This window comes from Mytilus trossulus, chromosome 10 (assembly GCF_036588685.1).
Source record: "Mytilus trossulus isolate FHL-02 chromosome 10, PNRI_Mtr1.1.1.hap1, whole genome shotgun sequence".
NCBI classification, from domain to species: domain Eukaryota; kingdom Metazoa; phylum Mollusca; class Bivalvia; order Mytilida; family Mytilidae; genus Mytilus; species Mytilus trossulus.
The window spans coordinates 19,351,916-19,424,004 of NC_086382.1; the positions used below are offsets into that span (position 1 = coordinate 19,351,916).

The following is a 72,089-nucleotide window of genomic DNA, read 5'->3' on the forward strand; positions in this document are numbered from 1 at the left end:
TCCCTTCAGGGTTGAAAAGTAATGGGGGTCAGTATAGGATTTCAGTGCGAATCTACATTGTTTGTAAACAAGGCCATGTGAATGCCCAAAAATGCCGCATGACCCTATGTTTTTATTGTTGCAAAAGATAGGGCTACATTTGTACTTTCATGAATGATATATGAAAGATTTTAATTTCTAAAGGTAAATCAGGTATAAATTTATTCCCACACATAGATTAGCATTAAAGTCAAAGGGAGATTTTTTTTACCGAATTTACCCCTTCAAGTAAGCAAAAACTAAACGAAGAGACAAATGACCAAACAGAAAAGAAAAACAAACCTCCGTGGCGCCACGGCTTTCTGGATTAATTCTTTTTTCATATCAACAATAGTCAGACAATTTTTTTGAAACTCCACCACTTGCACGTGGACAGATGTGAATATTTTCACACTGAGATTCTCCTAAAACAATACAACAAACAAAACACAGCGAATATCATACCGTTTAGTTTTGAGTTGTTGGTTTGATTGATGAATACACTGCATCTGCTATGATTCATATGACTATTTTATGCGTCAACAACGTTGTTGCTCATTTACTAAACAGTGAAGGTATTTCGCCTTTTATAGCTGATGTTTATCATTTGAAAATCTATTTCCAGGTATCCCCCTTTTCTTCATAAAATAATTTAAACCAAAACAATGCAAAAAGCAAAAAAACACCAAAAAATTGTTTTCCAAACATTACTCGTAACAAAACAAGCTTTGTCTTTCAGAGGTAAGCATACGATGTAATGGGTTTGAAACCCTTATATACTACCCATTTTGTAAAGTTTCCTCAGAGAAGGTATTGGCAAAAATCTGGTTGGTTATATACGTATAGTATACGTTTGCGGCTTGTGGCGTTTTTCTTGTTTTTTGAAGTTGTGCACTACACGAAAAGGCAGATTTACAACAATTTGGACAGTCATGTAAATGTATGACAAATGTAACTACTTTTCTGCAAGATAAATTTGCGGATCTGCTAATGTATATGTAAATGTATTATTCCTTTGACATTATTTAGGAGGTAGTCAAAGGTATGCTAAAGATAATTATTTTCTTTCCATAGCTTTAGTCATTCTCCAAAGATATGTAAAGATAGGCCATAGATTTACATGCACTTTCCAAGATAGGAGATATATGCAAAGTTTAAAATTTGCATAACTGATTTACAGTGGTGTGGGCAGTTTTGAGAGACCGCGGTTTAGAAAACATTTACAACCAATGTAAATGCTGACAAATGTTTGTGTAATATTTGCAAACGTTTGTCGATATCGTTCATGTATGTTAAGAAATGTATTTTATTTACTAATACTTTCCAGTATTATAGTTATTTTGATAAATATTGATATTTGCAACACATCTTTACAGACGTATGCAAAGCTTTGAGAGACCGCGGTTTATAAAACATTTACGACCAATGAAAATGCTGACAAATGTTTGTGTAATATTTGCAAACGTTTGTCGATATCGTTCATGTATGTAAAGAAATGTATTTTATTTACTAATACTTTCCAGTATCATAGTTATTTTGATAAATATTGATATTTGCAACACATCTTTACAGACGTATGCAAAGCTTTGAGAGACCGCGGTTTATAAAACATTTACAACCAATGTAAATGCTGTCAAATGTTTGTGTAATATTTGCAAACGTTTGTCGATATCGTTCCTATATGTAAAGAAATGTATTTTATCAACTCCAAAAAAAAAAAAAGGGTCTTACATATTATAAGACTTATTGGAGCAAATTTTACGTATTGATGGTTTCAGAGACCATGAAAATATTTGAATTGATTCAGCAGATATTGTTCTTCCCGAATTCAAACCAGAACTTTTTGAAGTTATGATATTAAAAGTGGCAGGGTGCTTTTTCAATGTCGGACCGATGATATTTTTTTCTATTTGAATGGTTAAGCAAATCTTCAAAGCTGTTCTCCAGAACCAAGGAAACTATTTATAACTTTAAAGAGGATTTTGTAAGAACTTGCTGGTGAAAAAAAAACACAAATGCTTTAAAAAAAAGTATTTATCTTTTCTTACAGCGGGGTTAACAATTCGATATGCTTGTTTGTATCAGAACGATAACTTTAACTTATACGACGTTTGTAACAGTCAATTGATACTTTTTTTATAGCTTAAAGACACATAATGAATGGGTTGATGGATTGATTTGTGTAAACGTCCAGCTGCAAATGCTACATCAATCTCAGTTGTAGGTAGAAATGCACTAATATAATAACACTGTACTAAATTTTAAGCAGCGTTACTTTTTGTACTTTAAAATACGAAAAGAAATGACAGCATAATTATTAGAATGAACTCTAAACCAGAATAAATAATCTAATGATCATATCGATCAAAGCGGTACGGTTTCTCAACCCAAGCTAAAGTACCAATATTGGTGTGGACTTGGAAAAAGTTAGTTTAGTTTCTGCTTATTTGTGATCTTTTCTAATTTAAATCAAGAAAATAATTGATTAATTATTTTGTTCAATATAACTTAAGCAAAGGCGTGTGTTTTCAATGTTATGCATGATCGTATGATTTGAAAATACACGAGTATGCACGTACATGTACATGTATTTTATCAGAATGGTTATGATTACAATTGAAAATGCCTAATAATACAATAAAGAAATAGTATCAAGTATCCCTCAATAGGTGGTAAATATGTCACTTGTGTGTAAATTAATGGATTTTCCCCGACTGTGAAATGGTCCATCTTTTAGCACTACAGGGTTCCTTAAAAGGAAAACCGTATATGTTAATTACCAAAATTGATCTTATAACGCTAATTGGGTATAATAAAATCCAGACGTTCTAAAGAGATTAATAATATAAACATGAACAAATCATGCCAATTATACGCTAGCCAAGAAAATGGCAGATAAATACATTGGGATTATTTTTATAATTAAACATGCAGTTTGAATTCATGAAAATGAGTTAAACTTTGAAAAGGGCAAATAATTAAAAAGATAACCTGCTAGAAAATTAAAGAAGAAATTAGAACAGTAGCATTGTATCTTAATTCTGTTGAGGATAAACACCATTTCATATTTAAAAGTAGAATGTACACGTTTACAAGCTTATTAATTAGAAATTTGTTGAAATTATATACAGTAAAAGTATTTTAAAACAATTATTTTTTGTATATAAAAACATGCATTCTCGTTTCCCCGCTTCTGATATATAGCAGATTTCATAAATTTGATGCAAAGCAAATGATTTACAGGGGCGTAGCTACCCAGAGGCACGACAGCACGTACATCCACGTCATTTTCACCAAAAAAAAATGAAGAAAGAGAGAGAGAGAGAAATAAGTTGTCAATCGGAATCGGACAGCGACGCGTGATGCATGTATTATCTTAGACTATTATGATTATAATATTTAGTTTAAACATATTTATTTTTTGTTTAGTTTAGTTTAAACATATTTATTTACAGTGGATTGGGAAACAAGTTTTGCAACTTATATTAATCCCTTTCCACTTTGCGGGTGCGAGTGCTGCCTTGTAGCGGCATTAGCCTACTCTTTTTCGAAATCTACAAGGGCGTCTTTAACGTGCAAGAGATGTGGCTCTCTCTTAACACGGGTCAGCCATTTATCGTCCCCTTCCGACGGACTATCATCGATTCCTTAAGACCATACTCGCAAATGGTGTCAAGGGAGAGCCGAAAATTGAGTTCCTGAAATTTTCATCCCAAACGATTATAATATTTGTTTAACGTCGGAGACTGTTGGTGTCCCGGATATTAGTTTTCCAACCTATAGTTACAAGTGTTGATGAAGCTGTTTCGAGTCATGCAGAAAAAGATCGTGGCTCCATATACACTTACACGCAGTTGCGTGTACATTGATTCGGCATGCAAAAAAGAAATGGAAAAATCAAAATTTATAAATTGAATGTTAAAGGCAACAATTATGATGTCACCTTTTTAATTAATGAAGTATCATTAAATAACGACATTTGGTTTCAAAATAAAAAAAATGACAAGATCAGGAGGTAACTTGTATCTTTTACAAGATTTGAATTTATATTCAGTCTAAGACATGTAGTTTTGGAGAATATCTCATTGTGCAGTTCATCAGTTTGAAATGAGATGTACCAATCGGCATTAGAATTGTTAGATCCCTTCGATATCGTTGAAAATATGCCGAAGCGAAGTGGTCGACAGACTACCCGAATCAATTACCCTACAACCACGCCAAAACCGTATTGGAAATTCTTATTATTTTTTGCGTTTTTAGACCATATGATAAGGGAACTGAAAAGTGAAGTCGCTTCAAGTAACAGAGTGTTTAAACTTTCTTGACTGCTGCACAAAATGTGTTTGCCAGACACAACAATTCAAATTGCACTGTATCGTCCTGTAAATGCATGAAATATTTGCCACCGGACTTTGAGCAACCATCTATCAATCAATTCAAAATGTACCTCAATATCAATGTTTGCCAAATTACGTTATTCCAAAACGTCACACGTTTTCTGCCGAATTCTAAGCGTATCGGTCAACTTTGAAGCAATGTATATAAAAAAACCCAAGGACGATGACATATGTGTTACTAATTATATATATAAATAAGGGAATGTGGTTTGATCGCCAACTCTGTACAAGAGACCAAGTGACAATGAAAGGCCTGAGTAGGTCCGGTAAGGGCCGATTTTGGCCTCAAATGTCAGGTTCATCGAACGAAAGATCAGTTTTACCACGTTTTAAACACTTGAGTGTCTATTTTATTTGAATATAATAGTTTAAGTGAAAGATTTTAACTGACTAAGTCATAAAAACGCACCGATTCAAGCTGAAATATGAAAAATCTATCAAATATGCTGAACAATGAAATTTTGCAGATGTTTTTTATCTCAAAAATGAAAGTGGCCGTATCCGTGTTCATCCTCAAACTTTATATACATAGATATAGGAAGATGTGGTGTGAGTGCCAATGAGACAACTCTCCATCCAAATAACAATTTAAAAAGTAAACCATTATAGGTTAAAGTACGGCCATCAACACGGAGCCTTGGCTCACACCGAACAACAAGCTATAAAGGGCCCCAAAATTACTAGTGTAAAACCATTCAAACGGGAAAACCAACGGTCTAATCTATATAAACAAAACGAGAAACGAGAAACCTATATATTACATAAACAAACGACAACTACTGTACATCAGATTCCTGACTTAGGACAGGTGTATGTTATGTTTTATCATAAAATATACAACTTCCATTTCAATATTAAGGATGAACACGAATGCGGCCACTTTCGTTTTACACGAAAACCGTCTAAAATTTAACTAAAATGCTAGAATTGTGAAGTTCTCAGTAAATTGACTTAATGGTGCTAGTACCCGATATATGTGCATTGTATTGTCAAAAACAGCCCATATTTATGTAGCAGAAGCATTTTACTGACCAATAAATAACTAAAAGTTTACATTTTAACAATTTTGTAAAACTGTAATATTTATGGGCCAAAAAAAAGGATCTTACTGGACCTACTCCTTTACATCAATAGGTCAATGAACTGCCTTCATCAATGAGCAAAGACCATACCGCATAAAGTCAGCTATAAAAAGGCCCGAAATGACATAAAATTTATGTAAAACAATTCAAACGAGAAAACTTACGAACTAATTTATGTCCAAAATAATGAACGAAAAACAAATATGTTCCATAACAACAAACCGAATTTTAGGCTTCTTGACTCGGGACAGGAACATACAGAATGTGTCGAGGTTAAACACTTTTATAGGAGGCAATCCTCCCCTAACCTGGGGCATAAACTGGATCCCTATTGTGTTCACTTATCGCTTAACTAACGCTGCGAAGCTTAAGATGGAATGGCGGACCAGTTTAACATGGGACAGTGGTGTAATTTTACAACATAAGAATAAATAAGAAATCAGTTTAAAAGGCTTAACTCATCAGATGGATACAAATAGAATACATCTAACAAAAACAGAGTGGAAATGGAAAGGTACTTATACATGTACATCCGAACAACCAAAATACTTTAAGTATAGATCTTAGACTACTCGCAGTAACTGACAATTAGTTGAAAGCTAATAACAACTAATACAAAAAGCATGCATCTTAGATGCATGTATTCAGTATACAATCCTGGATATTACGTTAGTTTTTAGTCTTTCTCCTCCGTATATAAGAACAAAGCCATATATTGAAAAATTAAAAAAAAATCTTGGTTTGGATCATTTATATTTTAAGGGAAAACATGTCAGACATGGAAAAGCATATTCCTGAAAATATTCACATTTAAACTACACTATATGGTCTAGTTATTAAGGGATACTATACTGCATTGTGGAAACAACAGCTAGATATACATAAAGATGGTAAACTACGAACTTATGTAACATTCTAGTGCAACTTCGGTTTTGAAAATTATTTGTCAATAATGCGACATTTTGAGCAAAGGAACTTGTATTACTAGATTAAGAATATTTGCTTGCAAATTGCATCTGGTAGATACCATGGTACTCTTCGACAAAACCGAATTTGTCTCGGGTGCACCTCAGGTGAGGTGGAGGATGAAGTTCATTTTTTATTTAAATGTGACACGTATTTATCAAAAAAGAGAAATTGATGCAAAATATATTTAAATCATGTCCAAACTTTCAAAATTTAATTATTAATAACAAATTAATTTGGATAATGAATAATGAGGATCCCAATGTACTATTTGCATTTCATAAATATATAGAATATACTAAGAATTGAAGGACAACATAATCTGCAATAACTAATCTCAATATAACTCTTTAATCTGAATTTGGATACCCTGTTAAGCCTGCACAGATCATAAGAAGAATTTCAAATTCTCTTGCACCGTCCCTTGATGATCCTTGCTGACTGGACCCAGAATCTATAACCCTAAAAATATGTATTTAAAATATATTTTAAATAATTTAGGACTTTGACTCATCTGCATTAAGTACAAGTAGGGACTTCCCCTTAAGCACCGACGCTTGGTGCTTTCCGCAGATAAGTCATATTAAATATCCTTTGTGAGATAATACTTGTTATTTGCAGTATACCTCATAGTCAAATGTGCAAGTGCTTAAATTGTTGGTTTTTTTTGGCATTTTCTTTATATTTTCTCCCCACAAACTACTCATGCCTCTTGTTTGTCTTTTCAAAGTGAAAATACACTTACCGGGTGCACTTGAGTCACTGATGTCAATAATAATACATTGCTACTTTTATTTTATTATTTTTATAACACTAGTTACATATCTTTTATTGTCAGTGTTCTGCATATGTTATTGTTTATAATATTATTGCCTGTATGCTATATGCCCTCCTGGGGCCCTAATTTGGTAAATAAAAATATTCTTTTCTATTCTATTCTATATTATAAGTATATAATTGACCAATGTGGACCTTATTTTCGCATTCCATATATTGCTTTATATACATGTAGTTTACCACACTAGACTTTGTTAGTCTTGTATTATTTTAATTTTAGTTTCTTGTGTACAATTTGGAAATAAGTATGGCGTTCATTATCACTGAACTAGTATATACATGTATTTGTTTAGGGGCCAGCTGAAGGACGCCTCCGGGTGCGGAAATTTCTCGCAACATTGAAGACCTTTGGTGACCTTCTGCTGTTGGTTTTTCTATGGTCAGGTTGTTGTCTCTTTGACACATTTCCCATTTCCATTCTCAATTTTTAATATCTTTTTCATTCCGATGTAACTCGATTAAAAGTAAAAGTGTGTTAAGAAATTTAGAAATCGGGAGAAATGCCATTCAGTGTCGTGTTTCTTGATACTAGTACACAGTTCTGCAAAGCTCTGATTCCTTTAGGATTTGGCTATACTTTTTGGACCTTTTGGATTATAGCTCTTTATCTTTTATATAAGCTTTGGATTTCAAATATTTTGGCCACGAGCATCACTGAAAAGACATGTATTGTCGAAATGCGCATCTGGTGCAAGAAAATTGGTACCGTTAATTTTATTTGGAATAGGAAGAAAAGTTGCCCACTTGCAGGGGAACACGAAACTGCATTGAAAATGAAAAAAATAAAGAATAGAAAGAGAAAAAGATAGGCTAACAGTTTAAAAATAAAGAATAGTGGGCCTCTAGAATTTTAAGAATAGAGAATAACATGCAAAATTTGTATAGAATACAGAAAACTATGGTGTAAATAATATGAAAAATAAAAGAACACCCACCTCCCTCCTTTTCTAGACCCTCTTTTATCCTATATATTTTACTTTCGATTCTTCTCGGAACGCTCGGTTATTTTTTTAATTTGATCTACTTGAATCGTCTTTGAATTCTCATAGCATATGATGTGTGTCAATATTTTTTTTTACTGAAAAATTGTAATAGTGATCAGGGGCATCCCAATATTTATCTTAGTTGATGAAAATAGCAACTGCACTTTTTTTCGAACGCAGCATAACTTGTCCTAACAGACTAGACCCTAATAAGTTGATGCATCACAGGAAAGCAGTATTTTACCCCCCCCCCCCAAAAAAAAACCGAACAAAAACAACATCCCCCCCACACAAAATTACAATAAAAAAAACCGCTATTGCTAGTAAAAATGTATCATGGCAATGACATGCGATCCCCAATGCTAGTTGATACGGGTCCAGTACTAGTCCATAACTTGTGTGCATTGTTTAGTTGATACAATCGTGAAATGAGTGTGCGTCTCTTGCCAAAAGCAATTTACGTCAACATTTCTTTTTACATTTGATCCCATTATATTTTTGTAGCATTCTTTAAAATGATTAATAATTTATGAATTAACACTTTGAATAGTTATTTGAATATATAGGCATTTGCATTGATAGATTCTACCAGATTTGCAACTTGCATAATTAACTAATTAAAAAGTATAGTAATTAAATTCTACAGGTCACGCTTGGTACCGAAAGGACTAAAACTTCAATAGATAAGCCTACCCGGACACGTCTACTTGTATGTTTTCTATCTGATGAGTTAAGCCTTTTTCAACTGATTTTTATAGTTTGTTCTTATGTTATACTGTTATGCCACTGTCCCAGGTTAGGGGGAGGGTTGGGATTCTACTAACATGTTTAACCCCGCCACATTATGTATGTATGTGCATGTCCCAAGTCAGGAGCCTATACTAGTAACTCAGTGATTGTCGTTTTCTTATGTGTTGAATATTTGTTTTTCGTTCGTTTTTTTACATAAATATGGCCGTTAGTTTTCTCTTTTGAATTGTTTTACATGGTCTTATCGGGGCCTTTTATAGCTGACTATGCGGTATTGGCTTTGTTCATTGTTGAAGGTCGTACGGTGACCTATAGTTGTTAGTGTTTGTGTCATTTTGGTCTTTTGTGGATAGTTGTCGCATTGGCAATCATACCACATTTTCTTTTTCATATTAAAATTGAAGTTCAACTTGAATAGGTATTAAAACATCGTTGACGGAGAAGTTGTATGTAAAAAAAAGATGTTGTATGATAGCCAATGGGACGAATACCTTTAATCCACCAGGTACCAAAGCATGATGCGAGTTAAAGATTGAAAAATCAGAAATGTGCCTTAATTGATATATATATTCATAGACACAGAGGCTTGTCACTTTTTTGTTTATCTTTTTATTGGAAAATATTCTTTAATATTTCAACTTATTTAGAGTTTTAAACATTTATCAATGCGATTTGAATATAACGATAGTTCATGTAATTTGCCCGTCTTTCCTTTTCCCCGCCTATATGGAAAGCAAGTACAATGATACATGTTTCCGACTCCACTGTTAAAGTACAAATGATGCATGTAGTTATTTTACGACTTTGCGTAAAATATTTTGAAGAAAGAAGTGCAAGATATTCCATTGTTCAAACACGAATCATATAACTGTCATTTCCGCTAAAACTATAAGTCTAGACTACCGGTGTCAAGACTTCGTCTTGTTGTACAGGGTACAATTGCCTTTAATATTTTAAAGATATGTTTTCCATTTATTTTTTCATAAGATAGGTCTTTATACTTTCTGTTTGAGTAAGTTACATGTACTTGTATTGTGACTGTCATTTGTTTTTTGTGTTATGTGTATAGTATATGTTGTGTAGACCCCAATCGTAACTACTCGGCCATTCTCGCTACGCAGTACAATTATTATAGCTATTTTCTTCGTGCAACCAGAAAGGCCGAGTTGTTCCGATTGTTCGTGCAACCAGAAAGGCTGAGTTGTTCCGATTGGTGTAGACCCGTAAGTTTTTGAGATGTTGATCCAAGCCTAAAAATTGTTTTTATAACTTTTCTTTTGTTTGAAATTTGCCAGAGAGAGTCAAAAGATTGAAGAGTAATTGTAATATGTATTTGTCGTTTACACATCTTCTTGAATTATGTTAAAACAAAATGACTTTGTCACATCAATTCTTGTTATTTAAATTAAAAAAAGTGTAAAAAGTATACGTTAAATGTAATTATTGCCAAAAAAATAAAAAAAAATAAAAATTAAAACTTATTTGATCATGACAGACAAAATACGATTCCTGTCAAAGTACATATGAAAGCTGTAAAATTTTAGGATAGAATAGCCGATAAATGAGATATCGAATGACTGATAGTTTGAAAACTTATTTTAGTTTTGCATATTTAAAAACAACACACTCAAATGACAACGGGGCATTGTTTTAGGACAATGTATAATGTTATTAATCATACAGATATGATAATTGTTTGTGCCATATATTGATGGATATTGATACTAGCGGTGGTCTTCTATTGATCTTTTCGGACCAGATCTTTCTGTAAAAGGTGATAATTGTCACATTTCACTGCTGATAAACCCCGTTGTTCGGAGGAAGGGCGACACCTCGTCGATGCAATGATATTATCTATCGACTTTGTTTGATTTCATTGGTAAATTGTGTGTCAATTATGACACGTGACTCGCTGGTTCTTTGTTTGTAAAGTTTAACGTTCATCCTCACACACAATACAGTTTTTGCAGAGAGAGCTTCATGTAGCACACGGAGTTCAACACCTCGTGACTGGACTTAACGGATAAGGAAAACAAATATTACAGAAGTGAAATATCCGTCAATAGATTTAACGTTTAAGTAGTTGTGCAAACTAGCCGATTCTTAAAAAACATTCTCTCAAGATGTGTTTTGTGTCAAATAATATGAAGGAATATTTCTATTTCAGAAACTTGGACTTTTTATAAAAACTTGATAAATCGATCGATTACCTTCCGAATGGTACCGATTTAAATTTCATACTGAGGCCGCATATCTAGTATTGTTAAGGCTTAATATGTATATAGTGTATATACTCTGCAGTAACATATATAAAACATATTGTAGTATTATATGTGTCTTTAAAAAATATATATGTTTTATAAACAGAGTGAGTTATGACTCGTGCAATTCAAGAAGTCTCAAATCGATACTCGAAGGAAACGATCGTTTTATGCGAAAGAACCATCCTAACTTACAGAGTTACAAGATTTTGATGGATAAAGAAATTTACGCAGTACATCAAACAGAGCTCGAGAAGAGATCAAGAACCAATCATGTAGATCCGACTTTTTTTTTTTTTTTTTTTTTTTTTATTAAAACGAAATTATTAAATTACATGTATAATAAATGATATTACCAACATGCCAAAACCAATCCCAAATCAGCTATATTTGTCATATCATAGCTTGACCAGTAAAGCTATGGCAATATTTGTCAATATAATCTGCATCTTTCAAATATATCAGCAAATTATAAGCAAATATATCTATTTACCATACATTTCTAGCTGTCTGAAATATCTTTCTTTATCATTTCTTTGCATATGTATTCAAAGTTACATATGCCCAATATATTTACACATAAATTTCTAGCTGTCTGAAATATCTTTCTTTATCATTTCTTTGCATATGTATTCAAAGTTACATATGCCCAATATATTTACACATACATTTCTAGCTGTCTGAAATATCTTTCTTTATCATTTATTTGCATATGTATTCAAAGTTTCATATGCCCAATATATTTACACATGTCATTGATATTATCATTTGACCACATTTCTTAGTTAAACAAATTGTCTGCAAATCTATGTATTTACCATACATTTCGGAATATGTTCAAAGGCTTTTGATATGTTCTGATTTGACATACATTTCAGTCGACAATAAAGACTAGCAAAATTATTTCTTTACAATACATTTGACAGGTCTCTGCAGATTAAAGGAAATGATGCTTTACACCCCTCTATAGAGTTCTCGTTTTGAATTGGTTTACATACCAGGAAAATGTAGATGCACCTTACACTTTATAACCCCTATAAAATCATTTGAATGATGATACTTTGCTACCTGGACAAAGAAACACATTTGCGGATAAATTTACATCATAGAAAAATACATGACAAAGATTTCCATTTGCAGAGGTATACAAATACATAAGTTTGAAAAAGTTTTGCGACGGTCATAAATATATATAAATTCTAAACTTCAAAATGGTTTGATTAGGTGTTTATATATTTTATAAACCGCGGTCTCTCATAACCGCCCATAGGAGGATATAGTACAAGAAATATTGATATTTACAGCATGTAAAGACAAGATAAACTAAATGCAGTGGTTTATAAATATATGTAAATGTCGGTCTCTAAAAACATTTACATATCATTTGCGTACCTCTTCAAATCCGGGATTTCGTGTAGTGTTTGAGGGACAGTGTAACATATTAATTCGGTCATAAAATATGTTTGTAGCTACAACTACATGAAGTTTGAATAAAAGTTTAACACATTTATAGATGTTCGATTAATTGTATGAATTTTTATAAATTAATTTGTATGATTTCAAGATAACTATGGTTTTGATTTGCTTTGAAATCTTTTTTCGTCTCTCTCATTGAGTCCATCAAGTTCAAGAGTTCGTAACTGGTGCATCCAAAATCTCTCACTTTTTTGTCTTCCTTGTGTATCCCAATTTTGATTTTTCTCAATGATTTGAAATGTGATGTTTTCAAAATCATGTCCTGCTCTTAAAAGGTGTCTTGTAATTGGGCAGTTCCTTTCTTTTGTATAATATGACCGATGGTTATTTAGTCGGATGTTAAATGGGGTTTCTGTTTCACCAACATATTGTAATTTGCAAGTTCCACACGTTAGAACATAAATGCAATTTTGCGTTTTGCAATTTGATGTTATAAATATGTTGTAATTTGTCTTTGTGACTGTGCTGATGAACTGGGTTTCTATATTGGCGACTTTGCAGCACTTACAATTGCCCCTTCCGCATTGTTTATAACCTCCGATTATTGATATCTCCCGTTTAGATACTTTGGATGATACTAGAATATCTTAGAGGTTTTTTGGTCTGCGGTAAGCCATAACGGGAGGTGATGGAAAAATCTCGTTTAAGGAAGGATCATTTTCAATAAGACGCCAGTGTTTGTGGACAATTGATGAAATATTTGTCAGATGAGGATGAAAGCTAACAACAAACGGGATTTTATTTGTCTGGGTCGTCTTTTCTTTGTTTTCAAGTAGGTTTGTTCTTTCTTTTTCGTTTGCTTTTCCGAAAGCTTCTGAAATACTTTTGTTCTTATAACCTCTTGATTTGAGTTGCTGTCTGAGTTGCCCTAAACGATGGTTTAACTTTGATTCCGATGAACAAATCCGTTTTAACCTGATGGCTTGGCTGTACGGAATGCTCCGGGAGCAGTGTTTCGGGTGACAACTCTTATACATAAGTACGTCTGAGTCAGTGACAACCCTACAACAGATGTATCCATCGGATCGCCATCAGTGATACATGGCTGTGTACATAATGTATATACAACTCGTCTAAACATCACCCAACAATGTTAGATCTTTTTGGTTTTTCCCTCGCCGGGATTCGAACCCATGCTACTGTGATATCGTGACACCAAATCGCCTGCACTGCAGCCGTCCCGCTAGACCACACGACCACCTTGGCTCTCAAAAAAGAGCTTTCAGTGGGCATGTGTTACCTTTCCACGTCAGTTTTAATCTAGCGGCGTACTACAGTACATGATATATAAGGCATGAAGATGTTATTGTTACAGATCAGCTAAATTATCTATAGTAAAGGATCCTACAAATTAATGTAAGATACAGTCACAGAAATTAATTATATTCATAAGTACGTCTGAGTCAGTGACAACCCTACAACAGATGTATCCATGGGATCGCCATCAATGAGGGTGATACATGGCTGTGTACATAATGTATAATCAACCCAACAATGTTAGATCTGTAAATTTGCTTTCGCAAATTTTTGGTTCTTCCCTCGCCGGGATTCGAACCCATATCATGTACTGTAGTACGCCGCTAGATTAAAACTGACGTGGAAAGGTAACACATGCCCACCGAAAGCTCTTTTTTGAGAGCCCAGGTGGTCGTGTGGTCTAGCGGGACGGCTGCAGTGCAGGCGATTTGGTGTCACTGTAATCAATCGCTGTGAAGGAGGAAGTGATTACTTCTGTTCGCAGTAGTTTCATTGTATTAGATATCTTCAACATCCATGTATTGAGATCAAATGACAATCTGTTGTTAAAAATGTACGAACACTACAGAAACGAAATAACGCTTTGGAGTGACGGCTATCAAAGAACGGAGACGAAAGGTGCACGGAATGAGTGCCTTGTGTGGATCAAAGACATTTCAGTTGGTGTTTTCATGAACAAATTAATAAGCAACATACAGGTTAAAATGTATCTTTAGGGATACAAGTACATGGGACCTGATAATTAATTTCTGAAACGACCCAACGCTAATTTTGTGTGTATAACAAATTAGACTCCATCAATATTCCAAGAATGAGAGAGGTAGAAACGGTATTGTGAGACCTATCATCGGTACCAACGTGTGGGTGGGTTTGGGATTTAAAAAAAATAAACAGATGAATTAGCAGAAGTACGCTTGAGGGGTTGATTACATTTTGATAGTGTAAGCTTCTTCTCTCGCGTTAGAAGAAAATTCGACTATGGCCGAACGCCTATTTTATCTTGATGACTACACACGCCTGATGAAGCTTATTTGTTAAGCAAACGATCCCTACGCTGTATTTGGCAAAACTTTTAGGACTTTTTTTGTCCTTTAACTTCGCACTATATTTGGCTTTGTTAACATTTTTTTTTTATTAGAGTGAGTCTTTTGTAAACGAAACGCGCGTCGGGTGCAATTACAAAATTCCATTCTTGGTATCTAGATAGATCAATTGTTGGGTGATGGTGATGCTATTTTAGACATTATAAATATTCGTCTTCACCCATACATTTCTAGGAAGAGGATTGGATAAAAGTTTATATTTCATACGGGTTTAGTAGTCATGACTCATTTAGTAGTCATGGCCCATTTAGTAGTCATGGCTCATTTAGTAGTGGTGTAACATTCTTCTTTTTTTTTAAATCATTGAGTAGAAAAATATCTGAAACGCCGTTTGGCCCAGATAACAGCCGAAGGAATTGATTATGAACGATTGAAAAAAGGGAAAACAAGAATGTGTCCATAAAACATGGATGCCCTTCTCGTACAATCATGTTCTATGTTCAATAGACTGTGAAATTTGGGTAAAAACTCTAATTTGGCAATAAAATACTTTAACGAAAAAGTAACCCGAAACGGGACAGACGAACAGACGAACTAACGAACGGACCGAAAAACATAATGCATGCCCCACCTGGGATATGCTGCTTACAAGTTGGTAGTGTTGACATTCGATTTTGTATAGACAAATGGAAGTAGACTGTTTATGAATAATTTATTGATCACTTTGCTAGGCCATTAGTCTAAATGTCGCATGTTAGTTATATAGTCGGTAAACTAAACGTTACACAGTGTGCTAAAAGTGAGGCAAAAGATACAAAACAAGGGAGATTTATGTACGTATACTCGCTTCACCCACTCGAAGAACTGCATTTTTTCTTGATAAGTGCGCAGTTTGACGTCCCAAAAAAATAGCATGTTACGTAAATGCCATGCAGCAATGTCATTATCTCCCCTGTAACTGTTTCGATATACCGCCTATAAGAAGCCATGCTTGACTATGTATATGTGTCTGTCCCAATTCAGGGGCCTGTAATTTAGTGATTGTCGTTTGTTTATGCGTTACATATTTGTTTTTCGTTCATAAATTAAGCCGTTAGTTTTCTCAATTGAATTGATTTATATTGTCATTTCGAGGCCTTTTATAGCTAACTTTGCGGTATGGGCTTCTTTTTATATTGACACCAGCCAATGTATTTTAATGAACAAAAATCATTATCATATCAAATCGTTTTATTATCAAATCATATACAAAATAAATAAATAAATGATAATCAAGTTACGTAAAGTAGCAAAGTAGTTTAACAATATATTGTAAGTGCATAGGATTATTTTGGTCTATATACACTTTATTTCTCACATTTTCAGTACATTACAAATTCACAGTACCGGTCTTGTATCATTGACCAGGGTTTCACATTGAACAGAAATGCATCCTTAAGCTATGATAGTCCGACACTCACCTTGTTTGTATAATGTCGCCAGTTTTACGATTTCCTTTTCAAAAGGCATTGTATTATACATACTAAACTCCTGATTCTATTTTATTTTGATTATGCTTTGCTTTATTTTGCGATAAGAGGTAGTCAATATTGTCATAGGCACCATCATCCATGGTTGTAGTGTCTTGTAATGATTTCCACAATGCTTCCACCTCTGCCATTTCCTTTCGATCTGGGCACTGGTAAGGAGGAGGTTCGACATCCTCAGCTGTGGGAGGTAGAATGACAACTTTACGGAATTTACTTATGTCTGGTGATGCTGCTTTTGTGTGGAGATTCTGATAGCTGTCAATTATATTAGCAATATTTTTCTCTCCATTTGAACCAACGGATTCATCGGAACCATATGGAAATGGAGTTACCATAGCAACAGGGGAAAATGTTACACTTTTGTCCTTATTTTTTGCCTTCTTTCCTCTGTGTGGTAACGATGAAGTAACTCTTATTTGAGCGACCTCTGCTTGAGGTTTTTGTGGATTCATCGTAAAATATCTATCGTCTGCCATGCATTGATACGGTACTGGAGGGTCTATTATATATGGAAGTTCAGGACTTTCAGACGGAGCCAAGTTGGTATTCGACAATGAATCATCCGGAAGTTTTGCCTCAGACTCGGTGCCTTGAAGGAACGCTTCTTTTAATTGTTTATCTTTCTCTGCATCAAGATCAGTATATTTTGTCATTTTAATTGGATTTCGTTTTATCGAACAATACCTTTCTTCGTCATAATTGAATCTCTCGGTTTCTTTTTCACCATCATACTTTTTAGTAATAAGAACGGGAGAAGAGATGACTGGTCCTGAAGTTTTAGGGCTGCCTTGTTCTCTTATTCTGTAAAAATACAATACAAGTTTATTTAAATCTCAGAGAAATTGTCTACTCTAATGATCCTACTCTACTCAATCGTTACTTTACAAAATCAATAGTACTAAAAACCGGTCTCGAAGTTATAAAGACGTATTTGCACTAATACTAGTTTGCAAAGAGAAATGCATGTTAATATAGCAAATCAGCCTTAAATATAAATTAACTCCTATAGTATCACATAACTTTACTTGTCAGCAAAACGTAGAATGTAATGAAAATAAGAAATTAACCACGTAAGTTTTCACCTTCAAGTTGTATACAATTGTTTTAAATGCTGTCAGAATAAGATTCTTTACTCAACAAACAGTCATTCCTTCCTACCTCTCTCCATTTAATCATTTTTATTAGAAAACTTCTATATACATTGTATATTCCTCTCACCTTGTACAATGAACAGCAATAGCTACTATACAGATAACTAGGATGAGTGCTGACGCTGCACATATACCTCCAATAATAGCTACTGTAAGAAAAAACTTATAAATTGAATGATTTTAAAATGGCTCAGGATCGAATAGGTTGCCCAAAAAGTATAAGTTTTAAATCAGTTTCAAAACATTCCTCGAGCTTTTTAGTTGTAGCTGTATATATACATTAGTTTAAAAAAAACAGTCTATTTTTGTTGAAACCCTTAATAAAATAGTGGTCTTATTTTAAGAGCAAACTGTGCAACCCTGTGACTTAACTTGGGAATGAAGCTATGTTTCAGTGATGGTTAGAAATTCTGATATGTGGATGTACCATCAAACTCTAATATGTACATGTTTCACGATATAATGCACGTTCGCCATAGACTACATTTATGTGGTAATCTAGGTTTGTTACGGGAGTAGATTGCAATCGTTATTTAATACTAGTAATTACTCTCTTTGAAAAACATATTGAACCGATTATCTTTATGACAATTATAACAGGACTATTATAAAAAGGCAAAACCACCAACAAGACAAGCAGTAATGTAGAAACTTGCTTTGGATATATTTGTTTGTTTCATACAAGATAATAAGCTATTAATCAGTTATGACATATTATATATAGGAAGGGAAGATTTACGGTAACTGCTTCAGATATTTCATCCGGTATTTCTAGTTTTGATAGACACATTTCATTAGAAACCACGCCACCATTAACTGCGTATAAACTTCATTGTTATATCTCAAGGTATTAGATTTGACGGGTTTATAATTAATGTAATACATCAAAGTTGGAAACAAACATTTACAACATCGATGCCAAATTTTAGTTAAAAATAAAGATTAACAAAATGGTCAAAGGAGAATGAAATATATTGGTAATCAGAACAGAAACCAAGCCTAGATGGATCCAGATAAATAGTCAGTAAAATGTTTGTTAAGGTTAGGCATATCCTGTAAACCTGTCGTAACACTTTCAAAGAAGTTGTTGTTGATGTATATCCTATTTGTTTTTGGTTCATTTTTTGTTATACATACATCAGGTTGTTGGCTTTTTGTATATAATGTGGTATGAGTTTACACTTTGTTGACGGCCGTACAGTGACATAAAGTTCATAACTTCTGTGTCATTTGGTCTCGTGATGAGATGTCTCATTGGCAATGATACAGAATCTTCTTTTAGCGTCCTAACACTGAATCTCTATTGGTTGCTGTGAATAAGACGGTCATGAGTGTTGATGTTGACCACTATATCATAGAGATGAATGGAAATAAACGCCACAATTTAAAAGGGATTTTATAATAACAATTCATTCACACTAAAGTGCAATAAATATTGAAAAAAGGTATTTACCCATATCTGGAATGAGATTTATTTGCCCTTGACTGACGACTTCTGCAGACGTATCATTGTATGACGTAGGTGGCAGTACAGATGCATCTGGCGCAATAGGTGGCAGCACTGAACCTTCTGGTGCTGTAGGATCACCTTCACATGAAACAATCAAATAATCCTCAGGTTTTTGAACTGAAACACATTAGAACGTTTGTTAGCATTATCGTCAAGGTTTTTTATGTTATCGAACATGTTCAAAATGAAAAATTACAATTAGCAATGAATTATAACATAGTTTGTGAGTTTGCTTTTGGCCTTGTTGTCTTTTTCTTTTATTTTGCTTTTAATCAGTTCTTGTTTTATTGTTTTAAGTACACCTTATATAAGAATGCTAAGTTTTGATTGGTTGATAGCCATATTCGCATATTCTTATATTTTTTCCTCATTTCAAACGAACTTAGTTTGCCTGTTTTTCACCATTGCCGGTGAATTTGCCTAAAATACCATGGTATTTGCCATTTTCGATATTCCTTTTTTTTCCTCGCGAGCGTCTTCCCTCCAAAATTATTCGGAACCTTTCTAACTTTATCATGTTCATTAAAAGACCAAATGGTTAAGCAATATATTGATCGAGTTAAACCGAAAACTTTTATAACAAAAATGTCAGATATAAAGCGGGAAAAAAAGGATTATATAAAAATGAACGATTTAATGATGGAATAACAATGATTTTATACATAGATGATCATAGATACCATGACGTTAATACAAAAAGACAGCACTAAAGTAATGCGTTTATAAGTATATGATGTATATTTCACGCCAGTTTTACGATTTCCTTTCTCTGTACAGACAGTTTCAAACAAAATCCATTCGGTGTAGTTAAGGGAGCTCGCTCCTTTGTTTCAAAGTAATTAACTTTTCAAAACACTAGTTATATTGATAGGGGACTCATAAAGGAATCCAAAAAGCAAAAAAAATATATAGGTCACCGTGTTTGTTTTCGAGATATTAGCCATTGAAATTCTGGCAGGAAAATATTCTCTCTTGATTGTTCATAGCTTTATCATTGACAAGTTTAAGTTCTCAAAAACTATTAAAAAATAATTAAAATTTTATAAGACTTTTACAGATGACTTATCATTATACATGTAAAAGATTTACAAAAAGAAAAATGGGGGTCACCAGGCAAATTTGTTCAAGGCATTCAAATGGATAAAATCAGAGGATTCCGAAAATCTGACAAAAAATCCAAAACATGACAAGCTTCCTTAAACAGATATATTATGTTATGGAGGCGTATTTGAGACATATACCAGTCTTGGGGCCAAATTTCCCTCGACTGCATGGTATTTTTCGCAAATACCCCTCCATAACATGTGGTATGGGAGTCTAAAATAAAAATGATAGAATTTGTTCATACTTTGCCAAAACGTAGTATCTATTGATATATGTTGAAAAAGATAATAAAAAATGATAGGTCACCATGCATTTTCTCAAGCTACATGACGTGACAAAATGACACATTTTGTATGGTTTATACAGGAAAAAACACCATTTTGTGATTAGAAACTAAACAGAATGATAGAATTGTTAAATACTTAAGCAAAAGATAGCTTTCAGACAATGCTTTGAGAATATAAACAGAAAAGATAGGGTCACCGTAAGTTTTTTCCAGCTAAAAATACAAAATAGGAAAATTCCATGTAGGTTCCTTCAGAAAATGCACTATTTTAGAGTCACCTCCCCTTAAAACGTCATTTTTTTTAATTTTTATAAACAACCAAAAATAATGAATATTTGCAAATATATTAATATTTATAAGTTATATTCTTATAAAATGGTTCTTTTAAATGAAAATTCACATTAAAAGTCTGCATTCTTGCATCAAATTTTGCTAACTTGATAGAAAAATCTGGACCTTTGTTTCCTGTTTTTTTACAATCCAAGATGGAGGAAGACCTTAAAAATAAGGAGATGTGGTTTGATTGCCAATGAATGAATGGTAGCTTTGAATTACTTACTATAGATTACAGATAAATAGTGTGAACGGTCGCGCTTTTGTTGTCAAGTTGTACCGGGTCTCTGTGTTTAACTTTACCTTTGATATGTATCCAGACAAAACATTTTCCTTTTGTGCCTATATCTAACGTTAATGTGACGTTTGCTACCATTCTTTCATACACTGACCGGTAACCATAGAGACCTTCCTGTCCACAGGTAATATGACGGTAAATTCCATAAGAGTCATGGATACGAAATGCATGATGGCATTTATCTTTGCTTTTCCTTATCATAATATCAATAGCTTCAATAGTTATCCCATTGGCGAGTCCGGATCTGACCGAACACTGACATGATTTTTTGTGTAATGAATTCTCTGGGTATGGATATTTTGAATTTGCCAAGTAAACTGACTTTGCTGTCCTCTCACTAGGTCTGCAAAACTTAACTACATCATCGTCTGAAATGTAAAACATTAAGGTTTTTTTTCAAAGTCTTATGCTATTTGGAAAAGTATAGCTAAACTGGCGAGATCAATTTAAAAAGCTTAAGAGACCAAATTACATAGAGATTTACAACTATGTTTATTTCTATTGTTTGTATTTCACTTCGTTTTTTGTGCATTAAAATCTCAAAGAATTTAATAACTTGACAAAACTAAAAAGGACTAACAATTAACAACGTATGACTATGATAGTAAAAGTCACACATACTAATTATCAATGTGACAGAAAACATAAACGTAGACCTACATTTACAGGTGTTTGACACTGATGTACATCTTAACCTCTTATTGTAAATATTCTGACCAAACTAAATATATATGCAAATATTTCATTTATACACTACATTAAGAACATTAAAAGTCTTTACATATGAATTACAAAATACTCTCAAAATTTGAAACTTTTATTAAACATGTTAAAGATCTAGACCAATTGTTGACATTGTTATTTGCTACTTCAAAATCCAAGATGAAGGGAGACACCCTATAGTCACCTGAATAAATGTTTCTGTATCGAACACATGTTAAAACTCGAGCTGCATACGTTCCAATTTTATGTAGTAATTGCATGCACATTATAGATGTCTAAAATGAAAATACGTGCATACAAACTGCATCACATGTTACCACTTCAGGTAAACGTATAGTTTATAATTAAATTACCTATAGTGAACAGAATTTCATTATTTTAATTTCGAAATTTCTATCATTCCATAGTGCATTTCTACTCAAACTAATAGTTCAGAAATAGAATATTATAATTCATTTTATGATTATTCCTAAGAAAAGTCAGTACAGTACCGATCTTTTATACATCAAATTCTCCAAAACATATTAGTTATTTTTTAAGTTTTACAAATCTCTAAGTGAAACGGTTATACTTATTGAAAAGCTATCAGTACATGGTAGCATTTTTGAAAAAATATTTTGCGTGGATTTATGATTTTTTAACCAATAGTAATGAATTAAATCCTAGTATTCTGATTGCAGTGGCGGATTCAGGGGCGTGGTGTGAGGTGGGGGGTCCGCGGGTGTTGGGACCTCAATTTCTTTGGGGACGATCAATGCATTTGAATCGGGACATGTAGTTGGACTCTCCGCCTTTATCATGGGTTAGGAAACCCCCTTTTTAAAATGACTGGATCCGCCCCTGGGTTGCTATTTTCCGTAGCCTTCTTACCTGGTATACAATCATAAATAATAGTCATGTAATCTGTGTACTTGTGAGACATTTCAGGACAGGCATCTACTGCACTCTTTACAGTGACATTATAGGAACACTCAGGAAAACCGGAACAATAGGAATTTAACTTCCCATATTCTCTTTCATTCATTACAATACAATCTGAATGTGTACGAATACAGCAGTCCGCCATATACTGTCGTCCTCTCAATCCACATCGTCTGTCTTCTTTAACACCATAGAATAACCTTTTAACGGCAATCTTATGGTTATCAGGACATTTTATACTCATTTCCTCATCAGTACATCCACTCACAAATATATGTTCTATTGCTTTACCGAGAACACCTAGAAAAATAATTTATAAGATTAATATACACAACTCCTCCATGGACCTATCTTTAAAACATTATTTTAAATATAATACAATTCTAATTACTTTTGTATTATCTTTGCTGATTAGAAAATGTCGATACTCGGGTTATATTTCTGTCATTATTTTATATTATGCAGATTTCTGCTCCGTCCATTAATAAAGTCTTTTGCACTAAGAAGAGTGTACTGCATAATCATTACTATTTTATAATTTAATTTAATAAGAAAAAACAACATTTTGAGGGGGAGTTGCCTGTTTTACGAGTTGTATGATGTTGATAGTTTATAATTTTTGCATTGTGTATATATATATATATATTGTTGTATTGTTTGCCTTCAACACTTTGTGTGTAAATGTGCCGCATTGCTTTATAAATGTGAGCCGAGGCTCCGTGTCGAAGGCCGTACCTTGACCTATAATGGTTTACTTTTATAAATTGTTACTTGGCTGGAGAAATGTCTCATTGGCACTCATACCACATTTCCCTATATCTATAAACCTTATCCTTACCCTAAATATCTGAAATTGGTTTAATATACTTTAAGCATTAAGCTGTATGCCAAACCCGGTCGTGATCAAGTGACACATATTTAGATGATGTTCTATAATTAACAACACGATTACATGGTTATCTGTTTTAGTAATAACGCTCAAGTAGTTACTTATTACATCTATACGCCTGAGTTCAGCTTTAAGTAGTTGTAAAATTCTCTTACTCGCAGATCGTCTATAAAATGATATTCTTGGCAAAGATAGAATAAATTGAACTGCGTTTGTAAAGTTTGTGATTCGTTACTAAAGAGTTCTAAGTAATTGATTTTAATGCAACACTGGTTGTAACGTTAACATTAACATCAATAACACCAAACATTTCTTTCCACGATTGAAATTGTGCATAGACTCCAGTGGCGGATCCAGGATTTTTCATAAGTGGGGGCCCACAGACTGACCTAAGAGGGGGCCCGCTCCAGTCACGCTTCAGTAATCCCTATATAAGCAACCAATTTTTTTCCGAAAAAAGGCCCCCCCCCCCCCCCCTAAATCCGGACTCTGGACTCTGGACTCATCTACATTATTTTTAAATGTATATTTAACAGTATTTCATTTCAGAACCATTATACAATTCAGATAAAATGGTATTTAAAGATTTGCACGCATCATATATGTATTTGATTGTCGCAAATATCCGGTCAAACAAACGTATTCATTTCCATGCGGACAACTCATAAACCGAATGTCTGAAAATACAAAATATTAAATTTCGGTTTAATCAAATATAATTAAAAAAAAACAGCAGGCATTAACTTTAATGTGTTTGGTTATTTTGTCGTCTTCCTAAAGATTGGAAAAGGAAATGTCCTAATGACTTAATAAAGGAAAATAAATATAAAAACATTAAATCTAATTGAACACCGGTTATTAAAAAAAAAAAAGACTGTTCTTTGTTAAACAAGTTTTATAGACCACAATGTCACATCGTGTGTACTCAACCTTTAAGTACCCGAAAGTCAGCTGTCACTGATCAATTCTGATTTTTATAATAATTCATATTGCCTTAGTCATCTGAGTCAAAATCAATTTAACTAATGTTGCATGTTTCATTTTTCTTTACATCTTATACTTAAAGCATTTTCTGATTGTTTACATTTGAAACTTGAACATTTTAACGAAGAACAAAAATAAACCTTAAAAATGCACGCAAGAGTCCGATTTCAAGGTTTTGTTTGCACGTTCCGAAAAGACTAAATGTAACCTTTTGTTGTTTAAATGCTTAACTTTTATATTTGACATATCTGTTATCTATAGAGGGAGGATTATTGCATGCAGTGCTAACAAAAATAAGTCTGTAAATTCAGATATTGGATAAAAATAAATGTGTGACCTTTTAACCCTTTGTACACCTAATACAGTGAGCTATACTTCAGTGACTCAACATGAGTTTTGTTAGATTATTAAACTTTTTGTAAACAATAAACGCTAACACATCATGATAAATGAGTGATTTATTTTCAAAATTTGATGACAATGTCAAACGCCATAATAAAAAAAAACCTTTGCTATATTAAATGCAATAAAAAAAAAAATCTTTGAATGAATTTTCCCATCGGTTTAAATACAAAATGCATGTCAGTTTTTTTTAGCTGTTTATTAGCTGTTTATTAGCTGTTTTGATATAATAGCAATTAGAAAAAATCGTAAATCACAGGTCTACATGCAGGATTAAATAAACCAAAACATAATGTGTCTCTTTTAAGAACTTAGGTGACCCTCTCACTTTTTTTTTTCATTATAAAAAGGTGTTGTATGAATTATGATACTTAGGTTTACTAATATGTTCATAACAGTAGGGTTCGTACTAATTTCTTCATAAAACGCATCACCCATGATAGCATGTGCAAGCAACAGCAAAGTTACAACAAATTCAAATTCAAATATTTTATTGGACAAAGCACATATGATACAATGCGTATTCCAAGATATAAACACAATAAACATGACAATTTATGCAAATACAACATAAAGAAAACATTTGAAGTACCAATTATATATATAATATCACAGTATTACATAGTATTATACTTATGGTAGACCAACTGACATTATATTATTATAACGAGCTTCAAAAGCTTGACTTAAATAACTACATATTTGTCTGGTGTTAACGACAATGCTTTTGAAAATTTAAACCAAAAACATGCGAAAAACTTGGTTTCGCCTGTTGTTTCTTTTCATTTAGCAGTCAAATATCTTATATTACATTATTTTTGTATAATTGTAAACTGAATGTTTATTATAGTTTTATGATATTGTTGATCATATATATATATATATACATTTTACATAAAGGTACAACGAAGAAGCGTTTTAAAACTGAATGGAATAGTGTGCGGCTCTTCTTAACTTTTTTCTAATGAAACTCAAATCGCCTGTATATAACATTAAGACTTACCAGGTCCAAAGTAAAGCGCTGTTAATATTGTCAAATTAATGTAATCCATTGTCTTTATCAAGCTTCACTGTACTGAAAATAAATAAAACATACACCCATATAATAAAAGATTAAACTTATTATAGAAATATGTTTATTAATAAATCTCCATCAGACTCCACCCCCAGCTGCCGTTTTACATCAACTATTGATTTTAACGATATGTTATGTACTTTTTATATTAAATATAACTATTATAACTATAAACAGACTAGGATAATAACCAATTAAAAACGATTCAGACCTTTATTTACCTTGAAAATATTTTTATCAGTAAATCCTCTTATTCTTTGAATTGGATTGTTTTTACGTTAATAGATTGACTTAGTAATTATAATACCTTTATTAGCTTTTTAATATCTTTTTTATCGGGATTATTGGTACAAATAATCAAAAGTTTCTTGTGAATATTAATGCGAAGAATTTGTAAACAAAGAAATGCTTGCCAACTGTTCAGTCGTGATCATTCAAACGTTACTTAGCAACAACACCATAAAAGACAAACTTGAATTCATTTGATCACTTATGTATAAATCTGACAGTTGTCAAAAGTTTCTTGTGAATATTAATGCGAAGAATTTGTAAACAAAGAAATGCTTGCCAACTGTTCAGTCGTGATCATTCAAACGTTACTTAGCAACAACACCATAAAAGACAAACTTGAATTCATTTGATCACTTATGTATAAATCTGACAAGAAATTCAACTACAAAAAAAAAAGATAATTATAACTTGAAAACTATAATGCAAAACAAATTTTGTAATTGAATGAAAAGTTAATTTTACCTTTCTCTCCGATGTGTATTGTCATGCATTGAATACTTGTACTAACTGCAGGCCATGCTCACTTTGACAAGTAATTTTCTGTTCAACATTTTTTTTTATGATAAATCACTTAATTTTCTCTAACACAACATTCTTTTATCTTTATCATATTTCATCACAATACCCGAGGTCCTATTGTATGGACTAAATCAGTTCTGGGGCTAGGAGGGGCTCTTTAAAATGTCATTTGAGGTGAGATGCATTTAAAAGTGGTCAAATATTATCTTTAGTATATATAATCTAAAGGTGATTAACTGAAGAATGCTATCACATTAAACGTTTATAAAGTCATTTCAGATTGTATGGCTGTTTGAAATTAAAAACCATTATAATTTCCATTGGTTGATATTGCATAATCAGAATCCATCCTATTGACTGTCGGCTACATACAATGAAACGACACACATCCGTGTTCTTTTAAACATACATATTTTTTGATTAAAATGGTGTAATAATAACAGTTGTCGATAATTTTCCAATGTCTTTGTTCTTTGTTTCGGTTAACATTCAATGATTTTATCATAAAAATATGATTCATACATAATCATTAATGAGGTCTCGAATTTCACTGAATACATAATGAAAAGGGTTCGAAAACTGTTTTCGAATTAAGCTAAGTTTAAATAGAAATAAATTAACTATTATGTTTCTGTTAATTCAGTATTTGGGGATTACTAGTCCGGTTTCGGAGGAAAATGCAAAAAAAAACCAGTTATTTATGGCAAACAAACCGGAGACGGCCGTGGCTCTTATGAAACTCACATTGGAATGAAGTTTGAAGACAACGTTAACACTGATGACACAAATTAAGATATATATATATATAAGTACGTCTGAGCCAATATATATTATTATATAAGACATCTGAACTAACTAGACACTATTTTGGTATATACATCAAATGTGCCGTATCTGTTTTGCATGTTTAAAACACAGAGTTGCTCAAATTTTGTAATGTTAACAAACTTGAACAGACCCACCAAAAAACAAGGTCTCATTTATTTTCACCCAAACTCCCATTTAGATTACAAATGACCGTTTACATATTTTACAGCCATTAAAAAAAATAAAAATTTACTTTTTACGCCCCACCTACGATAGTAGAGGGGCATTATGTTTTCTGGTCTGTAGTACATACCGTTCGTTCGTCCGTCCGTTCGTCTCGTTCAGTCAGGTTAAATTTTTGATCAAGGTAGTTTTTGATGAAGTTGGAGTCCAATCAACTTGAAACTTAGTACAAATGTTCCTTATCATATGATCTTTCTAATCTTAATGCCAAAATACGAGTTTTGAGTTGACCCAAATTTCACGGGCCACTGAACATAGAAAATGATAGTGCGAGTGACGCATCCGTGTATACTGGGGACACATTCTTGTTTTTAATTGAAAGTTTCTTATGACTTTTAAAATCTAAAGAAAAGAATAAAAATGTTAAAATTACGAGCAAGCTATAAAACTCCTACGATCGGATAAATTCATGAACTTCAAATACAGAACATATATAATAGATCACCAATCTTACCTCTCCAAACTTTACCGAAACATTAAAGGACTTACCTTTCAAGGATGCAATTTTTGTATCTTATTTCTTTCATTTTTAACATAAAACAATGTGTTTTTCTCTTACCAAAATCAACGGCTATACCAAAGCGCAAAAAGCATTTATAACTTTAGTGTTCATTCTAACCAGAATCTGGAAACTGGATATAGTTTGTATTGACTGGTCAATATTCGATGTTGTCTAATACATTTAACTATTTGTTTTAGTTAATAACTTGATATTGTGATATATGTTTGTACCTTTATTTGAACTGTACTTCCTAAAAACTGACAGTCAATATTCAGATTGATTTTAGCTATTTATATATACTATAGCATATGCATCGTATATAACATCACAGTCCCAAATTGCACATATATAACAAAAATAGCTTCGGAGCAAGTGTACACTAAAAAAGTAGAATCTAAGGAAACGTCACCATGCGACGTTCACAAAAAGTCTTTTTTTTAAAAATGAGCAAACAAAATATGCTACAAGCATCCATTTATAAAAAAAGAAATATTAACGGCATGGGCTAATGTCAAATTGTTCAAAATATTTGAAGAAATAGAACAAAACATCTGTTATACGATTTTTGAGGATGTGAGTTTAAGCAGGGATGCAATTTGGGTACTCTTCTTTTCAGAATCATGGATCGTACTTTTGGAGGTTGGTTCAAGTCCATTCTTCTACGATTCATACGGATTCAAAATTATATTGGTGTAACTATATAAAGTAAATAAGAATGCGTCTACACCATACTAGTAAACACAGATTAAATGTTGTGGATCATAAACAATGTATCCATCAGCAATTATTGGTCAAAAAGTAAGTAAAAAGGTTCAATTTTGGTACGGTCATGTTACATATATAATTAAGTACGTCTGCACCAGTGACAACTCTACGACACATTTTATGCATCTGATCACCAGTGATGCCGATACAAGGCTAAAAACATATATATATTTCGCCAAAATATCAGCCCAACAATGTTAAATCTGTAAATTTGTGGAAGCAAATTTTTTGTTCTTCCTTACCCGGGATTCGAACTAATGCTTCTGAGAAATCGTGGCACCAAATCGCCTTGCACTATGCCCGACGCTCTAGACCACCCGACCACATAGCAATTTGGTACAGAGCCTAGGTGGTCGAATATACATATATATGTTTTGATTTTTGGGATTTTATAGCAGACTTAACATACTTTTTAATCGGGTACTAATTGAATAGGCGATGTTGGAAAAAAGCTATTGTTACCTCGACATTTGACTTACTGACTAAACAAATATACAGAGGCTTTGTTCTTTCTTTTATAATGGGGTTTTCCCTATCTTACCTGATTGATTGGATATATGGCTTATAAGACTACATACTGAAACCAAAGTTTTGCTCACATGTCAGTTTATCAATAACTGCTGATGAATCTTGACCAATTGAACCTAAAATCAAAATGTTTTGCTTACTGGGCTTTATAATGCATTATCAAGCAAAATTTGGACGACGGTACCACTAGTGGAGTAGAAACGGCTTTCCCTTCCGGGCACCAAATTTCGATTCAATTATGTTCATGTCTTAACTGTCAAACTTCAAGAATCAACCATTTCTCCACAAGTTGGAATGAAGATATTCTAACCTATGATTAAGAAGAACCAGTAATTAAAACCGATTTAGATATAGATTGATCATCAATGTGTTTACCATGGATGAATGGAAGCATTTTAATGTTTATTTTTTCAGTCAAACTTTCTTATTGCGAATGTAGAGTATATTTAGAAACAACTGCAAAATCGTTCATTATTTTTATCATCTTCGTTGAGGCAACAAGAATTAATATAAGATGACTCATTAAGCGAGTTTTACATTGTCAGTTAAACATAACAATACAATTATGCTCTTAAAAACTGAATGAGCAGCATGGACACTAAACAGCTCTAGAATATGCAAATCGACAATATCTTGTGCGCGTTGGAAAGATCTCACATTATATACAAATAAATCAGAAACCGGTGGCTAGTACTGAAACAAGGTTTCCTGCTTTCTGAATATACGTTATCATGTGGATATGTTGAGACCGTAAAATTTCCTCAATCTTGAGATGTAGGGTCTCAAATTTACGGTAGCCGGTTAGGTTCGGGGTGTAGTTTTCAGCTTTTTTGTGTGGTATGTCCTCACTGCGACCTTGAGATAAAGAACAGATATTTCGAAACTGTTCATTAGCTTTTAAGTTTTGCCAAGTGCATGGAGTGATTTATCGGACTTTTATTTTTGAAACAATACTAACATGTTTAACCCTCCACATTATTTATGTATGTGTCTGTCCCATGTCAGGAGCCTGTAAATTCAGTGGTTGTCGTTTGTTTATGTGTAACATATTTGTATTTCGTTCATTTTTTTACATAAATAAGGCCGTTAGTTTTCTCGTTTGAATTGTTTTACATTGTCTTATCGGGGCCTTTTATAGCTGACTGCGGTGTGGGCTTTGCTCATTGTTGAAGGTCGTACGGTGACTTATAGTTGTTAATGTCTTTGTCATTTTGGTCATTTGTGTGGATAGTTGTCTCATTGGCAATAATACCACATCTTCTTTTTTATAAATAATCATATTATTTTGATGCTTGGTGTGCGTAGCTTATGCTCCCTTAATCTAACTAAACGGTATGGATATCATTTGTCATTTGGTCATTTATTGATAGAACTTTTCACAGATTGTCGCTCTCCTGAAAGATCCATAAAAAATGGATAAAAAGGTCTACAATATTCAGAAATTTATCAAACATGCATGGTAACACACATTGTTTTGCAGATGGCTAATGTATGAAGGGGTTGACTTACAAGATAGAAGACAACACTTATTATAAGAATGAATCTGAATAGTATATATGTATATGTTGTCCCTTCATTAGCATACTTAATGCAATATAGATAATATGTGTCGGCAAATTCAAGTAAAATTTTAATCTGCAACAAAAATGAAACATTCATTGGCGCCATTTGAATTTACATTATTAGTCAACAGACACGCACACTTTTTTTTTCATCTCCCAGTTCTTTATCTTACTGATGCCTTTTGATTTAATCAAGAATTGAATGCTTCTTTTTATGAATTTATTGGTGTGTAAAAGCGTTGACCGAAGCACATTTTTCTTCATATTAAAATGTGCACATGATCAAAGCTTTTACAACCATATAACATTATATCTAATTTTCGTAAGTTGCATTTAATTTAGCACAGAATGGGTTGTATTATATTGTTATGATACGCATAATTCTAATGTTGCAAAGGTCAATAAAACTTTAAAAAGAGCGTTTTGTATAAAACCATCCTCAGAGATTATCAGAAAATGTGTTCTGGTGTTACAACATGTAATATTGCTCGTATCTAAAAGTTAAAAAGGGTTATTTCTCTCGATTTTGCTTTATATTCATATACAACCACGTAACGGAAAAAATAACCATAAAGACAACTAGTCAAAGTATAGCTTTAAGTCTTTAAAAATAAACAGGTGTTCCATTCTGATGGCTATGTGGAAAATACAGAATTCGACTAATTTTTATCTAATTAAACAATGTTACAGTATTTAATATAATAAGTACGTCAAGTCAAAATCTCAACGGCAACCAGTCCAGATGGAATTAACCGTGGTTGTTTTGACACTCGTGGTGCTTTGAAGTCAGTATTGCTTGATACTAGTATCAAGTTTTATGTAATTATCTATGCATTTTGAAAGAGCATTATTTTGAGGAAGCTATAAACTGTTAGGTTTGTAATGTGAGTAAAATTGAGAATGGAAATATAGGGAATATGTCAAAGAGACAACAATAATAGCAATCGGGAACACACGGACGTTTGGAACGGATTTATACAAGCTCATTAAAATCCACCCATTGGATTATAGGGCGCTCTATAAGAATATGTTAAACATCTTTTAACACCAAATTCGAAAAAAAAGCATAACTTCAAGCATTTTCAATATCACTGTACCAATTTTCTAAACCTATCTTTCTGGCTTCTGCTAAGGGATGATTGTTATCAAAAGTACCAGGATTATAATTTTATACGCCAGACGCGCGTTTCGTCTACATAAGACTCATCAGTGACGCTCAGATCGAAATAGTTAAAAAGCCAAATAAATACAAAGTTGAAGAGCATTGAGGATCCAAAATTCCAAAAAGTTGTGCCAAATACGGCTAAGGTAATCTACTCCTGGGGTAAGAAAATCCTTAGTTTTTCGAAAAATTCAAAGTTTTGTAAACAGAAAATTTATAAAAATGACCATATAATTGATATTCATGTCAACACCGAAGTGCTGACTACTGAGCTGGTGATGAACTAGTTAAACAATAATTTATGTGATAGTGTAATGTCATCATGTCGTCTTAGTGTTTATCTTGTTATCAAATAAGTTTACATCGGGAAGAATTTGGTAGAAAATCTGCTATTTTTTCCATAAGAATTAAAGACCATGCCATGAATAACAGAAAAAAACCGAATGTTGTAATTTGTTATTTTTGGTAAAACCGGCTTTCAATTTCATCTTGTGATAATTAGACAAAAGTGTTTTTTTTTGCAATTATCTTTTATTTAAACGAGGCAAATCAATCTATTTTAAGCATTATAAAATTGACAAAGGTCTTTAGCAAAGCATAATTTCACTACAAAGAACATTTAATGTGTTTATTAAAATCTAATATTTACCTTGGTTATTAACGATGACAGTATGAGGAATAAGAAGTCTTTGTTTAAAGTAATATCTGTCATTTATTAATCAATGTGTAAGTATATCAATGAAAACAGTAATTTTATAATAATTATTTGGTTTCATCTAAATGAATCATTTGAATAATAATAGGGTAAAATTGTGTAAACCCAATTCAATTCAAGATACAAAAGTAATCCTCGATGACCAATCATTCCGCTAAAGAGTGGCAGTCTATGATGGTACTAAGCCAACTGTATCGTCACCTCGTTTGTAGACCTTGCCTTGCTGATCATTTTTATTATTCAAACGGTTCCCATTTTTCTTTTTTAATATTTAAGATACATGACAAAACGCCAACAATTTTGTAAAAATCGTAATTAAAGGTCAATTACTCAAGTAAGGAGTCGGACAAATTTCTCCATATCTTAATTGTAGATCTTGTCTTGCTAATAACATTTTAGCTTGTTATATTTTTATGATAAGAAAAACAAAGAAAACAAAGTTTACAATTGATAGACAATAACGCTAATAAGAAGTTGACAGACAATTTTTCCATATCTTAATTGTAGATCTTATCATATATGTAATTCAAATTTTCCCTGTATTCATTTAAAAATTATCACAAAGGCAAGCTACTAGCAAGTCAAATTTTTCTGTTAGACTGTCACTCGTTATAGTAGTGATTGTTCTTTTGTGTATAACTAAAGAAGGTAGAGTAAAATAAATAAATTAACTTGCAATGTGGTGAGAGTGTTTTTTTTTTTTTTTGCTCTATGTTAAAGACCTCACTGTGAGTTTGAGATAAAGAATAGCAATAAAAACGCTGTTGCTTTGCTTTTTGTGCTCTGTGCATGAACTGATTTTGTGTCATGGATTGATACCCCATGTCCCTCAAATTCAACAAAATACTAGTTCAGACAAAAAAATAGATAATTCATTTAAAGTTTATATAAAAACAAGCTCTAAAAACTTCTTTGAAAATTTGATACATGATAAGATGCAAAACATAGATGAAAAAAGTAAACTTTATTTATATAAGAATCTTAAACAAAATTTATGTTTTGAAGACTATTTAAGAACATCAAACTTTACTTATAGAAAATTAATAACAAAACTAAGAATAAGTGACCATAATTTAAATATAGAAAAAGGCAGACATACAAATATTCCTAGAGAGCAGAGAATATGCCTTAAATGTAAAACATTAGAAAACGAAAAACATTTTATATTAGATTGTAAATTAAATATGGAACTAAGAAATAACTTTTTTAACAACTTGGATTTTAATTTTTCTGTTAAAGATTTATCTGATGAAGAAAAGTTGATTTCTATACTCAATCCATCAACACCATCACAAGTAAATAAATTGGGGTCCTATATCAAAAGGTCATTAGAACTGAGGACAGGGGACACTGGAATAGTTACTGTAAATGGATGATTGTGTATATATATATGTGAAATATGGTTATATTGTTTATTATTTTATATGTCACAAACTTAATGTTTTAGTTTATATGGCAATAAATATTTGAATTTGAATTTGAATTTAACTTTATACCAATATCTTTCAAGATAATAGGAAAACTAGAGGCTCTTAAGATCCTGTGTCTCCCACTTTGGCCGTTTATGTGCATATTCAATAAACGTCATCGTCCAACATTGTAAAAGAGACTAAAATTCATGACAAAAATAACTGTTTTGTTGATCGTTTAATAGAAAAACAAGGGACATGGGGTATCAATCCATGACACAAAATCAGTTCATGCACAGAGCACAAATAGCAAAGCAACAGCGTTTTTATTGCTATTCTTTATCTCAAACTCACAGTGAGGTCTTTAACATAGAGCAAAAAAAAAAAAAAACACTCTCACCACATTGCAAGTTAATTTATTTATTTTACTCTACCTTCTTTAGTTATACACAAAAGAACAATCACTACTATAACGAGTGACAGTCTAACAGAAAAATTTGACTTGCTAGTAGCTTGCCTTTGTGATAATTTTTGTTATTTAAAGTGTCTTGATTTATCTATTATAATTTTATCATAAAAGGCAAAACACATAAAATGTGTAAAAATCGTTAATTACTCCAATAAGGGGGCTCAATCAGGAGTTGTCGGACGATTTCTTAGGAAGGGGGCTCAATAAGGAGTCTTAGGACGATTTCTTAGGGAGAAGGGCTCAATAAGGAGTCGTCGGACGATTTCTTAGGGAGAGGGCTCAATAAGGAGTCGTCGGACGATTTCTTAGGGAGGGGGCTCAATAAGCAGTCGTCGGACGATTTCTTCTATGTTGCCTTTATTGTAGATCTTGTTAATTTTTGCCATTTTAAAGTTTCTTTCTAACTAATGTAATTCTCTAGATAAAAGGCAAAATTAAAAAAAAAAAAATTATAAACGTTGTCACGGCTTCATGGCAATAACTCCTATGAGAAGTTGTCTGACTGTTTTTACTTTTAAATGTACAAACCTCAACATTTTGAACATTTTTTCTCTGTCAGGTCTTCCCTTTTTGTAACGTTTTTTTAAATAAAAGATAAGACTATTTTAATTCATGACGACCATCTACCGAGCTATGTAAGTGTCGTATAAATAAAGAGTCGTCATGCCTAGCTATGAAGATGTTAACCATAAGGCTGGAGATGTAAACCTCAGCGCTGTGGCCATGCATAGAATTTAATGCTGGACATGTAAAACCCAGAACGAAATATGTTAAGTTTAAGGGCGCTGCAAATGTAACTATCACTGAAGAGGTCAAGTTTAAGCTCTGGAGTTGCAAACTAAATTTCTTGCTTATTAAATCAAGCGCTATAGCTAACAATGTCAAGTTCAGTTCTAGAAATTTACAATATTAATACCAGCGTTGAAGACGACTTTAAATGTATTAGTCGGAAACGTACAGTTCCTGGCTTATTATCCAAACAAGAGTTTGTATTACTTTCTATACTGCTAGTATTCATTAAATTTTTAGAATTATTCTATGTATAATACATACTGCAGAAGTTTCTAAAGTACATGCAGATATTGCTCATTCTTACAATTAACCGTCATTTTAAAAACGTTTTCTTGCTGTACTGATCTTTGCTTATCTTATCTACATGATGTTCGGTTATGCCTCAATTAAAGAACTGAAATCCACGATTTCCGGGAAAGATGATTAGATATCATTAGAGATAATATATAAGGTTATCTATCACAGATTGCAATCTGTAACATTTAATCAGCTGTTGTAATGCTGTCTTTTTTAGTATCTGATTGACTTATGGTGTTGTACGTGGGAGTATCAAACAACAAATGGGTGAACTGTTCAATCTTTGCCGAAATGTTGTGTACATTGAAATATGTTCTTTACTATACTAGTATAATTCTAGAAATGACACTTTGTGTATGGATCAATAGTGCATTATAATGAAAATAGAAGGCAATGTCTACTCGCTCATATATCCCCCGAGTCCATCATAGCTAGCAACATGTCTTCTATCTCATAGATCCCCCGTGTCCACTATTGCTTGTGTCATGTCTACTCTCTCGTAGATCTCACGTGTCCACCATCGCCATAGTAACATGTCTACTCTCTCATAGATCCCGTGAGTCCACCATCGCTATAGTAACATGTTTATGCTCTTATAGATCCATCGTGTCCGTCATCGCTATAGTGACAGGTTAAATCTCTCACAGATCCCTTGTCAACCATCGCTAGTTACCGGGTTACTCTCTCATATAGATCTCACGTGTTCACCATTGCTATAGTAACATGTCTACTCTCTCACAGATCCCTTGTCACATGTCAACCATCGCTAGTTACAGGGTTACTCTCTCATATAGATCCACGTGTTCACCATTGCTAGGGATATTTGATTGTTTTCTTGGTCATCCATTTCCCAGTACCAGTAAAAAGAGAAAATGGTAATTTTTATAGGTCACATACTAGTAGATGTTATTTATAGAAAAGTCAGATTGACTGTAGTTCGGATGTTGATCAATCTCCACCACGTATTAAAGTAACATATAATAACATAACTTTGTTTGACATGGATATTTCTTGGTTAGTCGCTGAAGTTACATGATGTTATATATTTATTTTGATCCAAATAGATTTTGTATGATGTTATAGCAGTTAGATGAAGGTAGATAAACGGCAGTGTCCTTGAACTCTTGAGATATATATCTTGTGATAATACGAATTTTCTTATGTGTATACTTACGTGCTTATCATTTCAGGAAACGACAACAGTAAACTAAACACCAGCACTTAAGATAAATGTTTTTATGTAAACAACAATATTACATGGATTTTCTAACCCGACAATACCATACATGTATACATGTCGACAGTCTTCACCGTGTAGTATCTTTTGCCAGTGTACACGCATAGAATGTTTAATAACTTCAGAGTGCAAGACATTACTATTTCTTAGTAGTTGTAAATATTAAAGCTATTATTCAGATTAATTAAAAAGGTTGTTATTACTAGTAAAGGATATTAATTATAATATATTTTTACTCTGCCTATTTTAAGACGGCATCTTAACAACATATAATTACATTAGATGTATGTTTCATTATGATACTTTATTTTGATTGGCTAACGGCACATCACTTGTTATTCCGTAAGCAATTGCATCACTCAATAAAACTTTTCATTCATGATAGCACGTGGTCCCAAAATAAAGTGCACAGGTGAATAATATACAAAATTTATAAAATTCGTGTTCTCATGATCAAAGCTAAAAAATGTAATTATAAGTATTGAATGCTTCTTTTTGTAATTTTATAGGGTTGTAAAAGAGTTGACCATGCGCACATTTTTAGTATGAAGCGCTTCCGCGCTTCATACAAAATGTACTTCGGTAAAACGCTTTTACACCCCAATAAATTTACAAAAAGAAGCATTCAATGTTGTGCTGATGTTATCTATGAAGTGGGATTTGTTTAATACTCTTCTTACTGACTAAGTGGCTAAATCCAATTCTACGATATGCAAATGCCATGAACAAAAACATCATATGTTTCATTCGCTGATGAAAATAAACAAATGTTGGGCATGAATTAGACCAAGATTAATTTAAAATAAAGTTAAGTATATAAAAACACTTTTCAGTTTGCTGTGTTTGTTTAATTGCTTCAAATATCATAAGTGTTTTAAAATAGAGCATTTTATATGTACATAGACATATTACTTTTGTGTTAGCCTCTCTTTTAACTCGTAATTACGGACCCTTTCAGACATACTTTTTTTTAAAACTGCTCTATAAAATCTTTAAAAGATCTGTTTTTTGCAAAGCTCATAAAAGCCATGTTTGTTATGTTTGGTTTTAACTAGCCATTAACATACAAAAGATCATTTTATAGACAATTCTCATTAGCTTCAATATATAGAGATCAATAGTACCCTATATCAACCCCAGACACCAATATAGTCCCAGTACCTATGTTCGAGGGATTATAGAGATCAATAGTACCCTATATCAACCCTAGACACCAATATAGTCCCGGTAGCTCGTTTTTTAATTTTTATTTGTTTTTGCTGTAGTTGTAAGAATAAAGATGTGCATTTGTTAACCATGTGATTGAGCTTGATTGTTTGTCTGTGGTTTGAGTCGGCAAGTCAGTATTCAATATGAAGCCACTGGCCAAGAATAACAAACACAAGCTTATGTTTATAGAATTGAACTTTATAGTTTACTCAGGTAGTAGACATTGAAGACAGACAGTATACAATTTCCTTCTGTACTAGTTTTGGGCAAATCATAAAGTTGTGTGACGGTGTTTTTCGTGCAATTCATAGAACTTGACATTAATTGGGTACCTTAAATATTATATAAAATAATCATTTCTTTAAAAAAAGGATGGGCGATGATTTCAGAGGATCGGGTGTCAAAATTAAAAGAGTCCATCTTCAACCGATGTTAGTACTACTTACAGCTATATATAACTATATCAATGTCATGAATGTGCTATCGACTTTTAAACACAAATGTGGTTTAATCATGTTAATAGGTATGAAATGACTATGAAACTTTTAACCATACTTTCATATCATGACTAACTCGACCAGGTTAACTCTACCGGTCCTTAGATCGGATAAAATAGTAGGAAAGTCATAAAAAGCAACTATTGTTAAAGCACAAATGCATGCCGCCCTTTATAAAAAGTGCAAATATTCTTTTTTTGAACAGCGCATAAAAATATCCCATTAATTGAAGCTCAAATGTCCATTAAAAAAGCGCAAATGTCCTTTGAAAAACGCAAACGTCCTGTGCCGGTACACACATATTTATATAAAGAAGATAATCTATACAAACGACCATACTAAATGAACTGACTGTGTAGCTGAAAACATATCACATGTTTTATTCATTAGGTTTACCATTCACTTTTGTAATTAAGGCTGGTAATATGCGATTAGCGCTATTGTAGTCTTTTTCTGAAGTGAAGAAAGAAATATAATTATTCTTGTTTTAGCATCTTTTCTTTCTTTATTTTGATAAAAGAGAACTTTCGGCGATTCTTTCTTTATTTTGATAAAAGAGAACTTTCGGCGATTCTTTCTTTATTTTGATAAAAGAGAACTTTCGGCGATTCTTACTTCACCTTTGAATAAAGTATAAGCTCTTGCATACTTATTAAGATATGTGACTGTCCTTTCAAAATTTTATCTGGATTCCAACAAATGTTTATTTTTCTTGACTCTATATATGCTACTGGCAAGTAGGACAAACCATTTTTAAACCTAAGAAAATTGTTAGCAATTGTTGTTAAAACAGTAACAGAGTGGTAACGTAATGTTTAACTTGAGTGCAATCTTAATATACGAAATTACATACACATGGAAAATATTCAAGCAATTTGTTAACTTGCGTAAGATAATTAAGAAAAACCTTTACCGATTGATTCTTACAATATCACATACAATTAAAGAACACAACATAGGACATCAAAGCAGTTGGCTTAATTGTTTATTTTACAGTTATTCTATTATGCAGTTCTTGATAGTGCATAAAACCAAGAAACTTTCGACTTAATCATAAGGCGAATAATTTAAACAAGAATTGCTCTCATTAACTTTATTTTAAAATATGTCTGAAGTTCTTATATTCATTGCATGAGCTAATGTGCAGAAATGTGCATTTGCTGAATCAAACCCGAAACCTCCGCATATAAACCTGATAACTGTTTGTGACTTTGTCCCTGGGATATCACAAGCATTTCGATACTGGAAATTATTGACTTAATCAAGGCTGGAGGAGCAACAGGATATTACTTAACTTTTGCTCGTGCATATATTGTTTTCACGTTACAATGTCTTTCTTAGTAATCATGTTTATAAAAACAGTATCAAAATACATCATAGATGCTTTCACCAACTCTAAAATTATGTATTGTTTTCTTAGAATGCACTAAATGAATCAATTATGATCCAGACCATATGTTTAATGTACGCCTTAACTTAATAAGTCTATTTGAGATTAAAGTATAAAAAGACAGTACACAGGGAGGGTGCACGTGTGCAAAAAGCTAACATCGCGAAAGATGGTGTGGTTAGTATATACTGGACTCTAAGTCAGATATAAAAGAATTCAAAGAGAAAATAGAATATGTAAACATTGTAATATAAATGCGGTTGAAGATGAAACCCACTTTTTCTTAAAATGTAAAATTAAATAATAAATATTTGTAATAAATCTTTACGTAATCAGCTTGAAAAAGATGTAAATAATATATGTCCAGAATACTTTAATTTGTCTGAAACAGATAGATTACAATTAATTCTATCTTCATTTGATATTATGCAGCTTACTGTTCCGTTCATTAAAAAGCCATTTGCACTGAGGGGAGTGGACACAACGCCTGCATAAATATAACTGTTTTACCACTTTATATATGATGTTTAATATGTTATTTTTTCTATTGTGTATATTGTATTGTATTGTTTGTATATGCCTTCAACCCCCAGGGGTATAAATGTGCATTTCATTAATAAATAAATAAATTATTTAGTCTGATTGAGTTGAAACGAGCCAGTGCAAAGAACAAACACAACCAACGAAGAAGCACGGACTTGTAAGAACTATTTAACAAAATTGAAGCTCACTGTGATTTACCTTTAATCGTGTAACGTGTTTAGAATCAATTTGAACGGATATTGTATCAATCCTGGTTTGGATTTCATATCAATAAAATCTTTGACTTTGACTCATAAAAAGAGAAAAATATTCCAGTGTGATGTTGAACAAGGTCTACTACCACCTGATATATCATTTTATGTATATATAAGGGATGCCGTGAGTCAGCAGAACATACAGATTGACTGTCTCATCCGCTCTTCTGATCAGACTTGATTATTTTGAAAGTCTTTTCAGATATAGGATTTACGACAACTATCACATAACATTTACATTATCAATGACCCATGTCAAGGAGGTCAAGGTCAGATAAACCCAACCAGACGATCATAATATGTATACATGTACCTTTCAATCATCCAATACACCAAATGAAGATGGCAGAATAAGTATCGTGCATGATCATGAAATTTTAGTAGTAAAGAGCCTTCACGATTTCAGAGTTCTATTTGAAATTATTAAGTGTTGAGTGATACATAAACATTTCTTATCAATTCCTCAATTTTTATCAAATATAGGAGAAGATAATAACTATTGAAGTCTTGTCCCGTTGGCATATACATGTTCGGTACCATTTAAATAATAAGTGTTTTCAACAATGCTATTAGCAAGCACATAATAAAAAAACTTTTGTTACATCGATATCAGCTTCAACAAAAAAAAAAAACAAGGATTTTTGGTTCTTTATAATTATTTTTGTCCAATTATTTCTGTAAGAATTACCACGAATTTTGAGTGCATATCAAGTTTATGATTGTGCTGGTACACAATGATTCACTTAAAGTCGTGTACCAAGTTATAATTATAATTTTGAAAAAAAACTCCAAAATACATTGTTCATTGCAGATAATACGATTTGTCGTATTACACCCCAAAATCAATAGTACACTTTACAATACTTTGGGGAAATAGATTGCAAAAATAGATTTAAAGTAAGTGCTATTTGATATTGATAGAAGTTTGATTATTTTTGGCTTGTATCATCGTGATCATAAAGTATACATTTGAGCTCTTCTCTTCGTAAAATAGTGAAACAAATACAAGACTTAATTAACGTGTTGCCTGGAAACTTAGTCCATAGGAACGACATTATCCAATAAAAACGGGAAAGGGGTTAACATATTTAAAAACTTTATAAATAACGAATAAGAAACCAATTACTAAACTAAATATTAAACATGGTTTACTAAGATGTCTAAGATGTTCTTGGGATGTAGTGTGGTAACTTGGTACTTTTCCAAAATAAGACATAGCTCCCTGGAGAAGGCACGACATTCCACCACTTATACATTAATTGCAGAATCTTACACATAGACACACTGTTATCAGTCCCAGGAGCTATTTACTGTCAAATCTTATCAACCTTTTAGAGAACTACGGGTTTAACAATGGTATAGGATAACAAGGGGTTCAATACTTACATAGATCATGTTCGTGATGGTATTTACAATTAAAGTAGCGAGGATATGTTAATCACAGGTGGCCTATAGTATGTCACGCGCATGTAGGAGATATAAATTGTTTCACAGCTACTGAATGAATATCCCACTGGTTTGTATGCAGAGTATCACCGGAAATACTATAACTGAACAACATTTTTACATTTATTATTTATTAGCGCATAGCAATATTTATACTACCAGTGAAATTGTTAGGATAAGGATTTCTTATTTTCTTGTTTACTCTAACTTTTATTACCAACGCAATGAATATTTATGATTGTTGCAAGCATGGTAAATGGTAAATAATATCTTAAAATTGCCACAAAAATATGAACAAATACTAAGCATGTAAACATTGGCTTGTTTGTACTACGTCAGTCAGCAGATACACATGTCCTCTTACTCGATAAACTTTTAAAAAGCGAAAACTATGCGGATAAAAAAGGATTAAAGGTTTTAATATATACATTGCATTTGAACACATTTGACTTAAAACATGTCTTTACCATCAAGTCAACAGTCATAATTGAGAATGGGGGAATTGTCATCTATGCCACATCGTTTTGAGTTTTGTAGTAAAAAAAATATTTGTTTTGTTATTTAGAATACATTTCACTGTAATCATACATATATAAATCATGTATTATATAAACATAGGAATAATTCTTACCTTCTTAATTCTGCTGATTGCTATATTCCGTCAGTACAAGATATTCTAGGTACTGAAACTATTACTAAATTGTTAGGTAATCCTGACACATAGTTATATAATAACTCCCACAACGGCAGCAAATATTACACTACAGGTACTAAGTAAATAACGTAAACAATACAGCAGATCATCTCACACTATGTATACCAGGGGTTTCCATTAATTTTACACCAGACAACAGATCTTCGTGTCTCTTCATTTATCGTAAAAAATACGCGGCCTTCAAAGTAAGTGATCTATTAATATCTCTTATCAGTAAATAGCTTCCTGCAATTTTTTAAGTTGATGCTTCTGTTTGCAACATAAAACAGTCAGCAAGAGAGCATCCTCTAATCAGATACTCCCGCTACTAACATAGATAAACAATGGATGCTGGGAATTATTTAACGCGCCACTAACTGTCAGATGGACAGGATATTCAGTGCATTCAATTAATTCAACTAAATCAACACTATAAACTTATGCTTTAATGTATTTATTTAATACGGTTATTATCATACTTGAGTATACAGACATTCACATACAGACAACTAAAATACAACTGAAATATGTATTATAATTTGTAAAACCAAAAGTTATTTGACACGACGAAAAATAATAATATAAGATTAAGGGGAGAAATACTATAATAAAATTGAGAATGGAAATGGGGTATGTCAAAGATTCAACAACCCGACCAAATAGGAGACAACATTGAAGTATACAACTGTAATAAAATTGTAATGACCATAAAAAAGAAGAGGTCAGGGTGAATTTTAACATGGGAGACAGGGATTAAAGGTTGGGAGAAACGGAAGAACTTGAGGTGTCGAGAGATAGGAGAAATGGTCTAGAGAAACAAGAGGAAGTTAAGGGTGTGAGCAAATAGAAATTAATGGGAGAATAACAGAGAGAGAGAAGAGAAGAGAAGATCGGAAAAGAAATGAGGAAATAAACAAAAGCTTGATATCTATTTTCAAAACATAGTTTACAATGACAAAAGAGAAATAGATTAAATCTTATTATATTTATTCGATAAACCCGTCTTTTCATCTGAGAGAACTAGGCGATGATGTATTTACAATAATAAAAACAAGACATTTATAAGAAAAATAAAGTATGATTGCCTATGAGACACTAATTTAGACAAAGATCCGTTACAGATTGATTATTGCTTGCTTACCGTCTAGTGGTTACTATTTCATGTATGATCAGGATGATTACAAATCAAGATCAAGATCGGTAAAAATTTTCGCCACTGGAATAAGAGGGTTTATTGGATAGGGATAGACATTTCAGCAATTTGCAACAGATTACATCAAAGAGTTATTACATTGAGTTTTTAAAACATCGTAGAACGTGGCAAACTTTCTACACTTTTAGTCTTCATTCTGACCGGACGTGGCTGTGTACTTGTACATCCCGCACTAAATGGACTCTCCACTTTGGCAAGGGTTTGGAAGAAGACCTGCAGCGACCATATTTATATTCCCCACTCAACCTTAGGGGTCTTCCATTCAACAATTTGAAAATACCATACCGCATAACAAGTTTTACAAGACCCTGACATGTCAAAATAAAGAACAATCCAAACGTGAAAACCCAACATCCATTTCTTTTTGTACAAAACAACATACGAAGAAAAATATTATATAAATTGATACCTTCAAATTATAGAGAAGGCTCCAAGCTTTCAGCTGAATTGTGTTAATGATATATGATTTTTTATTTTTTTATTCTGTTAACTTTATAATTTTATTCTTTAACATTCTGTGTGGAACTTATCCATACCACAAAGAAACGGGTATATTGGGAACCTTTTTGTCAGTAATTTTATCAATTTTCCTATTGTTCGTTTTTTTTACAGGAAGGTTCAAATAGTTTATGTGTTTGTTCTTGTAGTTTCTAATAGGGGTTAGTCTTAGATGCATGATTATTTTTTATTAGTTGTTAGTGGCTTTGAACGAGCTGTCAGTAACTGCGAGAAATCTCAGGTCCGTACTTATACATGTTTAACTCCGCCGCAATTTTTGCGCCTGTCCCAAGTCAGGAGCCTCTGGCCTTAGTTAGTCTTGTACTATTTTTAATTTCAGTTTCTTGTGTACTATTTGGAGTTTAGTATGGCGTTCATTATCACTGAACTAGTTTATTTGTTTAGGGGTCAGATGAAGGACGCCTCCGGGTGCGGGAATTTCTCGCAGCATTGAAGACATGTTGGTGACCTTCTGATGTTGTCTGTTGTTTGGTCGGATTGTTGTCTCTTTGACACATTCCCCATTTCCATTTTCATCTGATAAGTTAAGCCTTTTCGTTCTTATTTTGTAATGTTACACTACTGTCCCAGGTTAAGGGGAGGGTTGGGATCCCGCTAACATGTTTAACCTCGCCACATTCTGTATGTATGTGCCTGTTCCAAGTCAAGAGCCTGCAATTCATTGGTTGTCGTTTGTTGATGTGTTACATATTTTTCGTTATTTTTTTAGTACATAAATAAGGCCGTTAGTTTTCTCGTCTGAATTGTTTTACGTTTGTCATTTCGGGGCTTTTATATTTGACCATGTGGTATTAGCCTTTGCTTATTGTTGAAGATCGTACGGTGACCTATAGTTGTTAATTTCTGTGTCATTTGGTGTCTTCCTAAATGATGATACAATATAAACAAGAGTGCACACACTGAAATGTCTCGCCTTCTTTTCTTATCACTGATATTATGTTGATAGTCCTAAGTATAAAGCCTTATTACAACTGTCACATAAACTTAACATTAACCAAGATAGCTAAACAAAGACCAATGAACCATGAAAATGAGGTCAAGGTCAGATGAACTTTGCCAGACAGACATGTACAGCTAACAATGCTTCCATACAACAGATATAGTTGACCCTAACTTACAGTTTAAGAAAAATAGACCAAAACACAAAAACTTAATACTGTGCAATGAATCGTGAAATTGAGGTCATGGTCAAATAAAACCTGCGGGACTGACATATAGTTCATAATATATTTCCATACACCAAGTATAGTTGACCTTCGGCATATAATATTAGATTAAAAGACCAACACTTAAAAACTTAACTTTGACCACTGAACCATGAAAATGAGATCAAGGTCAGACAACATCTGCTCGCTAGACATGTACACCTTACAATCATTTCATACAACAAATATAGTAGACCTATTGCATAAACTATAAGAAAAACAGACCAAAACACAAAAACTTAACTATAACCACTGAACCATGAAAACAAGGTCAAGGTCAGATGACACCTGCCAGTTGGACATGTACACCTTACAGTTCTTCCATACACCAAAAATACTAGCCCTATTGCTTGTAGTATCTGAGATATGGACTTGACCACCAAAACTTAACCTTGTTCACTGATCCATGAAATGAGGTCGAGGTCAAGTGAAAACTGTCTGACTGGTATGAGACCTTGCAAGGTACGCACATACCAAATATAGTTATCCTTTTACTTATAATAAGAGAGAATTCAACATTACTAAAACTTTTTTTTGAACTTTCTGAACTTTTTTTTCAAGTGGTCACTGAACCATGAAAATGAGGTCAATGACATTTGGACATGTGACTGACAGAAACTTTGCAATATGAGGCATCTATATACAAAGTATGAAGCATCCAGGTCTTTCACCTTCTAAAATATAAACCTTTTAAGAAGTAAGATAACGCCGCCGCCGCCACCGTAGCTGCCGCCGGATCACTATCCCTATGTCGAGCTTTCTGCAACAAAAGTTGCAGGCTCGACAATAAAAAGTAATTGATTTCCAGAAGAGCTATCAATGCTTCAATGTACAGGTACTAGCATAGTGGACTATATTATAAGATATAAATATCATTTTCAATGGGACACAACTTCAAACATGATATTCGATCGACGCTTATTCTTTTTAATGCGTTGTTGCGGCGTTTTGGTATTTGCACCGATTTTGTTTTTCATTTGCGCCGATTATGTACAGGTATGATAGATTACGGGTGAATGTTATCTTTTATTTCTCATCATAATGACTTGATGACACCCGTAACATTATATGTTAAGGTGGTGAAAATAGTACTGCATGTTTGTGCAAATGAAACAGTTCTGGACTGTTATACGTTCTCTTACAATTTTCAACTGCCCAGAAATATGGTGGATAACGTGAAGTTGAGCATACATAAGTACTTTAAATTATTTACATAGTTTCATCTGGGGAAGGAATAGCCCCAAACAATTGCGATAGTTATTTACCAGTTAATTAAATTATTATAGTTATGTTATTTGTTTGATAGTGATGTGTCGTATCATTATTTCTTTAAATCTTAACTTTTTCAGTGGGCATTGTTAAATTAAGTGTCAGAGATGTATGAAAGGCAACTCTGTCTATTTAAACAGCGTAAAAATCGTAGATTTAAAAGAAGTGCGACTTTTCCCATGTGTCTAATGACTTAATTTTATGTCATTATTATAAGCAAACATTTTCAATAAGAAAGCACACGAGTTCGTGTCAAGATGTACTACGTATTACAACTTTTGTTTTATTTTTAGAAATAGCTGTAAATCTGAAATGTGTGTTTGCAAACATACAAAAATATGTCTTCACTGGGAATTCCAGAGCTGAAAACTACAAAATTCAGTTTAGCAGGGACGTAACTCTATGACATTTTTGCACATATAATCTTTACAGACACAGCCAGTGAAGAACATATGTGCTCTCCAACGACATGTCTACTTAGCTACCGAATGATGCATCCAAAAAATGACTGCGCAATACATTCTCAAAAATTTCGCAATTCTTGGACATAAACCACACCCTTTTGTTGTTAGAAAAAATGTTCTATATATAAAGGTGGCGTCTTAAAGTTAACAACGAACATACTTTACTTTAATAAAGTTTTAATTTTGAATATAAAGTTAAAAATGAAAGGTCTCCACACCATATTTATGTGGACACAAAGACCTATAAACGCAGGCCCTATATGCTTGATGCTCAACCCTTTCTTCCCTTCTCATCAGTCTTCTTACTCTTCTTAGTCATATGCTTGTGTTTATCAAGCATATAACTGACATAAGCAATATGTCTCTCAACAAATCAATCAATTCTACAAGACATTGATGCATTATTTGTATTTGATGTAGCTGCTGCATGTCCAGCGACAAATATAATAGTCCTGTTTCAAAAAGATAGTAATATGTATGTGTTGCAAAACATTGCTTTAGTTAAATTGAAATTCCAGTTAACAGATTCTACAAGGCATTCAAGAAAAACTTTTAATCATCGTTGAATCTGCTTCATGTCCAGCGACAAATATATCAGTCAACATTCAAGAAGAGAGTAACATGTATGTGTTGCAAAACATTGCTTTCAGTCAATTTAAAATCCTTCCAACATGTTCTTGTTTGCAAAACCAAAATGCGATGTAGGACACGTCTAAAAGAAACCATGATTTATTGTACTGCTTTTAGGGCGGGGGGGGGGTGTTTAATGCCACTTTCATTACTACCGGCTTTTCATTGCGGACATTTTTCATCATTAGAAACGAAAACAAAAACGAAACAAGTGGTAGCATCAGCAAAGTGAATATATCATTCATATATATCTGTAGTCGCTGGGTTGCTGTTTCATTGACGGAAAATCGCATCTCCTTTTTCTCCATTCAGCGTGCTCATGTCGTTTGGTATTTTGCGTCCCTAGTTTGCTGTCTCATTGACGTTTACTCCACATTCTGTTTGTTGCACACAAAATATTTTCAAACATGCAGTTAAAGTGTTATTTCATGAATAATAAAGTGAGGAAAATTCAGAAGAGAAGATAAAAAGACTTAATAGAAAAAGAAGAAATTATATTTTGTTTTCTTCAAAAACGACCTGTTTGGTCACTCGTATATTAGTTGTCTATAAATATAGTCCATGTCAGTTTTATGAATGTAAACTATAAGAACTGTGTCTTTTAGGGGAACATGTATGGCTCAAAATTATTAGTTATGTTATTTGTTTGATAGTGATGTGTATCATCATCTCTTTAAATCTGAACTTTTTTAGTTGGCGTTATTGGATTAAGGGTCAGAGATATATGAAAGGCAACTCTGTCAACTTAAACAGCATAAAAGTCGTAGATTTAAAAGTAGTGCGACTTTTCCCATGTGTCTAATGACTTAATTTTATGTCATTAGTATAAGCAAAAATTCTCAATAAGTAAGCACACGACTTCGTGTCAAGATGTACTACGTATTACATCTTTTGTTTTATTTGTAAAAATAGCTGTAAATCTTAAATGTGTGTTTGCAAACATACAAAAATATGTCTTCACTGGGAATTCCAGAGCTGAAACCTACAAACTTCAGTTTAACAGGGACGTAACTCTATGACATTTTTGCACATAGAATATTTACAGACACAGCCAGTGAAAAACAGTTGTGCTTTCCAACGACATGTCTACTTAGCTACCGAATGATGCATCCAAAAAATGACTGCGCAATACATTCTCAAAAATTTCGCAATTCTTGGACATAAACCACATCCTTTTGTTGTAAGAAAAAATGTTCTATATATAAAGGTGGCGTCTTAAAGTTAACAACGAACAAAATTTACCTTAATAAAGTTTAAACTTTGAATATAAGGTTAAAAATGAAAGGTCTCCACACCATATTTATGTTGACACAAAGACCTATAAACGCAGGCCCTATATGCCTGATGCTCAACCCTTTCTTCCTTTCTCATCAGTCTTCTTACTCTTCTTAGTCATATAGGCAAGTGGCATTAACAAGAAAGTGTTCACGTCAAATTCTGTAAATTTTCTTTGGGTTTAGGTAAAAAATCTACAAATATAGCTGTATTGGGTGAAATGGGAAGATTTCCCTTATTTCTTGAGGTAATTTTAAATATGTTTAGATATTATAAATATATATTAAAGTCTGATGATATCCTTCTCTCTGAAGCCCTGAATGTCTCTAGATCACTAAATAGTTTAAACAAAAATAGTTGGTATAGTTGTATTGCTACTCTTATGAAATATCTTGATATAGATCTTAAACTTATTAAAAATTCAAAGATGGATTTAAAATCACTAATTTACCGGAAATTAAAACAGAAATATTCTTGTATTTGGAAATCTGAACTTTATAATGATAGACAAAATAAACAGCATGGAAATAAACTAAGAACTTACAGATTATTTAAAGAAAATATTTATATGGAAAAATACTTATTAATTTTAAATGAGGATGAAAGGCGACTGCTCACTAAGTTTAGAGTCAGTGCACATAAATTAGAAATTGAAAGAGGCAGATATGTGGGGCTTCGAGTGGAGGATAGAATATGTAAATTATGTAACACTGAAGTTGAAGATGAAATTCATTTTCTTCTTCAGTGTCCTGTTTTAGAAAATAAAAGATCTGAATATATAGATTACTTAAATAAGGTTAACAAAAACTTTAAAAGCCTCCCAAATAAATCAAAATTAATATGGTTAATGTCATCTGAGGATAATGTTATAATTAAAAAAGTAAGTTTATTATTGTGTACTTTATTCAAAGAGAGAAAATCAATTCTAGATACAGTTTAGTCACCGGTAGTTTGTCCATCTATATTATATTGTAAAACTATATATATATATATATATTCATCTATTTTGCAGATAATATTTGGGTGAAAAAAAACTTGACTTTGTTTAATTGTTAAATAATCAATGTAATCAATATGTAATCACTTGTATGAAATTGAACTTAATTGTACTGCTCAAATTATTGGGCGTCATAATTGACAATAAAAAACTTTGTATTGTATTGTATTGTATGCTTGTGTTTATCAAGCATATAACTGACATAAGCAATATGTCTCTGAACAAATCAATCAATTCTACAAGACATTGATGCATTATTTGTATTTGATGTAGCTGCTGCATGTCCAGCGACAAATATAATAGTCCTGTTTCAAAAAGATAGTAATATGTATGTGTTGCTCGTGAAGGATATAGAACAAGTGACCATATATTCATAATGAAAACTTTAATTAATAAATATCTAAATAAGTGTAAGAAAAATCTTTACATTTGTTTTGTGGACTTTAAAAAGGCATTCGACAGTGTTGTAAGAAAGGCATTACTACATAAATTGCTCAAAAAGGGAATAGGTGGGAAATTTTATGACTTGTTAAAACATATGTATAGTAATACATTATATTGTTGTAAAACAGATGGATTTATTAGTGAATCATTCCATGCTAATTTAGGGGTGAAACAGGGGGACAGTCTTAGCCCCACCCTTTTTAATATTTTTGTCGATGACATAGATTCCTATTTCAACCCTGTTTTGTCTGATCCAGTTAATTTAAATCAGAATAACTTAAGTCATCTTCTTTATGCAGATGATTTAATCTTAATTTCAGAAACACCTAATGGCTTGCAACACTGTGTGGATGCCTTACAATCCTTTTGTATTGATTGGGGCCTAAATGTGAACACCAAGAAAACACAAACTATGATTTTGTCAAATAGTAAAAATAGATCTTTATTAGATAAACATTATTTTTATTTTGGTCCCCAACCATTAGAATCTGCTACGGAATATAAATACTTAGGTATAGTCTTCAACAATAGAGGTAAACTTAATATAGCAGCTGAAAATCTTGCTGATAAAGCACGTAAGGCATATTTCGCCTTGAAATCAAAATTACCATATTCTAATTGTATTGCAGTGGAAAAATGGGTAAGACTTTTCAACTCATTAATTTCACCAATTATGACTTATGGATCTGAAATTTGGATCTCAGATTTTAATATAAATCTTGACACTGCTGATAAACTACCATTTGAAAAGGTTCAGAATATGATTATGAAAAATGTTCTTGGTGTTCATGGTAAGGCTTCCAATTTAGCTTTACGTACAGAACTTGAGCTATATCCAGTGTGTTTTATATCATATAAACTAATGTTTAAATACTATGCTAGATTAACTGACATTGAAGTTGGAAACAACCCAAAATTTGATCTATTAAAATCTGCATTCATTGAAGATAAAAAATTGTATACACAAAAGAGCGCTTGCTGGGAACAGTCCTTACATAAACTAAAAAAGTTAATCAACTTTGATTCACTTCAAATATCACATAATATGTTTGAGGACTCACTGAAAAACTTTTATAAATGCAAGATTTTGGGTCAACTTGAGAATATTAAATCTAATAACACAGGTAAACTAAGATTTTATAGTAAAATGTGCTCATCATTTGACTTGAAAGCTTACTTAAGATTTGATATTAAAAAATATGATAGGTCACTGCTTACAAAAATTAGAATAAGTGCACATTCACTTGCAATTGAAACTGGGAGGTATAGCAAACCAAAAATTTTAGCAAGTGAAAGATACTGCAAACTTTGTAAAGATAAAGTGGAAGATGAAGTTCATTTTCTTTTACATTGTCCTCTATATAAACCTTCGAGAGAAGTTTGATATTTTCAAAAACCTTAATAATGATGATGATATTAAATCAACGATCTATTTACTTAATCCATAAATCTAGTTAACACCAGACAAATATGTAGTTATTTAAGTCAAGCTTTTGAAGCTCGTAATAATAATCTAATGTCAGTTGGTCTACCATAAGTATAATACTATGTAATACTGTGATATTATATGTATAATTGGTAATTCAAATGTTTTCTTTATGTTGTATTTGCATAAATTTTCATGTTTAATGTGTTTATATTTTGGAATACGCATTGTATCATATGTGCTTTGTCCAATAAAATATTTGAATTTGAATTTGTGTTGCAAAACATTGCTTTAGTTAAATTGAAATTCCAGTTAACAGATTCTACAAGGCATTCAAGAAAAACTTTTAATCATCGTTGAATCTGCTTCATGTCCAGCGACAAATATATCAGTCAACATTCAAGAAGAGAGTAACATGTATGTGTTGCAAAACATTGCTTTCAGTCAATTTAAAATCCTTCCAACATGTTCTTGTTTGCAAAACCAAAATACGATGTAGGACACGTCTAAAAGAAACCACGATTTATTGTACTGCTTTTAGGGGGGGGGGGGGGGGGGGTTTAATGCCACTTTCATTACTACCGGCTTTTCATTGCGGACATTTTTCATCAGTAGAAACGAAAACAAAAACAAAACAAGTGGTAGCATCAGCAAAGTGAATATATCATTCATATATATCTGAAGTCGCTGGGTTGCTGTTTCATTGACGGAAAATCGCATCTCCTTTTTCTCCATTCAGCGTGCTCATGTCGTTTGGTATTTTGCGTCCCTAGTTTGCTGTCTCATTGACGTTTACTCCACATTCTGTTTGTTGCACACACAATATTTTCAAACATGCAGTTAAAGTGTTATTTCATGAATAATAAAGTGAGGAAAATTCAGAAGAGAAGATAAAAAGACTTAATAGAAAAAGAAGAAATTATATTTTGTTTTCTTCAAAAACGACCTGTTTGGTCACTCGTATATTAGTTGTCTATAAATATAGTCCATGTCAGTTTTATGAATGTAAACTATAAGAACTGTGTCTTTTAGGGGAAAATGTATGGCTCAAAATTATTAGTTATGTTATTTGTTTGATAGTGATGTGTATCATCATCTCTTTAAATCTGAACTTTTTTAGTTGGCGTTATTGGATTAAGGGTCAGAGATGTATGAAAGGAAACTCTGTCAACTTAAACAGCGTAAAAGTCGTAGATTTAAAAGTAGTGCGACTTTTCCCATGTGTCTAATGACTTAATTTTATGTCATTATTATAAGCAAAAATTCTCAATTAGTAAGCACACGACTTCGTGTCAAGATGTACTACGTATTACATCTTTTGTTTTATTTTTAAAAATAGCTGTAAATCTTAAATGTGTGTTTGCAAACATACAAAAATATGTATTCACTGGGAATTGTAGAGCTGAAACCTACAAACTTCAGTTTAGCAGGGACGTAACTCTATGACATTTTTGCACATAGAATATTTACAGACACAGCCAGTGAAGAACAGTTGTGCTTTCCAACGACATGTCTACTTAGCTACCGAATGATGCATCCAAAAAATGACTGCGCAATACATTCTCAAAAATTTCGCAATTCTTGGACATAAACCACACCCTTTTGTTGTAAGAAAAAATGTTCTATATATAAAGGTGGCGTCTTAAAGTTAACAACCAACATACTTTACTTTATTAAAGTTTAAACTTTGAATATAAAGTTATAAACGAAAGGTCTCCACACCATATTTATGTGGACACAAAGACCTATAAACGCAGGCCCTATTTGCTTGATGCTCAACCCTTTCTTTCTTTCTCATGAGTCTTCTTACTCTTCTTAGTCATATGCTTGTGTTTATCAAGCATATACCTGACATAAGCAATATGTTTCTCAACAAATCAATCAATTCTACAAGACATTGATGCATTATTTGTATTTGATGTAGCTGCTGCATGTCCAGCGACAAATATAATAGTCCTGTTTCAAAAAGATAGTAATATGTATGTGTTGCAAAACATTGCTTTAGTTAAATTGAAATTCCAGTTAACAGATTCTACAAGGCATTCAAGAAAAACTTTTAATCATCGTTGAATCTGCTTCATGTCCAGCGACAAATATATCAGTCAACATTCAAGAAGAGAGTAACATGTATGTGTTGCAAAACATTGCTTTCAGTCAATTTAAAATCCTTCCAACATGTTCTTGTTTGCAAAACCAAAATACGATGTAGGACACGTCTAAAAGAAACCATGATTTATTGTACTGCTTTTAGGGGGGGGGATGTTTAATGCCACTTTCATTACTACCGGCTTTTCATTGCGGACATTTTTCATCAGTAGAAACGAAAACAAAAACAAAACAAGTGGTAGCATCAGCAAAGTGAATATATCATTCATATATATCTGTAGTCGCTGGGTTGCTGTTTCATTGACGGAAAATCGCATCTCCTTTTTCTCCATTCAGCGTGCTCATGTCGTTTGGTAATTTGCGTCCCTAGGTTGCTGCCTCATTGACGTTTACTCCACATTTTGTTTGTTGCACACAAAATATTTTCAAACATGCAGTTAAAGTGTTATTTCATGAATATTAAAGTGAGGAAAATTCAGAAGAGAAGATAAAAGGACTTAATATAAAAAGAAGAAATTATATTTTGTTTTCTTCAAAAACGACCTGTTTGGTCATTCGTATATTAGTTGTCTATAAATATAGTCCATGTCAGTTTTATGAATGTAAACTATAAGAACTGTGTCTTTTAGGGGAAAATGTATGGCTCAAAATTATTAGTTAAGTTATTTGTTTGATAGTGATGTGTATCATCATTTCTTTAAATCTAAACTTTTTTAGTTGGCGTTATTGGATTAAGGGTCAGAGATATATGAAAGGCAACTCTGTCAACTTAAACAGCATAAAAGTCGTAGATTTAAAAGTAGTGCGACTTTTCCCATGTGTCTAATGACTTAATTTTATGTCATTAGTATAAGCAAAAATTCTCAATTAGTAAGCACACGACTTCGTGTCAAGATGTACTACGTATTACATCTTTTGTTTTATTTTTAAAAATAGCTGTAAATCTTAAATGTGTGTTTGCAAACATACAAAAATATGTCTTCACTGGGAATACCAGAGCTGAAACCTACAAACTTCAGTTTAGCAGGGACGTAACTCTATGACATTTTTGCACATAGAATATTTACAGACACAGCCAGTGAAAAACAGTTGTGCTTTCCAACGAAATGTCTACTTAGCTACCGAATGATGCATCCAAAAAATGACTGCGCAATACATTCTTAAAAATTTCGCAATTCTTGGACATAAACCACACCCTTTTGTTGTAAGAAAAAATGTTCTATATATAAAGGTGGCGTCTTAAAGTTAACAACGAACATACTTTACCTTAATAAAGTTTAAATTTTGAATATAAAGTTAAAAATGAAAGGTCTCCACACCATATTTATGTGGACACAAAGACCTATAAACGCAGGCCCTATATGCTTGATGCTCAACCCTTTCTTCCTTTCTCATCAGTCTTCTTACTCTTCTTAGTCATATGCTTGTGTTTATCAAGCATATAACTGACATAAGCAATATGTTTCTCAACAAATCAATCAATTCTACAAGACATTGATGCATTATTTGTATTTGATGTAGCTGCTGCATGTCCAGCGACAAATATAATAGTCCTGTTTTAAAAAGATAGTAATATGTATGTGTTGCAAAACATTGCTTTAGTTAAATTGAAATTCCAGTTAACAGATTCTACAAGGCATTCAAGAAAGACTTTTAATCATCGTTGAATCTGCTTCATGTCCAGCGACAAATATATCAGTCAACATACAAGAAGAGAGTAACATGTATGTGTTGCAAAAACATTGCTTTCAGTCAATTTAAAATCCTTCCAACATGTTCTTGTTTGCAAAACCAAAATACGATGTAGGACACGTCTAAAAGAAACCATGATTTATTGTATTGCTTTTAGGGGGGGGGGGTGTTTAATGCCACTTTCATTACTACCGGCTTTTCATTGCGGACATTTTTCATCAGTAGAAACGAAAACAAAAACGAAACAAGTGGTAGCATCAGCAAAGTGAATATATCATTCATATATATCTGTAGTCGCTGAGTTGCTGTTTCATTGACGGAAAATCGCATCTCCTTTTTCTCCATTCAGCGTGCTCATGTCGTTTGGTTATTTGCGTCCCTAGGTTGCAGTCTCATTGACGTTTACTCCACATTCTGTTTGTTGCACACTACATATTTTCAAACATGCAGTTAAAGTGTTGTTTCATGAATAATAAAGTGAGAAAATTCAGAAGAGAAGATAAAAGGACTTAATAGAAAAAGAAGAAATTATATTTTGTTTTCTTTAAAAACGACCTGTTTGGTCACTCATATATTAGTTGTCTATAAATATAGTCCATGTCAGTTTTATGAATGTAAACTATAAGAACTGTGTCTTTTAGGGGAAAATGTATAGCTCAAAATTTTATGTTATTTGTTTGATAGTGATGTGTATCATCATTTCTTTAAATCTGAACTTTTTTAGTTGGCGTTGTTGGATTAAGGGTCAGAGATGTATGAAAGGCAACTCTGTCAACTTAAACAGCGTAAAAGTCGTAGATTTAAAAGTAGTGCGACTTTTCCCATGTGTCTAATGACTTAATTTTATGTCATTTTTATAAGCAAAAATTCTCAATTAGTAAGCACACGAGCTCGTGTCAAGATGTACTACGTATTTAATCTTTTGTTTTATTTTTAAAAATAACTGTAAATCTTAAATGTGTGTTTGCAAACATACAAAAATTTTGTCTTCACTGGGAATTCCAGAGCTGAAAACTACAAAATTCAGTTTAGTAGGGAAGTAACTCTATGACATTTTTGCACATATAATCTTTACAGACACAGCCAGTGAAGAACAGTTGTGCTTTCCAACGACATATCTACTTAGCTACCGAATGATGCATCCAAAAAATGACTGCGCAATACATTCTCAAAAATTTCGCAATTCTTGGACATAAACCACACCCTTTTGTTGAAAGAAAAAAATATCTATATATAAAGGTGTCGTCTTAGAGTTAACAACGAACATACTTTACCTTAATTAAGTTTCAACTTTGAATATAAAGTTAAAAATGAAAGGTCTCCACACCATATTTATGCGGACGCAAAGACCTATAAATGCAGGCCCTATATGCTTGATGCTCAACCCTTTCTACCTTTCTCATCAGTCTTCTTACTCTTCTTAGTCATATGCTTGTGTTTATCAAGCATATACCTGACACAAGCAATATGTTTCTCAACAAATCAATCAATTCTACAAGGCATTGATGCATTATTTGTATTTGATGTAGCTGCTGCATGTCCAGCGACAAATATAATAGTCCTGTTTCAAAAAGATAGTAATCTGTATGTGTTGCAAAACATTGCTTTAGTTAAATTTAAATTCCAGTTAACAGATTCTACAAGGCATTCAAGAATAACTTTTAATCATCATTGAATCTGCTTCATGTCCAGCGAAAAATATATCAGTCAACATACAAGAAAAGAGTAACATGTATGTGTTGCAAAACATTGCTTTTAGTCAATTTAAAATCCTTCCAACATGTTCTTGTTTGCAAAACCAAAATACGATGTAGGACACGTCTAAAAGAAACCATGATTTATTGTACTGCTTTTAGGGGGGTGTTTAATGCCACTTTCATTACTACCGGCTTTTCATTGCGGACATTTTTCATCAGTAGAAACGAAAACAAAAACATAACAAGTGGTAGCATCAGCAAAGTGAATATATCTTTCATATATATCTGTAGTCGCTGGGTTTCTGTTTCATTGACGGAAAATCGCATATCCTTTTTCTCCATTCAGCGTGCTCATGTCGTTTGGTAATTTGCGTCCCTAGGTTGCTGTCTCATTGACGTTTACTTCAGATTCTGTTTGTTGCACACTACATATTTTCGAACATGCAGTTAAAGTGTTATTTCATGAATAATAAAGTGAGAAAATTCAGAAGAGAAGATAAAAGGACTTAATAGAAAAAGAAGAAATTATATTTTTTTTTCTTCAAAAACGACCTGTTTGGTCACTCGTATATTAGTTGTCTATAAATATAGTCCATGTCAGTTTTATGAATGTAAACTATAAGAACTGTGTCTTTTAGGGGAAAATGTATGGCTCAAAATTATTAGTTATGTTATTTGTTTGATAGTGATGTGTATCATCATTTCTTTAAATCTGAACTTTTTTAGTTTGCGTTGTTGGATTAAGGGTCAGAGATGTATGAAAGGCAACTCTGTCACATTAAACAGCGTAAAAGTCGTAGATTTAAAAGTAGTGCGACTTTTCCCATGTGTCTAATGACTTAATTTTATGTCATTATTATAAGCAAATATTCTCAATTAGTAAGCAGACGAGTTCGTGTCAAGATGTACTACGTATTACATCTTTTGTTTTATTTTTAAAAATAGCTGTAAATATGAAATGTGTGTTTGCAAAGATACAAAAATATGTCTTCACTGGGAATTCCAGAGCTGAAACCTACAAACTTCAGATTAGCAGGGACGTAACTTTGTGACATTTGAGCACATATAATCTTTACAGACACAGCCAGTGAAGAACAGTTGTGCTTTCCAACCAGTGGGAAAGCCAGTGACATTGAAGAGCTACTTCCGGTAGTCCCGCGGGGAAGGGGACATAATCTGAAAATTTTGAGGTGGCGCTGTAACCAGCGTGTAAACAAAAACGTAGCCTGTGCTTCAGACAATAAATCTATTAAAACAACTTATCATCCATCAGTAATTGAGTTTAATTTTTCATTAGAATAGATTTTGTCACACGACTGCCAAATTCGGTATTCAAATAAGTGCTCCGTTACTGAAATATGATAAACCAAAAGACTACCTCCGTTGATTTCCAAAAAACCGCGGGTAATCCCCACGACTACAAACAACTGACACAAATGCATCCTAAAGCTTTTCATTGGTCGAGATATAAATAAATGTGACCTAGAAACATATGGGCACATGACTATGTACAGGATTCCCCGTCACTCTGAGTCTTGTTTACATAATAAATACTTCAACCGGAGGTCAAAATTCAACATTTTTCAGACGTTTTGGGAGTTATTTCGGTGCAAAATCAAGCAAATTATGTCATATTTTACAGATTTTAAGCACAAAATTGATTGAGACAACGAAGGGTGATGATGTTTTCAGGATTTTAAATATATTTTACTTTAAATGTTGAGTGGTTGAAGGCTTTACAACGTCATTTGTTGATGTTTACAAGTTGCTCAAACTCCTCGTATCACATTTTCTGTAGTTATTTAATTATGCTGCTGATGTATAACAGGTTTAAGGGCGAGATTTATGTAGTACATTGAAACTGGTTTAATCTATGAACGAATGTGGCCATATAAATAACTTCCATTGTCTGGAAGTAGACCTACCCCCCTTTTTCAACAAAAAAATTTCAGTTAGTCAAAAGTTGTTGTCTGAATAAGCATGCAAAAGTGCAAAGTGTAAGCACTCAGCTAGTCTTTGTTTTAAGCCATTTTTTAGGGTAATGGTTACAGTCATTCTTTGATTCTATAAATCTGAAATGTTTCAACTTGTCAATTTTAAAAAGTGCATATACCAATCAACAAATATTGCCTGCCTAAACACTCACACATGTTTATAAATGTCTGTCCTTATCGTGCTTATCAAGCAACCTGATGTACACTGTGACTAACTATTCATGTTTGAGTGTTTCTGGGCCCTGGGGCATATTTAACTCTTGAGAACTTGAGATTAACATTCAATAGGAATGCCCAATGCCTAGTACATCAAATTCTCAATACATGTTAGAGCTACATGTAAATGACCATTTAAAGCATTAACAAAATGCTATATCACTTCCAAGGTCTACTTTAAAAATGGTATATGAATGTCTCACTCTGATTTTGGTGATCCTGTTTTGTTGCATTGATATAATTGCTTGACCCACATTTTTATTTTACACCAGTTTACAAGAAAACAAATCTTGGACACAGGATCTATAGTTTATTAAGAATCATACCATTTCTATATCTGTATGCTGATTTTTCTGCAATAGAATACCTTTTCACACATTTTACTCCATTCTAAAAGCACACAATTGCAATAATTTGCAAAATCATGTGTTTACACATCTAGGAAAAGGGTACAATTACATAGACATCCCATTCATAATACTACACAAGGAGCAGGATCTGCTTACTCTTCAAGAGCACATGAGATCAATTATATGTTGTGAGTTCAATTTGATCAGTTTTCTTTTTTCTAATTTGTATATTAGTTTAAACTTTTCATCAAAAAGTCTGAAATTTTTTTTATGTATCTACTGAAAATGCTTTATTTAGATGCAGGGGTTACCACACTTTGAAATCTACATGGAAGCAAAACAGTGAAAAGTCATGTCATGATAGGCTACTTGAGAGACCTCACTATGTCTAGGAGAAGTGAACAATTCTAGAAACTTTCCATTTAAGTCATTCAAACCTTATAAAGAATAAAAGACCATCATTTTGACTTTTTAAATCATTTATTTTTCTTATGTCTCAAATACTACATACTACAGTACAAACATGTATATTTCTGATACCAGTGACCGATCCAGAACTTTTTCTATTTGGGGGGGGGGGGAGGGGTAGGGGGTTGCTGCTGCTGACTAACTTAGGAGGGACCCGCTCCAGTGATTCCCTATTTATTCAACCAATTTTTTTCCTATGAAAGGGGGGCCCTAGGAATATGCTAGCTTTGCATCAATGAATCTCAGGTTTTTCAATGACATTATAAGTAATATTGTATTGCAACAGTATAGTGTCTCATGTACATTTACCCCACGTTATCAATATAAAATGGTGGAGTTTCTCACATTGTATGTATATTGGAAAATATAAAAATGTTTAGAAATAAAGTAAAAAAAATGTTAAAATGAAAAATATGTAAAAAGTATTTTAAACAATTAAGGAGAACTATTGTTAAAATTAAAAAGTTTTTTTAAAGTAAAATCAAGTCAAATAGTCCTCTTTCCCATACTTGCAAATCCTCAATATAGAAATCCTGCTCTTCTTATTCCTATTGTTATCTGAAAATAAATAATTTATGCAGATGATATTATCAAATGAATATAATTTCAAACTTCTCTAGAGTTGCTATATGATCGGTAAATTATAATATATTTTAATTGTCTACTGACAAAAACATGATCTTTTGAGGTTCCCAATTTAAAAAAAAAATGTTGAAAGGAAATACTGGAATCCGAAGGATCAATCCCGAAATCCTGAGCTAAAAAATACCCAATCCAGACGTCCCGAAAAAGGTCCTCTAGAAAAGGTAATACTTATACACACCAACAGATGTTTGGAAAAATTTTCTACTTATAAATTCATTTACTTAGTATTTAAAATTCATCACCATAATAACATATCAACCTTTTTAATAGATATAAATAATGTTTTAATAAAGTATAACGTAATATACAACATTAAATTATCTTACAGGTATCTGTTATTTAAAAGATAACTTTTCATTCAATCATTCATATCTTTAATTCTTCATACCAGTAATTGATAATAAATGTATCCATCGCCAATAAAACCTGGCCACAACACCTAGCCAATACAGAAGGTGGCAATACAATTCAACAATAAATCACATAATTTTTTTTTTAGCATGGAAGGAGGGACAGAATTTATACTTTCCTACTGGTGAATATTTCATATACCTGAAATCTTTAAAAGATATTTTACATGCCCATATGCACTATTCAGCAAAAATAATAGTACTGTTGTTCACATAGACAAGGGTCTGGATGGGGTGTTCTGCATTACTTTATCATTTAATCTTTTAGTTCATTGGTCTCTATTTTTTTTTATACTTTTTGTCCATAATTTCTCTTTCCTCAATATATAAATTAGCACATCAATAGGTCAAAATGATTATGACCAGACCTAAGGCTTGCTGCTAAGAATATTTTGATTTTTTTCTGGGATGCATAGGAAGTCGTCCCAGAAAAAAAGTAGTCTTGTCAGACTTCATAATTACTTGGACTAGCATGTCATTTGTCAAATTTTCTCTATTCTTGTTCCTATAGTAATAATTCTCTAATTCTTTATACGTTTTAATAATCATAGTTCCCAGTGGCAGATCCAGGGATAGGGTTCCAGGGATTGGAATCTCCCTTTTTTTGGGGACGATCAATGCATTTAAATGGGGACATATAGTTGGAACCCCCCTTTATCCTGGGGATAGTTATTTTTTACTTTATTTTTATTTTGTTTGTTTTTTGTGTTTTTTGTCACACTTTTTGGGTTTAAAAAAGAAAAATATTAACCTTTTTACTATTCGAGACAACCAAACAAATCAGCACATATGCATTACACAACTGTAAAACTTTAATTAAATTTAAATGCTAACATTGACCTGCCAAAATTGAAGTTTTATTCAAATTGCAGTCTCACGCTGGAAAAGGGGCACTTATTTACATGTGGTCTACGGAAATTTACTGGATTTAAGAATCGAAAAAAGGCAAACATGTAGCCATAACCCGATCAGATCAATAAATTATGTTATGGATAGTATTAATATCTTTCTACTAACCATTAAAAGTAATTATACTAGGATTTCGTGAGCTCAGAAACCTTCATCTGTTGAAAAATGGCGTCGATTTGTGTGCTTCCTTTTCGCAGCCTCAGTTACAATTTGACACGGAGTGAGTGGTATTTATGCAAATATTTAGGGACTCCTATCATCATAGATACTATTTTTGGTCATTTTATATTTAAATAGCCAATAGGATGCAAATGTGTCAGTTATTTTCAGAAGGGGAAAACACCCGCCATATTTTTATCTCCCAAATTAACAACGTCACTTGCCACTTTCAGATGTTCGTTTCTTGTAAAATAAAATCTTCTAAGAAGAAAAAATAGCATGGTCACCTGTAAAACTTACCTATATAACTAATTGATGATGAATGACACAAGTTTAATTGTCTTTAATGATAAATTTCTCGAAAAATCACACGTACACGATGTAAACAAATTGCCGCGATGGCGCAATACTGTCGCCCTCTATGAAAAATCGCGATTGTCGCCCTTGATTTTCTGGCCGTTACGTCATATGGAAGGAGGCGCAGAATCGATTCGTGGCTTTCCCACTGAACGACATATCTACTTAGCTACCGAATGATGCATCCAAAAAATGACTGCGCAATACATTCTCAAAAATTTCGCAATTCTTGGACATAAACCACACCCTTTTGTTGTAAGAAAAAATGTTCTATATATAAAGGTGGCGTCTTAAAGTTAACAACGAACATACTTTACCTTAATAAAGTTTAAACTTTGAATATAAAGTTAAAAATGAAAGGTCTCCACACCATATTTATGCGGACACAAAGACCTATAAATGCAGGCCCTACATGCTTGATGCTCAACCCTTTCTACCTTTCTCATCAGTCTTCTTACTCTTCTTAGTCATATGCTTGTGTTTATCAAGCATATAACTGACATAAGCAATATGTTTCTCAACAAATAAATCAATTCTACAAGACATTGATGCATTATTTGTATTTGATGTAGCTGCTGCATGTCCAGCGACAAATATAATAGTCCTTTTTCAAAAAGATAGTAATATGTATGTGTTGCAAAACATTGCTTTAGTTAAATTGAAATTCCAGTTAACACATATTACAAGGCATTCAAGAAGAACTTTTAATCATCATTGAATCTGCCTCATGTCCAACGAAAAATATATCAGTCAACATACAAGGAGAGAGTAACATGTATGTGTTGCAAAACATTGCTTTTAGTCAATTTAAAATCCTTCCAACATGTTCTTGTTTGCAAAACCAAAATACGATGTAGAACACGTCTAAAAGAAACCATGAAATATTGTACTGGTTTTAGGGGGGGGGGGGTGTTTAATGCCACTTTCATTACTACCGGCTTTTCATTGCGAACATTTTTCATCAGTGTAAACGAAAACAAAAACGAAACAAGTGGTAGCATCAGCAAAGTGAATATATCTTTCATATATATCTGTAGTCGCTGGGTTGCTGTTTCATTGACGGTAAATCGCATCTCCTTTTTCTCCATTCAGCGTGCTCATGTCGTTTGGTAATTTGCGTCCCTAGAATGCTGTCTCATTGATGTTTACTCCACATTCTGTTTGTTGCACACTACATATTTTCAAACATGCAGATAAAGTGTTATTTCATGAATAATAAAGTGAGAAAATTCAGAAGAGAAGATAAAAGGACTTAATAGAAAAAGAAGAAATTATATTTTGTTTTCTTCAAAAACGACCTGTTTGGTCACTCGTATATTAGTTGTCTATAAATATAGTCCATGTCAGTTTTATGAATGTAAACTATACATTTTTAGGGGAAAATGTATGGCTCAAAATTATTAGTTATGTTATTTGTTTGATAGTGATGTGTATCATCATTTCTTTAAATCTGAACTTTTTTAGTTGGCGTTATTGGATTAAGGGTCAGAGATGTATGAAAGGCAACTTTGTCAACTTAAACAGCGTAAAAGTCGTAGATTTAAAAGAAGTGCGACTTTTCCCATGTGTCTAATGACTTAATTTTATGTCATTATTATAAGCAAAAATTCTCAATTAGTAAGCACACGACTTCGTGTCAAAATGTACTACGTATTACATCTTTTGTTTTATTTTTAAAAATAGCTGTAAATCTTAAATGTGTGTTTGCAAACATACAAAAATTTGTCTTCACTGGGAATTCCAGAGATGAAACCTACAAACTTCAGTTTAGCAGGGACGTAACTCTATGACATTTTTGCACATATAATCTTTACAGACACAGCCAGTGAAGAACAGTTGTGCTTTCCAACGACATGTCTACTTAGCTACCGAATGATGCATCCAAAAAATGACTGCGCAATACATTCTCAAAAATTTCTCAATTCTTAGACATAAACCACACCCTTTTGTTGTAAGAAAAAATGTTCTATATATAAAGGTGGCGTCTTAAAGTTAACAACGAACATACTTAATCTTAATAAAGTTGAAACTTTGAATATAAAGTTAAAAATGAAAGGTCTCCACACCATATTTATGTGGACACAAAGACCTATAAACGCAGGCCCTATATGCTTGATGCTCAACCCTTTCTTCCTTTCTCATCAGTCTTCTTACTCTTCTTAGTCATATGCTTGTGTTTATCAAGCATATAATTGACATAAGCAATATGTTTCTCAACAAATCAATCAATTCTACAAGACATTGATGCATTATTTGTATTTGATGTAGCTGCATCATGTCCAGCTACAAATATAATAGTCCTATTTCAAAAAGATAGTAATATGTATGTGTTGCAAAACATTGCTTTAGTTAAATTGAAATTCCAGTTAACATATTCTACAAGGCATTCAAGAAGAACTTTTAACCATCGTTGAATCTGCTTCATGTCCAGCGACAAATATATCAGTCGACATACAAGAAAAGAGTAACATGTATGTGTTGCAAAACATTGCTTTCAGTCAATTTAAAATCCTTTCAACATGTTCTTGTTTGCAAAACCAAAATACGATGTAGAACACGTCTAAAAGAAACCATGATTTATTGTACTGCTTTAAGGGGACGGGGGGGGGGGGGGGGGAGGGGGGTGTTTAATGCCACTTTCATTACTACCGGCTAGGTTGCTGTCTCATTGACGTTTACTCCACATTCTATTTGTTGCACACTACATATTTTCAAACCTGCAGTTAAAGTGTTATTTCATGAATGATAAAGTGAGAAAATTCAGAAGAGAAGATAAAAGGACTCAATAGAAAAAGAAGAAATTATAATTTATTTTCTTCAAAAACGACCTGTTTGGTCACTCGTATATTAGTTGTCTATAAATATAGTCCATGTCAGATTTATGAATGTAAACTATAAGAACTGTGTCTTTTAGGGGAAAATGTATCGCTCAAAATTATTAGTTATGTTATTTGTTTGATAGTGATGTGTTTCATCATTTCTTTAAATCTGAACTTTTTTAGTTGACGTTATTGGATTAAGGGTCAGAGATGTATGAAAGGCAACTATGTCAACTTAAACAGCGTAAAAGTCATAGATTTAAAAGTAGTGCGACTTTTCCCATGTGTCTAATGACTTAATTTTATGTCATTATTATAAGCAAAAATTCTCAATTAGTAAGCACACGAGTTCGTGTCAAAATGTACTACGTATTACATCTTTTGTTTTATTTTTAAAAATAGCTGTAAATATGAAATGCGTGTTTGCAAACATACAAAAATTTGTCTTCACTAGGAATTCCAGAGATGAAACCTACAAACTTCAGTTTAGCAGGGACGTAACTCTATGACATTTTTGCACATATAATCTTTACAGACACAGCCAGTGAAGAACAGTTGTGCTTTCCAACGACATGTCTACTTAGCTACCGAATGATGCATCCAAAAAATGACTGCGCAATACATTCTCAAAAATTTCGCAATTCTTGGACATAAACCACACCCTTTTGTTGTAAGAAAAAATGTTCTATATATAAAGGTGGCGTCTTAAAGTTAACAACGAACATACTTTATCTTAATAAAGTTTAAACTTTGAATATAAAGTAAAAAATGATAGGTCTCCACACCATATTTATGTGGACACAAAGACCTATAAACGCAGGCCCTATATGCTTGATGCTCAACCCTTTCTTCCTTTCTCATCAGTCTTCTTACTCTTCTTAGTCATATGCTTGTGTTTATCAAGCATATACCTGACATAAGCAATATGTTTCTCAACAAATCAATCAATTCTACAAAGCATTGATGCATTATTTGTATTTGATGTAGCTGCTGCATGTCCAGCGACAAATATAATAGTCCTATTTCAAAAAGATAGTAATATGTATGTGTTGCAAAACATTGCTTTAGTTAAATTGAAATTCCAGTTAACAGATTCTTCAAGGCATTCAAGAAGCACTTTTTATCATCGTTGAATCTGCTTCATGTCCAGCGACAAATATATCAGTCAACATACAAGAAGAGAGTAACATGTATGTGTTGCAAAACATTGCTTTCAGTCAATTTAAAATCCTTCCAACATGTTCTTGTTTGCAAAACCAAAATACGATGTAGGACACGTCTAAAAGAAACCATGATTTATTGTACTGCTATTAGAGGGGGGGGGGGGGGGGTGTTTAATGCCACTTTCATTATTACTACCGGCTAGGTTGCTGTCTCATTGACGTTTTCTCCACATTCTATTTGTTGCACACTACATATTTTCAAACATGCAGTTAAAGTGTTATTTCATGAATGATAAAGTGAGAAAATTCAGAAGAGAAGATAAAAGGACTCAGTAGAAAAAGAAGAAATTATAATTTATTTTCTTCAAAAACGACCTGTTTGGTCACTCGTGTATATGTTGTCTATAAATATAGTCCATGTCAGATTTATGAATGTAAACTATAAGAACTGTGTCTTTTAGGGGAAAATGTATGGCTCAAAGGCAACTCTGTCAACTTAAACAGCGTAAAAGTCGTAGATTTAAATGTAGTGCGACTTTTCCCATGTTTCTAATGACTTAATTTTATGTCAATATTATAAGCAAAAATTCTCAATTAGTAAGCACACGAGTTCGTGTCAAGATGTACTACGTATTACATCTTTTGTTTTATTTTTAAAAATAGCTGTAAATCTTAAATGTGTGTTTGCAAACATACAAAAATATGTCTTCACTGGGAATTCCAGAGCTGAAACCTACAAACTTCAGTTTAACAGGGACGTAACTCTATGACATTTTTGCACATAGAATATTTACAGACACAGCCAGTGAAGAACAGTTGTGCTTTCCAACGACATGTCTACTTAGCTTCCGAATGATGCATCCAAAAAATGACTGCGCAATACATTCTCAAAAATTTCGCAATTCTTAGACATAAACCACACCCTTTTGTTGAAAGAAAAAATGTTCTATATATAAAGTTTAAACTTTGAATCTACAGTTAAAAATGAAAGGTCTCCACACCATATTTATGTGGACACAAAGACCTATAAACGCAGGCCCTATATGCTTGATGCTTAACCCTCTCTTCTTTTTTCATGAGTCTTCTTACTTTTCTTAGTCATACATGTATATCATTCATGAAAGTACAAATGTAGCCCTATCTTTTGCAACAATAAAAACATAGGGTCATGCGGCATTTTTGGGCATTCACATGGCCTTGTTTACAAACAATGTAGATTCGCACTGAAATCCTATACTGACCCCCATTACTTTTCAACCCTGAAGGGAAAAAAAATAGTACATTCAGCATATATTTTTTATTTTTTTTCAACTCTAGTTTTGATCCATCTACCAAAAAATATTTATTACAAACATTATCTGCCAATCAGAAGAGCATATTACTTCAGTGTTATACAGAAAGCTCTCCCCTAGATGGGCGGTCCCTGATGACGCATGTTTATTTACTGAATTTACCCCTGTATGTGTCTGCAGAAAACTAGTAGTACACATTTTAGACAAAATGTAGTTCCTACGAGTAGCTGTTACTTTGTGCAAAAGTAAAAGACAATGGGCAATGAATTGATACAAATTGAAAGGCTTCACGTTACAGGGTGACGGTAGAACCCGTGACGGAAGTTTCACGTGAATAATGAAATAAATATTTGAAAGTATGATGTGTTTGCCTTGTTGCCCAAATAGGAAGTACCTGTTCTTATACTATGATCCACTTTTTTCGGGAACCAGTGTGCTCTACCATGTAATATGTTGGTTTTTTCATCACAGTCAAGTCGGGATCAGATAATTTGGCTATCAAATAAATGCCACTTTGTTGTAACTTAAATCGAAATAGTCATCAATGCTTAAGATTGCATAGTGGTTTTATTTTAGAAAACACATTTGAAGCAAGTGCGTGTGTGCAATTCTATATCATTCGTGTTTTTTTCTCTTCTTCTCTCACAAAAATACAAATAAAAGCTAATGTTTAACTAGACTTGAGGTGAATTTCTAACACAATGGCTTTAATTTGCATGGAATATTTGCCACTGGACGTTAAGCAAAAACAATCAAATCAATCCACTACATTTGATGCAAAGAAACACTCGCAGTGCTTAGTCTGTCCGATTTATATGATATTTTCGTCAACAATTAGTGCACATGGAAAATTAAGTACTGCGTGAATAAAAGGAGATGAGAGGTCCTTGACAATGAGCAAAAAGGAGGGGGCATAGCCATTTAGATATGATAAACGACCTTTCACGACAACGTACCTGACGTGGGACCCACACACGTTTGATAAAATGGACATGGGACGATTATAAAGCTCTTTTTTTTTTTAAATGTTATTACTAACACCCCCCTTTTGTCATTCATCCTGCAGTGGACAGAGTAAAGGACTTTTGGTAGCTAAGATTAAAGTCTTTCGCCTCCTCGAACGTACGGGTTTCATTCCGTCCCGTTCAGGGCAACGTTCCCAACAGATGAAGGCTGTGGTTTGAAATCATAGCATGCAGTGCAAACTTAAATATATAGATTATTCAATAAAAAGGGTGTACTATATCGAATTTTTGCAAAATTTTTGTTTGTTATTACGAAAAAGCCCTGACAAAGACTAATTCTATGATTGAGTCGGTGTTTTAGATTTTTAGAGATTATTAGATTTTAATCTATGCAGAGCACAACTTCAAAAAACAAGAAAAACGCCACAAGCCGCAAACGTATACTATACGTATATAACCAACCAGATTTTTGCCAATACCTTCTCTGAGGAAACTTGACAAAATGGGTAGTATATAAGGGTTTCAAACCCATTACATCGTATGCTTACCTCTGAAAGACAAAGCTTGTTTTGTTACGAGTAATGTTTGGAAAACAATTTTTTGGTGTTTTTTTGCTTTTTGCATTGTTTTGGTTTAAATTATTTTATGAAGAAAAGGGGAATACCTGGAAATAGATTTTCAAATGATAAACATCAGCTATAAAAGGCGAAATACCTTCACTGTTTAGTAAATGAGCAACAACGTTGTTGACGCATAAAATAGTCATATGAATCATAGCAGATGCAGTGTATTCATCAATCAAACCAACAACTCAAAACTAAACGGTATGATATTCGCTGTGTTTTGTTTGTTGTATTGTTTTAGGAGAATCTCAGTGTGAAAATATTCACATCTGTCCACGTGCAAGTGGTGGAGTTTCAAAAAAATTGTCTGACTATTGTTGATATGAAAAAAGAATTAATCCAGAAAGCCGTGGCGGAGGTTTGTTTTTCTTTTCTGTTTGGTCATTTGTCTCTTCGTTTAGTTTTTGCTTACTTGAAGGGGTAAATTCGGTAAAAAAATCTCCCATTGACTTTAATGCTAATCTATGTGTGGGAATAAATTCATACCTGATTTACCTTTAGAAATTAAAATCTTTCATATATCATTCATGAAAGTACAAATGTAGCCCTATCTTTTGCAACAATAAAAACATAGGGTCATGCGGCATTTTTGGGCATTCACATGGCCTTGTTTACAAACAATGTAGATTCGCACTGAAATCCTATACTGACCCCCATTACTTTTCAACCCTGAAGGGAAAAAAAAATAGTACATTCAGCATATATTTTTTATTTTTTTTCAACTCTAGTTTTGATCCATCTACCAAAAAATATTTATTACAAACATTATCTGCCAATCAGAAGAGCATATTACTTCAGTGTTATACAGAAAGCTCTCCCCTAGATGGGCGGTCCCTGATGACGCATGTTTATTTACTGAATTTACCCCTGTATGTGTCTGCAGAAAACTAGTAGTACACATTTTAGACAAAATGTAGTTCCTACGAGTAGCTGTTACTTTGTGCAAAAGTAAAAGACAATGGGCAATGAATTGATACAAATTGAAAGGCTTCACGTTACAGGGTGACGGTAGAACCCGTGACGGAAGTTTCACGTGAATAATGAAATAAATATTTGAAAGTATGATGTGTTTGCCTTGTTGCCCAAATAGGAAGTACCTGTTCTTATACTATGATCCACTTTTCGGGAACCAGTGTGCTCTACCATGTAATATGTTGGTTTTTTCATCACAGTCAA

The 72,089-nt window shown here is 32.7% G+C and overlaps 1 protein-coding gene across 3 annotated transcripts; it reads right to left on the bottom strand.

The window, feature by feature from the left end:
- Positions 1–16,325: 16,325 nt before the first annotated feature.
- Positions 16,326–43,936, bottom strand: LOC134687018 (uncharacterized). Of its 3 annotated transcripts, none has more exons than XM_063546933.1 (7): positions 43,544–43,936; positions 26,204–26,275; positions 22,875–23,225; positions 21,287–21,649; positions 19,204–19,377; positions 17,818–17,899; positions 16,326–17,400 (listed from the first exon to the last, which is right to left on the bottom strand). In XM_063546933.1, the coding sequence occupies exons 2-7, from the start codon at positions 26,250–26,252 to the stop codon at positions 16,593–16,595; spliced, it is 1,827 nt and encodes a 608-aa protein (XP_063403003.1). In that variant the 5' UTR covers positions 26,253–26,275; positions 43,544–43,936; the 3' UTR covers positions 16,326–16,592. The 3 variants fall into 3 exon arrangements, with proteins under 3 accessions (XP_063403003.1, XP_063403006.1, XP_063403002.1); XM_063546936.1 differs by lacking the exon at positions 43,544–43,936 and adding an exon at positions 42,853–42,876; XM_063546932.1 differs by lacking the exon at positions 43,544–43,936 and adding an exon at positions 27,029–27,251.
- Between the last annotated feature and the right edge of the window lie 28,153 nt (positions 43,937–72,089).

Coding starts and splice junctions, on each gene's coding strand:
- LOC134687018 (XM_063546933.1), bottom strand. CDS start 26,252: ATGGATTACATTAATTTGACAATATTAACAGCGCTTTACTTTGGACCT. Junction 21,650..22,874: donor TATTTATGATTGTATACCAG/GTAAGAAGGCTA, acceptor TTTACATTTCAG/ACGATGATGTAGTTAAGTTT. Junction 17,900..19,203: donor AAATCTCATTCCAGATATGG/GTAAATACCTTT, acceptor TTTTTCTTACAG/TAGCTATTATTGGAGGTATA.